A 72,089-nucleotide genomic window follows, 5' to 3' on the forward strand; every position below is an offset into this window, starting at 1 on the left:
AGATCTGTCTGCCGAGGTCCTGAAGCCTATGTGAAACTGGTGGGCATCCAGTGTCATTGTAGAGCAGCTTATGAAAACACATAGTTCGGTGCTGTCCAGTTAGGAAAATACAAACATATGTCCTTGGTAGATGATCTGCTGATGGGAATTATGCATGGTATGACTGTGTAGACAAAGCTCTCTGTCTGGATTATTTCAATGGTGCAATCCTTGTAGAATGGATTGGTGTTCAGTCACATGTCTCAGAATTTGAAAGATGTTATCTGACATAATTGTCACCAATAGTCACATTTATTTATTCAGTCTTGTTGGGATAATCCTGCTCACTTGACGTGCTGTCAGTAAATCCAGTCTTGTTTAGATAGATTCAACAAAGGTCATGGAGGCCATGTAGTGCAGTCTTCTCTGAGTCATTGTCATTGATCGTTACTTCCATATAAACTCATACTGCTGTTCACAAAGTACACATATCAGGAAAGTTCCCAGTGGATGCATTCTCAATCGGTAAGGTCATTTGGTCGTTATATTGCTGGTTTACAGTTGTTTACACACTGCTTGTCTTGTAGATGAGCAAAAATGTCAATTTGCCACTGATTGCAACAGGAAATCTTATGATAGTGTTGTGCAGATAGAAGGTGCCTCATTTAGTAGCTGGTGGTATAGTTATATTGCTGCTCATATAACAGTTGTTCACACATTGATTGTCTTGCAGATGGGCAAAAATGTCAATTTGCCATTGATTGCAACAGGAAATCTTATGATAGTGTTGTGCAGATAGAAGTTGCCTCATAAAGTAGCTGGTGGTATAGGTATATCGCTGCTTATATAATAGTTGTTCACACATTGATTGTCTCCCAGATGGGTGAAAATGTCAATTTGCCATTGATTGCAACAGGAATCTTATGATAGTTGTGCAGTAGAAGTTGCTTCATGTAGTAGCTGGTGGTATCACTTTGCACTGGGTATCAAGAGTCTGTTTGTATTTGTCGGGTGAATGTTCCTCTGGCAGGGTTGCGAGATCTTCTGCTAAGCTGGACAATGTTTTTAACAGGGATAAATAACCAAGTAATCAATACACAGTCATTGGGGAGGGATATACTCGGCAATAATAGTTTATCAGTGTACTGCAGTTGTTCCATACTGCAGTAATTAATTGTATGGCATCCACAGTTGTAAGTTACAGGACCTGCCCATCACTGATACATTGACAAGACACTCACCAGTGAAACAGTGACATAAAACAAGAATACTGAAATTTAAGCAATGGTTGTGATATAGTGTGATGTGGAAGTGTTTCCCTACTGCACAGAAAAATATGTGACAAAAATATAAAAATAAATAAATAAATGAAAGATGTCTTGCCATTGTCTTATGAATTGTTATCAAGCACGGCCCAATTTCAGCTCACGGTGCCGGAGCCATCCCTGAAGACTAGGAATCAGGTCTCAGGGTCCAGTTGGCTTTGAAGAGTGTGTCACCATTCAAGCAAGGAAGGGAATCATACTGCTTACCGGACATCCAGGAGGAAAAGACTAGGCAGTCCAACGATGACACTAAGATATGAAGCAATGATACTATGATCCACCATTTCGCTAAGGAAGTAGAAGTTTTTGAGGTCTTTTTGGCACGCAAGCTCTGAACCAACCCCTTTTTAGTGAATGATACCATATCAAAAGTAGTGGTGTCCAGTACAAGTACAAGGAATGCCATCACCTTACATATTGCCTGCAATACTTCAAATTCTTCTTCAGGGGACTTCATTGTTTCTTCTTGGTTGATCTTCTGTTGCTTGTTCTTTCTGCTATATGGAAATTAGTGGTAAAATGAGTCTATGCTAATGAGGTTTGATGCACATATTTAAACAACACAAGTAAACATCATGAAAGTCTTATGATACATGGAAGAAATGAAATGAAATCTTTACCATAGATAGACCAATGGTGTAATATTTATAGTTTTAAGTTTTGATACTTTCAATTTGTCTGCATTTGCATGGGTTTACTATTGCTTAGGGTATTGATATGCTGCTAAGGTCAGAGGGTTGAATTTTGGAGGTGTTCTCATGACACTTGCACGCAACTGTTGGATTTGTGGTGCTATCAATGATTACTGCAGCTGTGGTGATTGCATGAGACACACATCAGCCATTTGCAAATCATGAGCTAGCTGAAATGAGTCTGGGAAGTTTCCAAACACTGCATTGTATAATTATAGCACTGGCATCCTGGTCATGTCTGAACTAGTATTGTACAATATCTATCTAGTAAGGGAAATACATGTGCAAGTATTGCTACAATTACGACTAAAAATCAAAGAAAAATTTACTCTGTCTTTGAAAAATTATCTTTCCACTGTCTGTAGCAGTGATCATGAGGTGATGACACTTGACGTAATTACAGCTTTTGACAGTACTTCCAATATTACTGCCGACAAACAACCAAGCATTGCGGCATGAGCAAACAGGATGTTCGAGATCACATTTCCAGACAGCATTAAGACAATAATTCAAATAATTTACTCTCGGGATTCTCTGAATTTTTGTTAGTCCTTCTTCACTTGACTGGTTGTTTCTTCTTCCTGAAAAAGTTGAAATAAGTAGATGTTAAGAACTGCATCACAGTGAGTGATTATCAAAGTTGATATCAGTTAAATGAAATGATGGATGAGCAAATGAATTTCAATGAGAAGGTTTATTTTCTGAGAGCAAAGAAAGCATACATTTTGAGATAACAGAATTTTCATCATAATTCAACATGAGAAATATCATTGCAATGTGAACAATTGATTGTTGAAGTAAACCAAACGCGAATACAGACCAAATAAAGCATACAAATTTATTGTAGCATCGGCTATTAGATTGTTGAAGTAGACCAAAAAAATAAATAACATCAATTACATTTTTTTCTTGCAAAGATACAGTCCATCTTTACTGGTGTTCATATTTGGCTGGAACATCGGATCTCTTCTTCCATAATCTCTAAGACAAAAGTATACTTACTGGTGAGTTGGTGTTTTGCCATGAACAGGAATTAAATACTGCAGAAATCAATCAGGTCCCACATTTTATAAAAAAAAACGGAGTCAAGAAAGGAGCACAACAATTTAATTCAACCTCCCATAATAAAACATTCAGTAGTAATTCAATGTGTTCCATTGGTTTGGTCAAATCAACACCGAAGCCAAAGCGTTACCTGTTAAGAAATGGACTGGCGCATTTCCCACCAGAAACTGTGAGGCTTGGTAAATTTAACAGGAACTTTGATATGTCCAATTCATGCAAGAAAATTATTTTCCATCAAACAGATGGACATTCCAAATTTGGTAGGAAGGCCAAATTTTGTTGTGAGCGAACAAAGAATACAATATTAATCAAAACCATACTCCCCTAATAAATCACTTTCTCCTTCAGCACTGTTGAAGTCATCCTTTTCCGGCATTCATCTATGGCTTGGACATCGGATCTCTCTTTGGTAATCTGCAAAATAAAAAAACACTCAGTAATCTGTAGTATAGATTGCAATCAACTTAGTGACCTTGAAGAAAGGCTTGTCATTGGCAAGGTCCGTTTGATTATAGTCACAGCTCATTCAATCAAATGTGGCCACAAAAAATATGCAAATTACAATGTTATAATAATAAAGAAAAAAACAGTACTCTGTTGATAAATTACATTTTTTCTGGCAGTGATACAGTCTACCTTCATATTTGGCTGGGACATCCAAACTCTTCTTCCATAATCTGTAAGACAAAAGCATACTTACTGGTGAGTTGGTGTTTTGCTATGAACAGGAATTAAAACAATACTGCAGAAATCAATCAGGTCTCACATTTATAAAAAAACGGAGTCAAGAAAGGAGAACAACAATTTAATTCAACCTTCCCGCATAAACTTTCAGTAGTTATTCAATGTGTCCCATTGGTTTGGTCAAATCAACACCAAGGCCAAAGCGTTACCTGTTAAGAAATGGACTGGCTCATTTCTCACCAGAAACTGAAAGGCTTGGTAAATTTAACAGGAACTTTGATATGTCCAATTCATGCAAGAAAATTATTTTCCATCAAACTGGACATTCCAATTTGGTAGGAAGGCCAAATTTTGTTGTGAGCGAACAAAGAATACAATATTAATCAAAACCATACTCCCCTAATAAATCACATTCTCCTTCAGCACTGTTGAAGTCATCCTTTTCCGGCATTCATCTATGGCTTGGACATCGGATCTCTTCTTTGGTAATCTGCAAAATACACAAAATCTGAGCTGGTGAGCTACAGTTTCACATATTGTATGACAATTACCCTAAGAATAATTAAGAAAATAAGTCATTAGGCCTACAGTCATCATAAGTATCTGTTATATATTGAATGAATAAATTCAAACCACTGTGAATGACATCTTTGCAGATAATTATGCTAAATGTAACAGAATATCATCAGTGATGTTATTTGCCCCACAGCAGTGCGGGTAAGAAATGTAAATTTCTTATTAGACCCACAGCCATGCGAATAAGTAATGCAAATTTCTTAGTCACCCTGCAGCAGTGCAAATAAGAACTGTAAATTTCTTATTGGCTCTGCAGTGGTGCGAATAAGGACTGTAGATTTCATATTCACCCTGCAGCGGCTAATGAGTTCTGTACACAAAACAGCAAAGCCTACACTTGCAACAAACTAAACACAAACAACCACGACATGCACGATGAGTGGAGTTGCTTGCCCTTTACTGCATATAGCAATAAGCATGAGACGATACTTTTTTAAATTGATTCTGTTTTGACGATGCGAGAGGTGAGGCTCAGGCGATATGTAAATAATGGCATAGTGCGTATGCATGTAAGTGAATGGAGAAAAAAGGTGGAGATGGCTACTGAGGGAAGTGTATGAGAGAGAGAGAGAGAGAGAGAGAGAGAGAGAGAGAGAGCGGCCCGGAGGCAAGCCCCACACCGGAAGAAAAACGCGATAAGGAGGAGTAGGACCATTGGTACATCACAGCAACGCACTATACGCACCGCAGCGGAGCGAATAGCCACTTCCTAACTAAATTAATGGCAATATTTTTACTCGCGTTTAACTGAGACCACATCTACGAAAATCACCAACAATACCTACCTGAGCAGCATGGTTCGAAACTAGGGTCCTCCTTGGTTTGCAGCAATATGCGTTCAAAGGATATACCAGGTAACCTAAATCTCTTGATGAATTGGGATCCATGCTGACCATGTTTCACAGGAATGATTCGCCATTTTGAAATCAAGCGGGCTACTATAAAGTTGGCATCAGAATTGGATTGAGCCGGAATCAGGGAGAGTCGATCCGTCGAAACTGATTTCAATACATCCAAAAGTTACAAGCCATTTTCGGCAATATAGAGGCCCAAAGATCATTGACGTGTTCCTTATTGCCATGTCGCTTTCAAAAATGATGCGTCAACTCGGTATTTTACTCCACGTTATTATGCAACTTGATCAACAAGCTCAGTCTGTCACGGTTGTAATCATACATGCAAGCGCCCTCAACAGGTCCGCCGTAAGGCGCGCTGCCCATCACAGTGGACAAGAAAGCCCGTCGTGTGTGTTCTGTCCACAGGTGCTCCTTAGGTGGTTATTCTGCCAAATAGATTGATTTTCGGCTCGATCTATCGATCCCGTGGTCGATATGCCCGCCACTCTGCAACCTAAATACTAATTTAGGTTGCAGTGGCGGGCATATCGACCACGGGATCGATAGATCGAGCCAAAAATCAACCTGTTTAGCAGACTAACCAGCTAAGGAGCTATTTCCGCCGCTTGCCGCATTTTGCCCGCCACAGTTGAGCAAAGCGTAGGAAGTGGTAGAAATAACGTTAGAAAATAGACTAGTGTAGCCGAGGAGATACACGGACTGGCGTAGCTGTTTGTGTAATGTGAAATCATCAATTTTCATTACAGTTATTTAATACCATTTAAACGTATATCCTTTTTCATTTTAAATTGTTTAAGATCTGTTTGTAAAAAGTAGACTTTATAAACAATTTCTGCAGTATACAAGTTGACATTGGTCGTGAACCGCCGAAGTTAAATATTAATGCAGTTTACAATACAGAGACTCTAAACATCTTACTGATATCGTAACTTGTCAAACACACGTTTGTCTATGTAGGATGCGTGCTGAGCTATTTATCTTTTGTCAGACCGTAAGGGTGGACTAAAAGATCCGTCGCTATTAGTCGAGCCGCAAGGGGTACAGGAGGCCAATTTAGTGCCATGGCGACATTTGAATTCAATATAAATTATCCTATTAATCATACTTGCTGGCATTTTATTCGTTTCCGTCCTATTTGCCATGACAACCAGATCTGTTGTGGGTAGAATATGTTTGTGTTGTTCGTATTTTCTTTGTGTCATAGTGCTGGAGTCATGATTCGGCCTGTCTGATTTATTTATTTTCACAGTATCACTGTGGTTCCTGATGTAAAACATGATCCCTAAAATCACCTATTGATAAAAATGAGCCCTCCTTAACAACAAGTCTTCATAAAACTTACTATAGGCCTAATCTTGATTTTCTGCAATCCCCCATACGTAAAAACATATGAAGCTCTACAATTAGTTGCACCCAAACCTACTGAGAATAAAACAGTTGGCGAATTAACATGAATTCTTGTTGTGATATCAACGAATGAAAGAAAATCCTTATTTATACGAAAATAGTGGTACGAGAAGTCATATTCTGGACCATATGGTTTGTGATGTAGCCCGACGATTGCTTAGAATTTTATCTGTGAATTTAACTGTAACGACTGACAATGAACTGACCGCCAGTAATAACCTCCTGCAAGTGATGCATAGTGACACATTATTCCCCTTGTTAGACTTGGTTCAAGTCGGTGAATTTTTAAAAAATAAAATCATTTACAATAGTTTCTCTTGTGTCTCTCCTATTTCGTACAAAACCTATTCGGAATTTGGTAGCCCAGGCCAGGTTTTCCCAGCGATTGAATGCGTTACCCTTTGAGTCTGCGCAGTGTAGTGAGTTAGTTTCTGCCGGATTCGACCGCTCTTTGATTGTGGTTCTTGTTATTGTTGTTGTAGTGTTGAGCCTCATCTGGCAATGTAGACGGAAAGGTAAGGTGAGGCACAAGATTTTGGAGAGGAATATTTTGACTGTGCACTTTAACCCGTACGTCGACAGGGAATCCACCGTACTCAGTGAAGACGACGGATATAATCTCTCACTGCTGGACATTTCTGACCCTGGGAGCCACTACGGGGAGATGCGCGCTCAGAACACAGGGATATATTGAGGGACAATAAATACTAATATGATAAAAACTAAATAAGTTTTGTTGTCTACAAGATTTTTTTCTGTCTGCCTTTCTCTTACCTATACGCTCTGCTCGCTTGAGACATGACGGACTGCCCACTGTGTCAGATATGTGTAGTAAAATGCACCCTCTTTCTTGCTTCTGCACGTGACCTGAATCCTTTGTGGGATTATCAAGTCCCAGACTCGATAATCCACCACACTCGATTTTAAATTATCCGTGGCCATTCAAGTTCTCAAGAGTTCTGCTTGGGTCAGTGGTATGTATCGAGTAAATGGAACTCTGGTAATTATTGTATAGGATGAAGCAGAGTCGATACTGAGAGTTGCGCTAGCAGGTTCCCTTCCCACAATAGCTGGTGTCACAGACAAGGAGAAAAACAGACTATAGAAACGGGTATTGTTGAGGTATGAGCGGTTGTGTTATTCTCTCAATGTACGCCTCGCCAGAGGTAGCCCTTGACTCTGCTTTCCGAATATTTCCGAACAGGCACGCACCCTTCGGCAATTTCCGGATTTTTGCTTTATGGCAGCATACGGAATTTTGAAGTCAAGCCAGAAATCCTGTATGAATAGTTCACCACGAAAGGGCGCACTACATACTGCATGCATTATATATGCTAACACTGAACCGCCGGATCTCAATGCACAAAGCGAGGAAAACTTAGGGGAAGAAAGAAGAGAAGAGGGAAAAAATACATGTACACGCAACAAGGTTTAATAGCTATATTCTTTATTCTTTCTCATACTTTAATGGGCATTCACGTGCCCCTGTGTTTATACGTGGATTCACAAACTATTCCATTGATTTCCAAGTAAACGGAAGACCCATCTCATCATCACTGATAGTCCTTCGATGTTCTGCGGGACTTCTCAAACATCCTGAACGCGCCCTGCACCAATCACTCAATCATTGTTTTCATAACATCAGGTCATAGGCCCATAGAGAAAAAGTGTTACTGAGACTTTAACTAACGGAGAGAGTCCACTCTTCTTTTCATTGCAAAGTAAATGAATGAGGCTAAGTTGTTTAAGTAAGTCACATTACTTGTGCTCATCAGTGAGATAAAACCCATCGAATAAAGGATTGATACAAAACCAGTTTGGCAACAATTCATTGCCTAGGTCTGTATAGAGTGGACAGACAGAGACAAAATGGAAAATTATCCTCTATACAATAATAGCTATTTTTCATAATTACAAAACCTTTTTAGCTGGTACATTTTCGTGTCGCCCATTCTCAACTTCCAAGACATGTCACGTGACGAACAACGGAATCTTGATAATGCAGTTCTAAATTTTAAAATGTGTACACTACTAAACTATTTCTCTGGGTCAAGCATTGATTTGGAGGTACAATAAGAACATAACATGGGACATGATTCTATACCCTCATGCCAACTCTGTCGAGCACAATCCTTTAATCTCTGAGAAAATTGAAATAAAACCCAAACAGCCCAGTAGAACCTACACTCTGATTTATCCAGACATGGCCAAATCCAAAACGACAATACTTCAATTCGTTATACAACAGTCTATATAGTAATTTGATAGTTACAACTTCAAAGCGACTTCGAAAATAGGACGTTGCACAACATGTTCAAATATAGGAAATTAGAGTGAGTTTAGATAGAATAATTCGTAACTTCTTTCAATACACTGTGATTTCTGCGAGGATAAACATGTTGTTGTGTCATTTCGTTTGTCTTGCCCGACTGCAGTGATTTGTGTGAACGGTTGAAATCATAGTAACATAAATGCTCGGTCGGCCTATAGTCATCAGATATCGCTCTTGTAACTCCTTGTAGACCCCTGGTTCAATCCTGATGACTAGAGTAACTGTCTGTTTTAATATTATAAATATTGTCATATCTTTATGATTCGGTCCGTTTTATAGGAATCGTTTTTCTTCAAATACTTCAATGTTTGTTGTTGCCGAAATTGCGGCCTGCGTATACGTATATTGTACTGCTGTGCCGCATTGATAAATCGTGGAATATATCAACTCGTTCAGAGTTTTGAAAAGGTGATTTACTCGTCATTTATACTACATCCCTTTTAGAAGGCATCGTTTAACAGCTCGTCCACTTTAAAGGCCATTTCGAAATTGACTGATTTTTTTCTGTGTCCAAAATGCTCCGGTGTTTAAAGTGTCATCGTTCGTAACCGACACTGCATTACAGCAGACCTGTCAATGGTGTTTTTGAAATAGAAGCTTCCCGTCTCATATTTACAACCTGGGAATTGAATATTGCTGAGTGGTATTATTGATCATAGACAAAAGTTTTGATAGCGCCCTCAATCATACAATTAATTCCTTGCAATAATAGACCTGATGTTGCCCGTAAAATATGGCAACATTAGCGACGATTTTCCAAAACTGTGGTTATCGGAGAAACCAATGACACAAACGTACATCTCTTAAGTCATAGATGCCTTCAAAGCTGACTTCGATCAATGTATACCGCTTTGTTTTAAAATTTGATGTATGCGGATAAATTGTGTGTCCATTTCTTTCCCACAGGCACAACACGACAAATTCATAGCTATGGTAGCCTTGGTCAACTTGGCATTTCAAAACCACTGACGACGCTTCTATGACTATTGTATTTTGCGGTACTCTCTCAAACTTTCGATACTTGGCGCACCCGACATCGCAAAGAAGTGCCATCACTAGAAAAGACTCGAACACTGACATGATACCAAAGAGTGCAAATTTTGTATCACAAGAGACAAGTTTACCGCTCGATGTTATACCAATCAGTCCAAAACCAATAAAAGTAATCTCCCTAACACGGCATGTGTCAGTCCAAATATAGACATACAAAACTTATTGCTGCTAACAGCCGCGTATTGCGAATTTTAAGATTTACTGATTTACTGATTTCCCCTTGAGGAAATATCGAAAATATGGCCGTATGGAGATAAAAAACACAACAGCTGTGAGTCAGTAATGTGATGGGGAACTAGTAATCGTGCTGACTCCGGTCGGCATAATGTTTTCGAAACATCAAATGAGTACATATGCTGCACTCATTTGAACATTTTTATTTTGCGTCATAAAAGCATTCTTGAGAACATCATAGCCAGTTCCTTGATCACATGCATATGAAGTCAGTTTTGATAATGCAGCCAAGAAATGTTTTTACCTTATTTCATATACCTGCGGTTGCTAATAACACAGGTTGGTATATTAACATCAAAGTTCTCTGTAGCCCCATCAAGATAGAATTAGTCTGCTTCCCTACCGGTCACTGAACGTAGTATGTGACTCTGCTTTGCGGCGTTGCCATCATATGGTAAAGTTAAAGTAAGGTTAGCCATTATTTCTAGACTTGATTCGGTAGTTTACTATACGGTACTTCAATATGCCAACTGGCTCTTTATACTGATGAAATTGAACAGTGTTTCAGCAAATTGTCAGGAGAATTGTCCTGAGTCTTTGAGCTTACCGCGTCGATACATGTCCATTGCGTTTCACGTAAGAGGGATCGCGAAACCGCCGATGTCCGCTTACGCCTGGGCAAAACGGGTACTTCCATGTACAAAAGCAAAGTAACTCAAGCAATCCATATAAAGGAAAGGTTTGGACAACTATTTCCAATTTCCTAATTGAATCTTTCAAAAAGAAAAGCTAATAGTGGACTGGTTAACCAATGGGTCTGACAGGCGTTCAAGTATTCCTATTTTTGCGCACACACACACATTAGACACAAAAATCGATTGAATTAACGTTTATAAATCATTTTGGACAGAATTTAAGGTTCTGCGACAAGTATCGCACCATTAGAATCACTAAATTCCCTGCAACAACTAAGCTCATAAACCAACAACATTTCTTAAAGCATAAACATTAGGAAATGCTGTGTGATATGAATTTTGCAACCATTAAACCATTGTTTAAAGAAGGGTTTTGATAGAGTAGTTTAAATAACCACTTAAAAATCAGTTTTTGCCTTTCCTTGTACAAAGTCTGTGGCGTTTCCGTTTGAAATTCGGGTGATCAAAATATCTTGTGCCAAATTTACAAAACGTGTCAGCGATTTTCGTTTGAGACTCCATGACAACTTTTTCCCATACAAATTTCTGCGAGAGCTTTTGCCAGCTTAATGAGTTGGTGGGTGTGTGTGTCAATATGTACGCACTGATAACAACGAATTTTAAATTTGACGCCAAAATAAGCATGGCCAGTGATTGGACAGAAACGCCGTTCCACTTATCACGGACACCCCTACCAAGTGTAACATTTGTCTAAACGCAACTAAATGCAACGTCAGAAGTGAGCTGAGCAAAATCACCTAAGTTTTCCAGACAAAGCATAAAGAAAATTTTCACTGTCGCTTGTCGCATGACTATGCTTTCTCAGAGAAGCAGGTCATTAGTCAAGATTTCAAAACTTCAGTACTTGATGCTGACCAAATATGACTAGAAAGTCTATTCATCTGTGCAGTCGTAGCTCTCGTTTTCCCGGACGAATATGGATTGCAACGGGAAAAACCCATGAAGGCGCGGACATAGGTTTTTTCTTTATTATCGGATAATATCGTCTAAAATGTCTAAGTTAGAGAGTTCCAGGAACATGAGACCAAAGTGATCTAATAGGGATAATATTATCGACATTATCCGATAAAACAGTGTTTTTAGAATTTTCCACCCATCTGCTTCTAATATTAGACTCTAACTTAGATTTTAGACGATATTATCGATTTTATCGGATATTATCCGATAAAACGGAAAGTCGGGCATCTGCCTCTTCTTAACTCGTCTAATATTAGACTCTAACTTAGATTTTAGACAATATTATCGATTTTATCGGATATTATCCGATAAAACAGCATGTCGGGCATCTGCCTCTTCTCCACTCGTCTAATATTAGACTCTAACTTAGATGTTTGCGTCTAATATTAGACGAGTGAGGTATGGCTGATGCCCGACTTTCTGTTTTATCGGATATTATCGGATAAAATCGATAATATCGTCTAAAATATAAGTTAGAGTCTAACATTAGACGAGTGGGGAAGAGACAGATGCCTGGCATGCTGTTTTATCGGATAATATCCGATAAAATCGATAATATCGTCTAAAATCTAAGTTAGAGTCTAATATTAGAGGGGTTGGGAAGTGGCCAATGCCCGACATGCTGTTTGTGGATTAAAACAGCATGTCTACCATCGACCAATTTTCACTCTAATATTAGACTCTAACTTGGATTTTAGACGATATTATCGATTTTATCGGATAATATCCGATAAAACAGAAAGTCGGGCATCTGCCTTTTCCCTACTCCTCTAATATTAGACTCTAACTTAGATTTTAGACGATATTATCGATTTTATCGGATAATATCCGATAAAACAGAAAGTCGGGTATCTACCTTTTCCCTACTCCTCTAATATTAGACTCTAACTTAGCATCTGCCTTTCCCCTACTCCTCTAATATTAGACTGTAACTTAGATTTTAGACTATTTTATCGGATATTATCCAATAAAACAGAAAGTCGGGCATCTGCCTTTCCCCACTCGTCTAATATTAGACTCTAAGTTAGATTTTAGACGATATTATCGATTTTATCGGATATTATCCGATAAAACAGAAAGTCGGGCATCTGCATTTTCCCTACTCCTCTAATATTAGACTCTAACTTAGATTTTAGATGATTTTATCGATTTTATCGGATATTATCCGATAAAACAGAAAGTCGGGCATCTGGATTTTCCCAACTCCTCTAATATTAGATTCTAACTTAGATAACTTAGATAATATTATCCGATAATGCCTATAGTGCCAATGTCGCGGTATCCTCGGAAAACCCCAAGTCATGCAATTGAAAAAGAGTTATTCCGTCGCAACGTACGAGAGCTATGGCTGCTTGCTACAGCGACATACGAGAAAGAACGATCATCGTAATTGATTCTTGTTGGTTGAGTTGTAAGAGAAACCGTCTTCGTCTCTTGAACGGAGAGATCTGAATTCTGGTTTATGAAATCGAAAACTTTAGTGTATACACAGTCCATCATAACAGACTAGTTTGTGACAGTGTAATACTGTCAGTAAAATTGTCTCGGGTTTATTGGAAGAGAATTGAGAAAATTGAGACATGATTCTTGAAGTTGACCGGCAATGTTAGCAGTGAGTTGAGTTTTCTGTTTGTCTGTGATTTGATATAGTAAATAAGTCAGCATATCAAAATTAGACTACAACATATCGAAATTGGACCATATATATATCTCACATGGCTACACTAGGCTTACATTAGATAAAAGATAAAAACAGTTAACTCCCGGCTAAGTACAAAGCTGGGATCGAGGTACGGGCCCCGGTACGGGCGGAACGAATCATTAGAGAGGTTAAGATTTCACCCGTAGCGAGAACGTAACGTAGAGTAGCTTCGCGTTCCGTACGCGTAACGTTCTGCACATAATTCGGATTAAGACTTGACCGGCCCCGTCTCTTTGCTTTCCAAGTAACTGGCTAGCCGAGCAAGGTTCACATGTCTGTGTTCACCTAACGATCTACGTAACAGCTTATCACTAATGCTACAGTCTATGAAGTTTATACATTCAATTCGCTCTGTTTTGCTTTTTATATGCCCATAGAAGCAAGTCTAGATCACGGTCCCCTGGAGGGACTGTATCTAGATTAAGACGTGTGCGTGCCGACTCACACAGTCGCATCGTCGTAAGGATATTGCTCTGATATCAGGTTAATAGAACACAGAGGAAAAAAATTGAAAATACTGAAATTTTACTTTGTTTTAGAAAAACCGTGTCAAAGTCACGGAAGTAAAACAAAGGACAATGTTAATTTTAGTCTAGACTGAATGTTATCGGCAGTGCAGTGTATGCGACGTCTACCGCCGGGCGTGTGCCGTCGTCTGCGAGTGCACTGCAGGAGGTACTTTTTCCTTTTTGTTACCTAAAATATCTCAAAATCAGACGGCGATTGATAAAACCAAGAGCAACAATACAAAACCAAAGGAATGTTAGTTTTGATTATCAAGTCTATGACGAAGCGAGCGTGAAAATCGCTCTCGGGAAAGGTGTACGAGGAAAGTGGCAGTTTCACGTAGAAAACGACTGCCAAACGACAAGAGAACGTGTGACATCATCAGAAACACGTGAGAGCGCGCAGAAAAGTGATGACGTATCCGTTCCCGTTCCGTTCCCGTATGAAATCTTAACCTCTCTACTGTCCCGGAACGCTAGCGCTTACAAAAGGCGAAGTTGGTCAGTTTTGTTTTAGTGTTATGTCCCTTGGCCGAAATGTTCTGCACCTGTGAATGCCAGACCCTTGTCCATAACAGAGCAGAAAACATCAAAACAGTTTTAGTCATTCAAGTCACTTGAACTGGACCATTGATTCATGTCATACCGTCGTACCGATCGACACGATCGCAAGCGCAGCACTCGTCGCTGACGTGTAATGCATACCATTCAATGTCAGCTTAGAGCGTACGGACATACGCGAGCGCGTTCATGTATGGCCGTGGTTTGAGGGACTGTGAAATTATCGTGTGTCGCAACGCATTTCTTTTCATTTTCGACCAAACATGGTGACTTTGGTATTTTCCAACAGAACATGCACTTTTTGCTAGTATCCGTTTCAACTAAATGGACAATGGACTCATCGTTTGGTGTCGCCGTTCTCAACTATCGAAAAATCCAATCCTTGTGGACTGACCAGGTGGGAGTGCAGAGAAATACTTAGAAGAGCCAAGTGTAGAATTTGGGACTTAGAGGATATAATTTGTTTGCGTTCCTGCAAGCCTTATCCACCGTCCCTCCGACGGTGCCTTATCCGAAGCATTCTTTGTAGTTTTATCGCCCTCGTTCACGCTGAATATTCATAGACGTGGCACTATCCGGTTCTCGGGGCCTGAACCGGATAGCGCCCACGTCAAAATTTGTATGGCCAAAAGTTGGAATGTCTAGATCGTTTTATGTGATACGACAATTTTCCGGCTGGCGATTGATACTTAAAACACCTCTAAGAGTCTTTAAAAAAACAATGAACTGGGACAGATGAAAGAAATCCGAAGTACACATCTCGAACTCGTTATGTAAATTATTGATGGGGTATTAGTCTGTTTTTCTTTCCAAATATCATCACTAAACATTCGACACGGGCTATTAAGTAACGCACTATACACACTAATAAATTCAACATCATTCGTGAACTGAACAAAAAAAGTTTATTTTAGTTTTAATTTGCTAACTTAACGAAAAACTGGACAAGGTATAAAATATGACAAACGTAAGTTTACTAATGGTTCTACTCCGGAATAAAAAGGACGCGCTGCGTTCTACACACTCAGTACGCCCAAATAATCACGTGATGCCGGTACAAACAAACCCACATGTGTACGAACGCGTATGGAAATACACGTACGACTATGCGCGTTTGCGCACATTGCTTTGTTTGTACCGTGGTCGATTCGAATTCCGGGTTTGGCCTATTTGAACACTAGAAAGTCTTTCCCTCTAAATGTCACCAAAGACCACTAATCCGCTACAGGGGAAGCATACAACCGGAGTAAAATAAACTTACGTGATGAAGCTGTAATACATTAGAAAATGAATTTGACAAACATTCAATCTTTTTTGTGTGCCGTTGTTTGTGTCGATAGTTCATGATTTCATTCTCTAACCTAAAGTGTATCGAAGGCAAATTTTTTTCTCATAATTGTACAGGAGTTTAATTCAAGTTTCGTCACTCAATTATGTAAAAATACAAACACTTAACCTGTAGTTCAACAAACCATACATGCATATATCCTAATCATTATAACGTTTTCGCACACCAGTGTATCATAGCAGGAATGCACGTATTGCATTTTTGTATGTGTTCGCTCTCTCAACACCAACATTGCAAGTACAGTTTCGTTTTCTTTCAACACGATTTGTCGACCTGTTCTACATGGAATCTCCTAGGCACGGTCCGACAGTGATTACTTCTTCACCAGTGGGTGTCGGTTGTCTATCCTCGAACAGACTGCTGTATACTGCCGGCGGATTTTCTCTGGTTAGCTGGGTGTAGTGACTCTCAGGACTGGTTAAATCGCCAGGAGGCATGTCTGGTGTTTCTCAAAGCCCTTCCGAGTAGGTGGGTTAGAAGATTTCCTAAAGGTATCTTCATATCCTTGCGTCTCCACAACAAGTTATGATGAAGACGGCACATGACGCCAATTAAAGTAATATGATGAGAAGCAGAACCACCACCACTGTAACTAATGTTGACAGCACGACAGGTCATATGCATGTTTTGTGAGAAATTCTTTTCACTGGTTTGGTTATCTGCAGCGGAAGAGGAGTTCATCTCAATTATTCGGATCAAGGTCGAAGCGCTGCTTGATTTGACTGCATTTCTGGCGATGCATTCAACTTTGACGCCGTCATCTGTCATGTTCGTGTCGTGAATGGTCAATTGTCGGCCATCCTTCTCAACTTGATATCGGCTTTCTGCGTCCCGAACGACTTTGTCATCAATCAACCAATGTAATCGATAACTTCTGGACTTGCATTGGCCGAGCATAAAAGTGAAAGATTTCTTCCCGCGAAACCTATCGATAGAATCTCTACTTTCGGTGCAAAGTGGACTCTGATCGGGTCGATTCAACAGATCACCTGGTTACGTAGATTTGAATATTTTATTTGACACACATACGACTGTTTGTCATCGGCAGCCGTCAAAGACCATGATATTGTGCTATCTCAGAGTTCTGTCTGAATTCCCTTGAACCAGGAAATTCATTTCCATTTCTAATCTATGTGACAGAAACCAAATCTTTTATGGCGGCTTGATATTCACCTAATCCCGCGATGCAGACTGTTGTGATGTTATCATCTTCTTGGTGTAGCTTGGTATAATTCTGTACACCGCCAGGATAACACTCGTGATAAGCGACGGAGAGTATGGCTTGATGTGATTCTAAAATTCGATCTCCATTCTTTACCGTCGCCAAACAGCTGTATTTACCAGAGTCACTTCTAGACACATTGGTTATTTTTTAGGGTAAAATCACCATTTCCCCTTTTGGGGATGGAATATCTCGAACTTTTCATATTTAGAGAGAGTGAGCCATTAGTGAAATTCACTGACAGAGTCTCGGCGTAATCTTTGAACTAGAATACGTTCAAATGTTCCTTGGTGAAGTTTCTGATACGACAACTTAGAGTCCCAGTTTTCCTCTCAGCAACCAGCGTGTTCTCCGGTTCTTGCAAAAAGCTGGGAATGGGTATTCTGATAACGTTTAGCCTACCAGGTAAAGATATTCCATCACTGTAGGGATCAGGGAAATCAATGACACAAACGTACGTGCCTTCATCATCTTCGGTAACAGGTCTTATTTCCAAGTCATAGATGCCTTCAACCCTGTCTTCTATCGATGTATACCGCTCTGTCTTTGATGTACGCGGATAAATTATGCTTCCATTTATTTCCCAGTACACGGTAAATTGCAATGTACGGTACTCTTTGAGAACTTGGCACCTCAAAACCACTGACGACCCTTCTATAACCGTTGTATCTTCAGGTACTCTCTCAAACTCCCGATAACTGGCGCACGCCACACAGCAGAGAAGTGCTAACACAAGAAAAGAATCAAATACTGACATGATAATAAAATGTGCAAATGTCAAGTATCAAAAGTTTCCAACACGCTTTCCAGTGTTTTCAATACTGCACCTGGCCTAACCACAAATAAGTAAAAGGAACGGGACATGTTTGTATTGTTGACAGCTTTATAAATAAATGCGAATTTTCAGTTTTTGAGGACTTCACAGAAACTGATTTTCCTTTTAGGTAATATCACAAATACGGGTTTATGGAGATAAGAAACCAATAACTGCAGTTGGCCAGTAATTATGGAACCCGTTATCACTCGTACGCATTGCCGGCAAAGATCATATTTCTAAACATGAAGCGAGTGTTCTGCACACACTGCTTATTTTTATAATATGCGTCATGAAACATGCAAGAGAATGTAATTATAGGGCTGGTCAATTCCTCGATCATAATCAGTCATATTTGTGCCCCAGTCATGTTTACATATGTTATGTTTACGTACTTATGAATATACTTGCGATAGCCAATAACTCAGACGTATGCAATAAATAATGTCAAATTCTCTGTAACAAACAAAATTTAATACTTGTCTTCTTGACTGCCGGTCATGATTCGACAGCGTCGGCACAAATTGAAGAAATACATGTCAGGAAATACTCTGTAGCAATCCTCTATATTGTCAACAGACAGTCCCTAGTACTCAACGCTGTATTGATCATGATGATAAAATTTATCTATTATCATAACTGTGCTCTGTGGTGTTACCCTCGTTTTGTGAAGTAATGAATGTATTGCAATATTTAGAAATACAAGCAAGAGAACTTCATTATTTGTAGCGTTAAATCAGGTAAATTATGGAAATTCATTTACTCATACTATTCGTCATGACGTCGACATTGAATGACCATTCGGCATAGACCGGAGAGCTTAGAAAATAAACATGCTCATACAAAGAAGAGCTTTGTAAAATGAAAGTGTTTCATTTCCTGATCTCCGTCGGAACCTAGACAAACGCCACTGTGACAGGAATAGTTCAGTTGTCTGACCGATTGGTCTAAAATGTTATATTACTGTAGAAAAGATAATGCAGTGAAGAGCGCTGATTAGAAAGTATCTGCATACATTACATTCGATCGCATTAATGCATATGATTTAATCTTGCCGAATAAAAGACCGGCTAATGTGACATTAATCTTTCCCATGGATGTTGAGAATTACGGCACTTTTAAAAAAAAATAACTCTATTAGATCTGCACTGGATGCCGCAGTTCAGCATAGACTGTGGAATGCTCATTTTCTTTCGGCGACATTCTGTTTGAATATGTCGGTGTTACAAGGTCTAGCTCAGCATACACTAAACTGTCTGTACCGTGTGATCGTGGGTCGTCAACAGATTTGGCTTCATCACGAGCATCGACAGATTCCATTCCTGTGTGGTATTGGGAGGAGGATGTAGTCATAGCTGAACCTGTTTCATCACTACCGTCAGCGGCGCTGTTCCCTGATTTTCTCTCTTTGTTCACCCGGGCGTAAATTATATCGACTTTCTGTTCTCCGCTTGGAGAAGCAATATCCAGGTCAGCCCTCTCCTCTGACTGGTGTATCACAAAGGTTGAGAAGGTCACAGGGTGACTTCTAAAGTTCATCTCAACGTTGTAACACCCACGACCGGAAAAGTCTGCGAATGCGAAATCCTGTCCTCTGTTACTTTCACTCTGTAAAATGAATCTCGTGCCATCACTCAGTTGTTCTGAAAAACGCGGATTCCCATATTCGACCTTCCTGTCGTGGCGTCTCCATCGCCCCCTACAGTGACGGCGACGGCGGGCCTTGACACTAATCAAAACAAAAACGATAATCGCGAGTATTGCAATTAACGAACATCCCACGATTAGAAATGTAGAGGAAGTGACACTTTCCTCACTCACCGAATTAGACTCCGTGCTGAAAATTATGGGACTTTCGCTGGACGGCTTTGTAGCCGACACGACCCGGGATACTTACAGAGCGCGAATCGCCGTTCTCGCTAAAAGAATTGTAATATGTTCTCAGCGCTCTTTTCGAGTCAGTTGTTGGATTGAGTGTTGATGAAGAGGGCTTGAGTCCGTCTATCATAATTCTAATTAATGCAAACCCAGAATTAGCAATGTTCGTTGCTTTGCATGCTATGTTGGCTCCGTCGTCAGCCTTTTCAACCCGCTGAATGGTTAAATTTCGGCCATCCTCCGAAACGACGTATCGCGTGTCTCCATCTCGAACCACTGCGTTATTGACTAACCATTTGTACGTCTGAACTTCTGGGTTTGCCCTCGATGAGCACGTAAGTGGTAAACTTCTTCCCAGTATTGCTATCGGGTCTGGCGGGTGGATGGTCACCTTAGGCGCAAAGTGCACCCTTATGGGGCCGATTACGCATGGCATTAACTCACTGTCAGTGGGTAAGTCGGAAAATTGAGTTATACACAGCACAGAATTGTCATCATCGTTTGCGGTTAGAGTCCAAGTGTCTCGTATATCGGGACTGTCTACGTGTGCTTGGGTGCCAGGAAACGCTACTCCCCCTCTCAACCATGACAGAGAGAGTGAGAAATCGTCGGCGGCATCGATTCCCCGTACAGTGCACACAGTCGTGATGTTATCACCTTCTTCGTAAAACTGCTGTTCAGTCCCTTCTATACCACACGTTGAAGTTGCTTTGATAACAGAGAGAGATGCCAACTGCGACTGTAAAATATGTTTGTTCCCGTTCACAACCGATACCAAACATCGGTAATCTCCTGCATCGCTCGAAGACACGTCACTGATTTGCAAGTTAAACACTCCGCTCTCGACTATAGGGATAGAATATCGCAAACTATCCATTTTGCCTGGCCATTTATCAAAAATGAAATTATTCCTCGACATATTCCCAATCCATCCTTCACCCATACAACGTGCAGTTTGCCGTCGCTAAAGTTGCCAACGTGGCAGCTAAGAGTTACATTTCCTCCTTCGAAGACTGTTTTACTCTCTGGTTGTCGAACAAAGGTAGGAATTGGTATTTGGATCACGGTCAACATACCGGGTGTAGACTTTCCAAAACATTGTTTTTAAAGTCCACAACACACCTGTACCCGCCTTCATCGCCTTCCATAGTTTGCATTATCTTCAGGTAATGAGTACGGTGAGAGCTGTAATCATGTAATATTAATCGATTGTCTGTTGTGTTTGGATAAATCGCGCGTCCGTCGATCTCCCAGTATACAGGATAACTCTTGTAACCTTCGGTAACTTTACAGTGCAATTCAGCCGTCGTGCCTTCTATGACAGTGATGTTCGGTGGGACTCTCTCAAACTCCCGGTACACGGCAATTACCGCCCCAAAGAGGGTTACCAACATAAACCAAACCATGCAAAGTCTTGGTGACATGACGACTGAACGGCTATAAGCATCAAACAATGAGACTACCGTAACAGTGAATTCATATGAATACATCTGCAGCATGGAGGAAAGAAAACCACATCATTCAAACACACATTCCCGGACTCTGACAACAGGGTAATAAATGTCAGTCTTTGATTGCATGAAAACGGAACGTAAGGATACTTTCAAATGCTAGGGTTTCAAATGACAAATTCCAAAGTGGATAGCGGAACTGAGATTACGAAGACTGTGTCAAACCAGGAAATCCCTATCATTTATTTTGGTATTTCTCGCCTCGCAAGTGAAAGACTCGAATTTCTTGCGCAAACTTCCCTCAATTGAACTTTTAACCAGTCTCTTACCAAATCAAAAATAAAAATCAGGGGTCACCGAGCAAAGTTTGGTACTAGATTAACAACTTACCTTGTAACATTCACTGATATTTTGAATTCAAAATGTCCGCCATTCTTGTGTTAACCCTATGGGGAAAATCAACATTTCGATTTTCGAAAAAACGAATTTTTCCATTGAAAACGTGCCCCCACCGTAGTCAACGTAGATCATAAAAGAATTGTTAGCATTTAAACAGTCCAAATATCTGTCCCCAAGGCGTATTCAAGCTGCACGCAATTTCTGATTCATTCCATTCAATTTCCATATAATTTCGCAGCAACGATGGGTAAGAAATATTTCCCCACCGCAACTACCTGAATCACTTTGAAAAATTCCACAGTGATCAGTTTCAATACAGCCACTGCGACCATCCTTATTTTAAAACGCGAGGTATTCACTCGGCCTGTGATATTTTAACAGTTGCTGACACAAAACCAACGAATCAAGGTCATTTACCCCTGGTCATTTATGCACCTGACACCACATTCTTAAACGAAGCCCTTCTTACCTGCCCAGTACGACAGAGACGAGCAGGGCGAGATGACCCGCGTGCGCGCAGCCAACATTACTATAATCTTATCTCTAACCCCAAGCCCTATTGGTTGATAGGATATGCATGGGTAGTATATGTCGAGGGCAACCGCCAATAACTCAGCCAACCGCTGTCGTTGTCTCACAGAGTCGCTGTAATATTTTCACATAGAATGTTTGTGACCGCGCTTTAAAAACTTTTATTTATTTCAGTAATATGGAAGCGAAGTAAAACTGAGAGGACAAAATATCTCCTCATTGCAAGTCATCAAGTCTCATCATCCGTCAAATTAAAGAACGCCGAGCAGATGGTTTCCAAACGTGAATTATCCAAAGTTAGTAAGATTTATCTCACATTTTTATGATGTGTGTGTAAAACTCATTTGTCTACATTTGGCCGAGCGGTTTTGTCTGTGGCCTCTGCGCTAGGTGATTGGGTGCCGAGCGGTTTTGTCTGTGGCCTCTGCGCTAGGTGATTGGGTGCCGTGCGTTGTGGGTTCGAGCCCGATTGACTAAACGTATTGGTACATTTGAACGGACCAATAATTGCGATGTTTTCGTTAAGAACTGTTTAATCCATTTCCATGTCCTAGTAGAATTTATACGATTTTTTTAATACTTGAAAGTCGATTTATGTTAATAACTTTCGGGACTTGGAAAGACCTACAGGGCTACAAGATATTTTTATTTTCTAAGCGTTGCTAAATTGCAAATCTTATATTTAGTTGCGTTTTAACAGTAGCAAGACATTATTATCGAAAAACGACAGATTTTTTTTCGAATATTCTTTTGTATAAAAGTCTTTGTTCTTCAATTCGAATTGATAAAACACGTGATATCAGTGCTTTGAATACCAATATTGTCCTTGATCTTTTTGTGAATAGAACGGGGCGTACAAAATTATTTTATTCGAATTGTCAAAGCGGGATAAGTAATATTACTAGGGCCAATTTCTCTTCACAAGATGAGTGTGAATAGCCGTTTCTAAATAAATTCTGAAATGGTTTCAGAAAATGTAATATTATATTTTTTGTTCTAAAAGTAAACACTCAAAGCAACTGACTTCTTTATTAGTTTATTATTTGTGTATTTAAAACAGGACTTCACTTACATGTCTTTGTAAGTATCGTGTGAATTTACTATATGCGACTACAAGCATTATGCGAATTATATCATGATAAGCTATGATATTCATCAATATTACATACAATCAGCAAACGTTAACATACAAGCATCAGGCTGGCCTACATAACTACGACAGCCATTAAAATATATTCTCGGGGTCTTTTTCACTAGTGCGAGTTCTCCATCGTAATGCTGTTGAATCTAAATAAGCGTAAAGCGATTGCGTCACTCCATTGCCACCTGAAAAGTAGTGAGCACTTCTACTCCTCTGGCCGGGTAGTGCATTGTCAGTAAATTCAACTGACCTGTACGGAAAATGTGAGAAAATTTCATTGTTTTGTGCTTGTGTCATGACGTGAAGGAAAGAAGCTGGAATTGACGACGAGTGCTGATGTATAACTGGAACTTATTTATTGAATACGGAATCATGACTAGGCCTCTCGGCCCAGCCGCTGATACATGAGTCTGTCTGAGTACCAGTTTCTATTTTCGGTCCAAGTTCTAATTTCGGTCAAAGTTCTAGTTTCTGAGTGGATGTCCTGTTTCGGTCACTCCACAAGAGAGTGACCGTGGTTATATCGGTCCTTCTTATTCTCTGAGTTAGTGTGTCCATTTATACAGTATCTTGGCTATGTCGGATGCCGACGCCATAAAGAATATAATAAGACAATACTTTGATTTACCGACATTAGAAAAGATTACAAAAGTACAAATGATCACTTGCCCGTGCGTGGCTTGCTACAATTCTTTTGTTTCAAACCCACGCCATGAATAAATTAAAATGATAACAACGGCTCAATATTACGATTGGTTGAAACACAATAGAACATGGGGGTAGTACGCAGAATACCTCCATGAGAAAAATACCAATTTCGAAATAGAAAATGACCTCATTTTCGAAATAATAATACGTCCGTTAATTCCCTCTGAGTTGAGAATATGACAAAGTACATTTCTTTAAAAGAAAGTCTGAAACACGTGTGATTTATAATCATAAAATGCATGATCGCTATTAACCTTAAAAATAATCCTCTTTTGCGGGTAATAATTGGGCTCGTTGGCTTCGAAGAATAATAGTAAAGAGCGTGTAGGCATTCGGATGGCGGACTTTGGGTGTCTTTTTGTGACCATCTCTTGGTTTGCCGTCAGCATTATAATAAATAAAGCCTGTTCGTAAATCTTACTAGCAAGAAAAACACGCTGGCTTAGCGTAAAACGGAAATAGAGACCAAGCATGGTATTCCAAAAATCTTTGCAAAAAATGGCTTTCAAATAGATCCTCATTCGTAGGGAAATGTGTGATTTAAAGTGTATGGAATGATGGTTTTTTGGACTGAAAACTGTTAAAGTTTTGAGAGAAGCAAAAAATGAACGTTTTCAGATTCGGGCATTCAGCGAAAGTAAAACAATTGAATTTCATACAAAGGGAAACTTGCATAACTAAAGGCACGAGTTGACAATGAGAGGCAACGAAAAAAAATACACAACGGTAACTAAAAAATTAAAGAAAAAATATGCAGTACAACATGATGTAGATAAAATTCCTATTGCGATATCATACTGAATCGTGAAACAGAAATTTGCTTCTGAGGGTGTGACATCAGGCAGTATGATGGAGCCGGCCGTTACCCCGCACACTACGAGATCTCACACAATAAAATCTCAGCAAATGTTAATGTCACTCAACAGCTGATAAAATAATTAAGAAAAGTCACAGTTATAACAAATGCAAGTAAAAATGTTTCTGTAAAGTACGATCTGTAAAAAAAAACAGTAAAGTAAAATGTTTTTGTATTTTTTTGTTCGTTCATTTCGAGTCCTTGTTTCTTTAGTCGGTTATTTTATTCTCATGGTTATTTGTTCTTAGCGCACAAAGAAAATGTCTTTACGTTTTTGTCCGTAAGGTAATCTTTTACTTCTTTGGATAGCTTGAGTTCAGTTTCTTTTTCTGGCGCTTGTATAGTTCGTTTCAATTGGTCGTTGTTCTGTCAAAACTGTTGGTTTGTAGAGTTACCGAGTTGGTTAATTTCCTTTCAGTAATTCTATTCAGCGATCTCGTCGTTTGAAATTTTCTCACAGTGATTGCATACAAAGGCAGGTCACACGTGTTCAGACTTTCTTTTAAAAAATGTACTTTGTCGTACTCTCAACTCAGAGGGAACGGACGTATTATTTTAAAAATGAGGTCATTTTCTATTTCAAAATTGGCCCATGTCATAAGCTTCCAAATTGGCGCACAGAATAGTAATATTTCACGCTCACAATACATTAGCGTTCTTGGACGTTTCTTTTGTTTGGACTCTGACAATGCTGGCGCCACCAAAATACCAGCACAGTATCGGCAACATGATCTCGCTCTTTTACACATTTAAAACAATTACCCAGTAACTTATTTTTCTCATGGAGGTATTCTGCGCACTATCCCCATGTTCTATTTTGTTTCAACAATCGTAATATCGATCCGTTGTTATCATTTTAATTTATTCATGGCTTGGGTTTGAAACAAAAGAATTGTAGCAAGCCACGCACGGGCAAGTGATAATTTCAACTTTTGTAACATTTTCTGTCGGTAAATCAAAGTACTGTCTTATTATATTCTTTATGGCGTCGGCATCCGACATAGCCAAGATACTGTATAAATGGACACACTAACTCGGAGACTAACAAGGAAGGACCGATAACCACGGTCACTCTCTTGTGGAGTGACCGAGACAGGACATTCACTCAGAAACTAGAACTTTGACCGAAACTAGGAACTGGGACTCAGACAGACTCATGTATCAGCGGCTGGGCCGAGAGGCCTAGTCATGGTTCCGTATTCAATAAATAAGTTCCAGTTATACATCAACACTCGCCGTCAGTTCCAGCTTCTTTCCCTTAACGTTATGATACTTGTGTACTCACGCTGCTGTCTATGAGTGTGATTATAATGAAAATAACCGTATTTTTAATATTTGGGAATCCTTTATCTAAAATGAGATTTATTGACTCCTTTCCGAGAAAAGAGACATGAACTATTAAAAAAACTATTAATGATATACATGGGGAATTCAAACGAGGAATTGCTACAATTATTAACATCATAATTTTCTTCACTGGGTTGATAAGTTGAAACTTTAAGGTAAATCACATGATCTGTTTATAGCTTTCTCGATTATGAACGGATTATGCTGCAAAGTTGCTGATGTGTGTTACTACAACCTCACGTTACAAATGCTGATGTATTGAACAAAGGAGGGCGCAAATATCCTGTCACGCAGACGACACTGAAAACGAGGTTTTCCTGTTGCCATAGCATTAAGTTGAGAGTGGCAATTTACATTTCAACATTCGTTTCTCCACGACAGGTATCTGAATTTTTTTTTTCATTAAAGCTCTATAGGCTGTATCCTTTGGCTATATTTTCAGAACTTTTGTTTTTGTGGTTTCCCTAAACTTTCTGCATCGAATCCCTAAACTGTAATTTAATGCCAAGTATTTAGCATATCAACACAACCTATATATGAGTATGATCTACATTGTCATTGTTGAAAATGGTATTCAAGACCCGACTAGAATTCATTTGTAAACAATAAACAATGATCACTACACATATACAGGCTGTGTTGACAAAAATAATATACTCGAAATTTCAGCACGACAAACTGATTGAGGTAAGATACGGTCGTTGATATACAGAAGCAGAATACTGAAAAACTTGCCACAAGTTACAGCTTATTTCCCTTCAAGGAAACCGGTTTCCATCGCAAGGAAACTACTTTAAATAACTGCACTGAGTGTGGCAGGATACAGATATAAAACACCGCGGAATGCGGTAACTTTATATCAAAATGAGGAGTAAAATGAGCACGTACATCTGATCTGAAATAGTTTCACATTCCCTATACACAACATTTATCACATACAAGCTAAGCTTACTCGAGTGAGGGCGCCCTTGTAGGCCCTGCGATACTCTTCTCAGTTTCAAATTCAATCCTTGCAATTGCACTTCTCGGAAAAGTGGCAAGGTGCATCATTGCATTTATTGAGTTGAATGTCTCCTGCACATTATTTTTTACTCTACAAAACAAGTGTTGTTTCTCATTCTTCTCCATAAAGGATGATGGTAAAATATAACTTGTCAACTTCGCCGACACATCACAGCGTGCAGTGTTGTTGTTAACGATTTTATTTCTACTCGGGACTAAAATCCATTTGTCAACAATAAAGATGATTATTACACACCTACAGGGGGCTTTACGAGTTGAACACTCCGCATTGACAATAAATTTTACTAGATATATAATCGCCAGAAAATAAGTCAAATTTTACGATAATCATTTGTACGGTTTTGGATATAGTATGGTAAAAGAGATATGACAGGCTTGGTATTAATCATCATGTCAGTACAGAATACTTATTTATAATGCTTTCACATATATTTTATGAAAGTCATAATAGCAATACCTGATGTTTTAAGTTTACCTTTTTGCCTCACTGGATTACTCTGGCAGATACATTCTTATGAAGAAAATTTTTGTGATTTCTGCTCACATGAATTTTGTAAACGAGCTAGGAAAATGATTTTGAATCTCATGCAAACCATTAAATTCTAAAAAAAGGGGGAAGTCAGACCGAAAGTGTTTTAGGGAAATATAGAGCCGCACTGTAGCTTAGGGTATACATGTAAGTTACTGTACTCTGTTTTCGCTACCCTGCATCAAAGTTTGTGAATTTAAATGTTAACTTTATCATTGATATGCAATTCAAAACACACCGTTGAGGGCTCCTGTGGCATAACAATTGTCCTCTGATTTTGAAATGCATAGAATGAGTGGTAAGCTGCAGGTATCCATAAGGCCATCCGTGACGTGTAATCATCACTCGCACAGTCGTTTAAAAGGGCAAATTATTTCCGTCATCACAGCACAGACAGTATACAAGAGACTCTCTACTGTCTGTGACAGTTTACATGTACGAAATACAACAAGTGTGGGTTGTACCTAATCTGTTAGTGTAGTGCCGTTGTCGTCGGCGGCCTTTCTGTCTGACTTTTTCTGCTTGTTTACCCTCGCATAGATAACTTAATCTCTTCTTCGTCTTGGCATGGATTGGCGAATTCCTTGCAGGGCGCCCCTCTTCCTTGTCTTCGAAGAAGGTCGAGAAGTCCATAGATGCATTCTGAGCGCGCATCTCCTCGTAATGACTCCCAGGGTCAGAAATGTCGACGAGCGAGAGACATATCCGTCGTCGTCACTGAGTACGGTGGATTCCCTGTCGACATACGGGTTAAAGTGCACAGTCCAAATATTCCTCTCCAAATTCTTGTGCCTCGCCCTCCCTCTTTGTCTGCACTGCCAGATGAGGCCCAACGCTGCGGCAACAATTACAAGAACCACAATCAAGGAGCATCCTACGATAAGAAGGTTGAGGGCGCTTTATTTGTAATTTTAAATTGCCCGTGCCCATTCAAGTTCTCCAGACTTCCACTCGCATCAGTGACATGTATCTAGTTAGGGACTGGACACAAATTACAGGGGGGGGGGCGGTGTTTTTTGGGGGTGGGTCGCCATTTTTCGCGCAAGCATTTTTGAAGGGTCATAAAATTTTGTGTATGCCTATGGGGGAGGGTCACCTTTTTTATGCATCAAAGCTGAAATTGCATGTGCACGTATTGAAGAATATGGAATACTGAAAAAATGAAAAAATACCTCCTGGCACTTTCATTTTCTGCCATTTCCATTTTCGGCGCGCCCTTCGGGCGCAATTTTAAGGGTATAATAAACAATGTATTGATGATCCAAGCAGCCACATTGATTAAAGTTGTCATGATTTCTACTTATCCAACTCCTCTATTGTGCATAACTGTCCCCTATAATGACTCTTTCAATAACAATTTGGGAAATCACTTATTTGATATCATTCTCCCATTGGCAATACATTAGGTATAGGTTGGTGTAAAATGTTCATGTCGTCGTATGTACATTTTTTATTTTTTGAGGACATTGACAGAATACAAACTATTCAGAACTGTGCAAAATGTCATCAATAACAACTGGAAGCTTCAGGTCGAACAACTTTTGAATAACAATTTAGGATCAGATAACCTATGAGTTATTTGTAGTGTCCTCATAGCCTACAATGTATAGTGAATCAACATTTCGATGAAATTCCAAAATCAAATTTTTGCACAACCATGGACTTGAAACCACTCTAGTCTAATCATTAACATTAATACTAATAATTAGGTGTACATAAATGCACAGATTTCTTAGTTTTGTATTGGAAAAAAATATTCATAGTTTTGTCATAGACTGCTATGCATAGTGAATCGACATTTCAGTGAAATTCCAAAATCAAATTTCTTGCACAACCATGGACTTGAAACCACTCTGGTCTAATCATGAACATTAATACTAATAATTAGGTGTACATAAATGCACAGATTTACTTAGTTTTGTATTGGAAAAAAATATTCATAGTTTTATCATAGACTGTTAGCATAGTGAATCGACATTTCAGTGAAATTCCAAAATCAAACTTCTTGCACAACCATGGACTTGAAACCACTCTGGTCTAATCATTAACATTAATACTAATAATTAGGTGTACATAAATGCACAGATTTACTTAGTTTTGTATTGGAAAAAAAATATTCATAGTTTTGTCATAGACTGCTATGCATAGTGAATCGACATTTCAGTGAAATTCCAAAATCAAACTTCTTGCACAACCATGGACTTGAAACCACTCTGGTCTAATCATTAACATTAATACTAGTAATTAGGTGTACATAAATGCACAGATTTACTTAGTTTTGTATTGGAAAAAAAATATTCATAGTTTTGTGATAGACTGCTATGCATAGTGAATCGACATTTCAGTGAAATTCCAAAATCAAATTTCTTGCACAACCATGGACTTGAAACCACTCTGGTCTAATCATTAACATTAATACTAATAATTAGGTGTACATAAATGCACAGATTTACTTAGTTTTGTATTGGGAAAAAAATATTCATAGTTTTTGTCATAGCTGCTATGCATAGTGAATCGACATTTCAGTGAAATTCCAAAATCAAATTTCTTGCACAACCATGGACTTGAAACCACTCTGGTCTAATCATGAACATTAATACTAATAATTAGGTGTACATAAATGCACAGATTTACTTAGTTTTGTATTGGAAAAAAATATTCATAGTTTTGTCATAGACTGCTATGCATAGTGAATCGACATTTCAGTGAAATTCCAAAATCAAATTTCTTGCACAACCATGGACTTGAAACCACTCTAGTCTAATCATGAACATTAATACTAATAATTAAGTGTACATAAATGCACAGATTTACTTAGTTTTGTATTGGAAAAAAATATTCATAGTTTGTCATAAGTACTATGCATGCCTAGTGAATCGACATTTCAGTGAAATTCCAAAATCAAATTTATTGCACAACCATGGACTTGAAACCACTCTGGTCTAATCATGAACATTAATACTAATAATTAGGTGTACATAAATGCACAGATTTACTTAGTTTTGTATTGGAAAAAAAATATTCATAGTTTTGTCATAGACTGCCATGCATAGTGAATCGACATTTCAGTGAAATTCCAAAATCAAATTTCTTGCAAACCATCCTCACACCATAGACTTGAAACCACTCTCGTCTATCATGAACATTAATACTAATAATTAGGTGTACATAAATGCACAGATTTACTTAGTTTTGATTGGAAAAAAAATATTCATAGTTTTGTCATAAAGTACTATGCATGCCTAGTGAATCGACATTTCAGTGAAATTCCAAAATCAAATTTCTTGCAAAACCATGGACTTGAAACCACTCTGGTCTAATCATGAACATTAATACTAATAATTAGGTGTACATAAATGCACAGATTTACTTAGTTTTGTATTGGAAAAAAAAAATATTCATAGTTTTGTCATAGACTGCTATGCATAGTGAATCGACATTTCAGTGAAATTCCAAAATCAAATTTCTTGCACAACCATGGACTTGAAACCACTCTGGTCTAATCATGAACATTAATACTAATAATTAGGTGTACATAAATGCACAGATTTACTTAGTTTTGTATTGGAAAAAAAATATTCATAGTTTTGTCATAAACTGCTATGCATAGTGAATCGACATTTCAGTTAAATTCCAAAATCAAATTTCTTGCACAACCATGGACTTGAAACCACTCTAGTCTAATCATGAACATTAATACTAATAATTAGGTGTACATAAATGCACAGATTTACTTAGTTTTGTATTGGAAAAAAATATTCATAGTTTTGTCATAGACGTGCTATGCATGCCGTAGTGAATCGACATTTCAGTGAAATTCCAAAATCAAATTTATTGCACAACCATGGACTTGAAACCACTCTGGTCTAATCATTAACATTAATACTAATAATTAGGTGTACATAAATGCACAGATTTACTTAGTTTTGTATTGGAAAAAAAATATTCATAGTTTTGTCATAGACTGCTATGCATAGTGAATCGACATTTCAGTGAAATTCCAAAATCAAATTTCTTGCACAACCATGGACTTGAAACCACTCTGGTCTAATCATGAACATTAATACCAATAATCGAGTGTACATAAATCAGACAGATTTAGCCAGTTTTGTATTTTAAAAAATTATTCTTACTTTTGTCATAGACTACAATGTATGATGGATAAACTTTTATGCGAAATTCCAAAAAACAAAGAAGTTCTTGTACACAGATGCACGTGTTACCACCCTCTTCTAATCAAGTACAATTATGTCAATTATTCAGGGTCCATATATGCAGAAAAAGTGCATATTATTAATTGTGAAAGAATTTTTTTACAGTTTTGTCATAGACTCCCATGTATAGTGAATCAACATTATCGATGAAATCTAAAAATTACATTGTTTGTACACGCATGCACTTTTTACCTGCCACTTCAAGCAAAGTACATTTACATGAATTATCACACACATATGATTTGAAATTTTTTGGACAAAGCGTTATATCAGCCACATTTTGCCTTCCTTTTGGGAGGGGGATTTCAAAAGTATAGCAAGTCAGAAGGGGGGTCTTGAACACATTGCGGGTTTGTTGGGGGGTATTGAGTAACAGGGGAGGGTCATTTATTTTCATGCACGGATAAGGGGGAGGGTCACTAATTTTTGTGCATGAACTTTTGAAGGGTCACTATTTTTGACGCAGCGGTGTTTCGAAAAACACCGGCCCACCCCCCCCCCCCTGTAATTTGTGTCCAGTCCCTTAATGAAACTCTAGTTACTATTGTATAGGATGTAGCAGCGTTGATATGAAAGTGTCGCTAGCGGGCTCCCTTTCCTCAACAACCGGTGTGAGGTGTTCAAAATCACCCATGCGAAATGCAATCGATACATAGCTTGATTTTTCGCTATTTTTAGCCTTACATCCAATCTCAGCACCGTTATCAGACCCTCTAACATCGCGAATTGTCATCACTTGCCCATTCTCCTCCACGTAATACCTAGTGTCTCTGACAGGTTTGTTATTCCGGCCACTTGGTAGTCGGTATTAACGTCTGGGTTTGCGCGAGCCAAACATGTGAATGTGATGTCTCCTCCCCGTGTAGCTATATTGGCACCGACTGACGAATGCTGACTTTTGGCGTGAAGTGTACGCGTATCGGACCTATAGTGCAAAGTGTGCCACGGCTTGAGTTTGAAAGTCGCATACTGCATGACACAGTCGTGTTGTCGTCGTCGGCTATCAAGGACCACGTGTCTCGTACATCGGGGCTCTGGTCGTGAACTCTTGTACCGGAAAATTCAGACCCACGTCTTGACCACGACAACGAGACTAACTTTATCGGATCATGGGCGTCTTCATACACCCTAGCAGAGCAGACAGTCGTAATGTTGTCACCTTCTTGGTAGCTTTGGTCGTTTTTTCGCGCGTTTCTCTACGTTTCTCTACTTCTTTCTGTTGTAAGGGCTTGAAGAGACATCTCGACAACTATAGTCACAGAAAACAAGCTACCGAAAATTGTGTTAAATGGCGGACTTGGCCACAGTGAAGGGAGAGTGCCTTGTCCAAGGAAGCCAGTGTCAAACACAGAATGAATGAATTCGCTGCCATACAAGTTAGCCAGGATGTTGATTCAAGCTCTACTGTACTTTATTTTTATGACAATTGTGTGATAACACTGAGAATTGCTACCTGAATAGTAGTGAGTACGTACGGTATTATAGATCATTAGATCATAGACACCTTGGGGTTATGTATAGATGTAGGTAGATGACTACTCTTTAGAAATGCAATGTCAGCAACTTCAATTGCCTTGCATGTAAAATGTGAGAAAATGGTCATGTTATGTGATTGTCTACTTACAGAGAATGCGATCACACTGTTACGTATAATTGTGATTATGTGAAAGATAACCGAACATGTATTTCAAATATTTGAGAATCATTTTAAATGCGACTTTTGAGTTTCCACGAAAAGAGAATGAACTGTTTATAAAACAAGTATTTATCATCTTGGCATACATGAAGAGTTGAAACCAGGAACTGATACAATTATGAACATCGTAATTTTCTCCATTGAATGGATATGTTAACAGATAATTCTCATGATCAGTTTTAAGCTCATACGATAATGGATCAATTAGTATGCTATACATTTCCTTAATAATTGTGTTACTCCAACCTTTGAGTCACGTTACTAATTCTGGTGTATTTAACAAAGGAGCGAGAGAATACAAATTTTCTATATTTCGAAATTTTTAATTTTAAATCCAATGTATCCTATCTTATGTAGTGTACATTTTTTGTACAAACATCGATCTAGATTAATCAAACTGAACCTACTTTTTACGGGCAACGTATAGTTCAAGTTTATTTACATTTGATTTATCTTTTGATTCTGAACTTTTACCATAACATGTACAGTGAATCTAAAATATACTTCATAAAACTCAGGCGTAAATCATCTTATCAGGTGAAATTCACTTTAATATTCCAGAAATAAATGCGTTTTAAAACTGTCAGTACAAATTCAAATAGCGATTGCGTCAAGATATATCTACTCACTGAATATGGTTTAAATTTTATATCGTATACTAATATATTTCTGATTTATTTTATTCCGATATTACAGTAACGTTACACTTACTTAGTGTAGTTTAGAGTCGGTCAACTTTGAGTAATGATAATGAAGTGAGACAACGTAGAAATGTCGAATATTCAACCGAAACAAGGTTCCGTTTAAAATCGAACTTTGAAAATCATCTTACTGGTATCACATCTTCTGACTTTTTGTGGGTTTCCTAGCAGCTTATTACGGAAATGCGCTTGCATATAACATAGCTACACTCTATTTCAATTCTAATGTTAAAGTCGTAGTCAAACAAATAATGTCATAATACAGTAATTATCTTTTTCATTATAGACGCCATCATTCACGTGCTCACAGAGTTCAGACTTAGAGAAATCCATTAGGTCTTGATACCATATTCCAAGACTTTCTTTCATAAAATTTGTATTGATAGTGACAAGTTCAACTATTTGATCAACCCAGTCTCCAGCAGAAAGACTCGTCACTCTAAACAATATGCTACTCCTATAGGTGTCGTATACAAAAGTTTAAGAGTATTTTATCTCTTTACAATTATCAAAGATAGCTTTCCTGTTCATACATATAGTATGTGCGTGATTTTATATCCATTTAATGTTTCTTTATGACATTTAAGAGTCCAATTTTAATGTGCACTTGTAAAATTGTGTAAACTTTCAATTGTAAGAGTTCAACCTGACATTGTCTGTACTTGTATGGTGAATCTGGTTCCAAAGTTCGATGTATTAAGAACAATGAATAAATGAGTATTTCACCTAAAGATTATATGTGAATCGAGAGTGATACCCATGCATGATTCAGTGGAAAAAATCAACGTGCAAAATTTTCTTCTTGAATTCAATGTGAAATGAATGTCCAGAATCTCTTGTCGTATCAATTTTTAAAATTCGGCAATTTTGGTTGGTTGGTTTAAACCAACCAAAACCAACCAACCAAAATTGGGCAATCAGAACGTTGGCGAGCTCTGAATGTCGTATTCATGACAAACGTTTGAACTGACAGTTGATGTTAGATTAATAGCCCTTTGTCACCGCACTGTACATGGGTGTCATTGACAGCACGGATCGCTACCTTGTTTTTTCTAGTCAGTATCGACTTGTTCGTAAACGGCCTCTTCTTCACTGCGAGTAGGTGCAGTGGCTACATGTTCCGTACAGCAGGCCTGTGACTTATCGTCCGTGAGGCTGAAGTACGTGGGTGCACCTTCTATGTTCAACTTTGCATAATGATCCACTGCGGACTCATCCCGTCCCCTGTCGATATCACTGTGTATCGAGACTGCGAATGTTTCCGAAAAGTAACTTTTGCGTCTTGACGTCTGCCCTGCCTCTGCCTCTGCCAAGAGTAGTAGGTAGCGCGAATTAAAATTATGATGATGATGAACAGAACATCACCACAGACCAGGCTACAGTTGCTAATGTTGAGTTTGTAGTGCATAAATCACACGTGGTTCTATGCGGCGGATTATGTTGTACTTCTAGCGATTTGTCGATTTACTTGCAGTGGAAGTGTGTGTTGTAACAGTCGTCAATGAGGGTCTTTGCAGGTTTATGATTCGAATTGTAACTGAAGCTGTATTTGATTTCACAGTATTGGAGGCAAGGCAAGTGACAGACACATCGTTTTCCTTCAATTATGTATGGTCAACAGGCGACCACCATTCTTAACAACGTGTCGATCGTCATTGCTTTCCAATAGGTCTGTTGTTTACAAACCACTTGTACTGAAAAATATCAGGGATTTGCACGGACTGCGCACGACAGCGTTATATCTGCTTCCCAGGTAATTGACGGGGATGACGGGAGAATGCTAGCCATGGGTGAAAACTGGACATTTATGTGTGCTTTGGTCCTAGGAAACGCCACTCCCGCTCTGGTCACCGTAGGCGCAAAAAGTACCTTTATTGGACCGATTACGCATGGCATTAGCCCGCTGTCAGCTGGTAAGTCGGAATATTGAGTTATACACAGCACAGGCTTGTCGTCATCGTTTGCGGTTAAAGTCCAGGTATCTCGTATATCGGGACTGTCTATGTGTACTTGGGTGCCAGGAAACGCTAATCCGCCTCTCACCATGACAGGGAGAGTGAGAAATCGCCGGCGGCATCGATTCCCGTACAGTGCATACAGTTGTGATGTTATCACCTTCTTCGTAAAACTGCTGTTCAGCCCCTTCTATACCACACGTTGAAGTTGCTTTGACAACAGAGAACGTTGCCAACTGCGACCGTAAAATATGTGTGTTTCCGTTCAAAACCGAAACCAAACATCTGTAATCTCCAGCATCGCGCGAAGACACGTCACGGATTTGCAAATTAAACATTCCGCTCTCCACTTTTACGATAGAATATCGCAAAATGTCCATTTTGCCCGGCAATATATCAAAAATGAAATTATTCCTCGACAATATTCCCAATCCATCCTTCACCCACATGACGTATAGTTGACCGTCGCTGAAGTTGCCAACGTGGCAGTTGAGAGTTACAGTTCCTCCTTCGAAGACTGTTTGACTCTCTGGTTGTCGAACAAAGTAGGAATTGGTATTTGGATCACGGTCAACATACCGGGTGTAGACTTTCCGTACATTTTTCCTCCGAAGTCCACAACACACCTGTACCCGCCTTCATCGACTTCCTTGGTTTGCATTATCTTCAGGTAACGAGTAAGGTGAGATTGTCATCATGTACTATGAATCGTTTGTCTGTTGTGTTTGGATAAATCGCGCGTCCGTCGATTTCCCAGTATACAGGATAACTCTGGTAACCTTCGCTAACTTTACAGTCCAATTCTGCCATCGTGCCTTCTATGACAGTAATGTTTGGTGGCACTCTCTCAAACCCCCGGTACCCGGCAATTACCGCCCCGAACAGGTTACCAACATAAACCAAACCGTGTGAAGTCTTGGTGACATGACGACTGAACGGCTATAAGCATCAAACAATGAGACTACCGTAACAGTGAATTCATATGAATACATCTGCAGCATGGAGCAAAGAAAACCCCATCGTTCAAACACACACATTCCCGGACTCTGACAACAGGGTAACAAATGTCAGTCTTTGATTGCATAAAAACGGAACGTAAGGATACTTTCAAATGCTAGGGTTTCAATTGACGAATAAAGTGGATAGCGGAAATGAGATTATGAAGACTGTGTCAAACCAGGAAATCCTTATCATTAATTTAGATATTTCGCGCCTCGCAAGTGAAATACTCGAACTTTTGCTCAAACTTTCCTCAGTTGAACTTTTAAGCAGTCTCTTAACAAATCAAAAATAAAAGTCAGGGGTCACCTTGCAAAGTTTGGTACTAGAGAAACAACTTACCTAACATACTATTACTGTTATTCTAAATTGAAAATGGCCGCCATCTCTGTGTTAGCCCTATGGGGAAAAATTAAATTTTCGATTTTCGAAAAACGAAAATGTTCTCACTCAAAAAGACCTGACATCACATTCTTAAACAATGTCCAATATGACAGAGATCATTTTTTTATTTCAGCGAAATAAAATTAAAAATACAAAAGATCACGTCATCCCAAGTCATCAAGTCTCCATCGGTCAATTTAAAGAACGCCGAGCAGATAGTTTCTAACGTAAGATTTATCTCACATTTTTACAATATGTCTGTAAAACTCATTTCTTTACATTTCGCTAAATGTGTTGTTACATTTGAATAGACCGATGATTATGATGATTTCCTCAAGAAGTGTTTCATCTAGTTTTCCATGTCATATTAAAATTTTTACGAATTTTTCTAATATTTCAATGTCAATTTATATTAATAACTTTCAGCGTTTGGAAAAAACAACTTTCCAAAGCTCCAACAGATTGATTTTCAAATCTTATATTTAATTGTGTGTAACAGTAGGAATACATTATTATCGAATAATAACGACAGACTTTTTTCGAATGTCCTTTTATATAAAAGTCTTTCTTGTTCAATTCGAATTGATAAAATACGTACTTCTCAACTTCTCATCGCTTTGAATACCGATATTGTCCTTGATCTTTTTGTAAATAGAACAAGGTTTACAAAATTATTTTATTCGAATTGTCAAAGTGGAATAAGTGATATTACTAAGGCCAACTTCTCTTCACAAGATGAGTGTGAATAGCTGTTTCTAATTAAATTCTGAAATGGTATACAGAAATGTAATAGTACATTTTTTTTCTAAAAGTAATCACTCAAAGAAACTTACTTCCTTATTGGTTTATTATTTGTGTATTTAAAATAAAACTTCACTTACATGTCTTCGTGAGTATCATGTGAATTTACTATATGCCATACTTAACACGACTACAAGTACAATGTGAAATATTTCATTATAAGCTATGATCATATTCATAATTTGATATACATACAATCAACAACGTTAACACATAAACATCAGGCTGGCCTACATAACTACGAAAACCATCAAAATATATTCTCGGGGTCCTTTTCACTAGTGCGAGTTCTCCATCATAACGCTGTTAAATCTAAATAAGCGTAATGCGATTGCGTCACTCCATTGTCATCTGAAAAGTAATGAGCTCTACTACCCCTCTGGGTATTGCATTGTCAGTAAATTCAACTGACCTGCACGTAAAATGTGAGACAATGTCATTGTTTTGTGATTGTGTACCTACATAGAACGCAATCTCATTGCTGTCTATGAGGGTGATTATACTGAAAATAACCGTATTTTAATATTTGAGAATCCTTGATCAGAAATTAGATTTATTTATTCCTTTCCGAGAAAAGAGACATGAACTGTTTAGAAAAGAATAATAAATTGTCTTAGTATAAATGGAGAGGTGAAACGAGAAATTGGTACAATTATGAACATCATAATTTTCTTCACTGGATTGATAAGTTGAAACTTTAGGACAATTCGCACGATTAGTTTAAAGCTTTCACCACCATGTTTGTCCAAATCCATTGTTTTCTATGGTAAGTTGGACCTGTACACAGGGAACTGGGGGTGAAAGGGTTAAAGCTTTGTAGATTATTAGCAATTTGTGCGCTATAAATTTGCTGATGTGTGTTATACAACCTCTGACTCACGTTACCTATTCTGATGTATTTAACAAAGAAGGAGGGTGCAAATATTCTGTTATGCAAACGACACTGAAAGCGAGGTTTTCCTGATGCCATAGCATTAAGCTAAGAGTAGTAATTTACATTTCAACATTTGTTTCTCCACGACAGGTATCTTGAAAATGTTTTCTTTTAAGCACTTCAAGGAAACTGGTTTCCATCGCAGGAAACTACTTTAGATAACTGCCCTGAGTGTGGCAGGATACAGATATAAAACACCGCGGAATGCGGTAATTTTATATCAAACTGAGGAGTACAATGAGCACGTACATCTGATCTGAAATATTTTCCCGTTCCCTAATTCACAACATTTATTATACACAAGCTACGCTTCGTACGTTCATGTCCGGACTGAGGATTACTCGAGTGAGGGCGCCCTTGTAGGCCTTGCGACACTCTTCTCAGTTTCAAATTCAATCCCTGCAATTGCATTTCTCTGAAAAGTGGCAAGGCGTATACGGCGTATCATTGCATTTATTAAGTTCAATGTCTCCTGCACATTATTTAAGAGGGAGAGTAACCATGCATTTTTGATAGTGACATCATTTTTTTGCTCTACCAAACAAGTGTCGTTTTTCATTCTTCTCATAGAGTATGATGTTCAAATATAACGTTTCAACTTCGCCGAGACATCACAATGTGCAGTGTTGTTGTAGACGATTTCTAATCCGGACGACAAATCCAGTTGTCAACAATAACAATGATTATTACACACCCACAGGCGGGTTTTACGAGTTGAACACTCGGCATCACAAGAAATTGTATTTTTCAAAAATTAAAATCGCCAGAAAAGAAATCATTGAGATAATCATTTGTACGGTTATGGATACAGTAATGCGAAAAGAGATGTGACCGGGTTTGGTATTAATCATCATGTCAGTAAATAGAATTTTCGCTCATTTCCGTTGGTCAAAAACTACCTACCTACTTGCGCACATGCAACTGGGCACAGGGAAACTCGTCTTCTATGTATAATTTATGTATATGACATCGTGAAAAACAAACGCCAGTTACTCAACGTGAATATGTAATAAAAACATGCAATCAAAGGATATATCTCTCTTTTAACATTCGCTAGTCATCAAGACACGTATAAAACACTTATTTATAATGGTTTCACATAATTATTCAGTATATTTTGCTTTCGTATATTTTATGAAAATCATTATAGCAATGTACCTGATATTTTAAGTTTACTTTTTCACCTGACTGGATTACTCTGGCAGAAAAATTCTTATGAAGGAAATTGTGGTAATTTCTGCTTACATGTATTTTGTAAACGAGCTGGGAAAGTATTTTTGAATTTCATGCAAAACATTAAATTTTAAAAAAGGGGAAGTCAGAGCGATAGTGTTTTAGGGGAATTTAGAACCGTACTGTAGCTTAGGGTATAAATGTAAGTTACTTTACTCTGTTTTCGCTACCCTGCATCAAAGTTTGTGAATCTATACAGTATATGCTGACTTTATCATTGATCTGCAATGCGACACATACCGTTGAGGGCTCCTATGGCATAACAATTGTCCTGTGATGTCGAATGCACAGTAGAGCAAGTGGTAAGAGGCTCTCTACTGTCTGTCACAGTTTACATATACAAAGTACGACTAGGTTTTCACCCTAATCTGTTAGTGTAGTGCCGTTGTCATCGACGGCCTTTCTGTCTGACTTTTTCTGCTTGTTTACCCTCGCATAGATAACTTCAATCTCTACTTCGTCTTGACACGGAGTGGATAATTCCTTTGCAGGGCGCCCCTCTGCCTTGTCCTCGAGGAAGGTCGAGAAATCCATCGATGAATTCTGAGCGCGCATCTCCACGTAGTGGCTCCCAGGGTCAGAAATGTCGACCAGTGAGAGACCATATCCGTCGTCGTCACTGGGTACGGTGGATTCCCTGTCGACATACGGGTTAAAGTGCACAGTCAAAATATTCCTCTCCAAATTTGTGTGCCTCGCCCTCCCTCTTTGTCTACGCTGCCAGATGAGACCCAACGCTGCGGCAACAATTACAAGAACCACAATCAAGGAGCATCCCACAATAAGAAAGGTTGAGGGCGCTTTATTTGTTATTTTAAATTGTCCGTTCCCATTCATGTTCTCCAGACTTCCACTGGCATCAGTGGACACGTATCCAGTTAATGAAACTCTAGTTACCATTGTATAGGATGGAGCAGCGTCGATACTCATAGTAGCGGACTCTCTTCCATCAATGGCCGGGGTGGTATTTTCAAAATCACGCACACGAATTGCAATTGACACATAGCTTGATTTTTCGCTATTTTGCGCCTTACATCCAATCTCGGCACCGTTATCGGACCCTCTAACATCGCGAATTGTCATTACTTGCCCATTCTCCTCCACGTAATACCGAGTGTCCCTGACAAGTATGTTATTCACCAGCCACCTGTAGTCGGTAACGTCTGGGTTTGCGCGAGCCAAACATGTCAAAGTGATGTCTCCTCCCAGGGTAGCTATTGGTACCGACTGACGAATGCTGACTATTGGCGCGAAGTTCACGCGTATCGGACCTATTGTACAAATTGTGATACGGCTTGAGTTTGAAAGTTGCATACTGCAGGACACAGACGTGTTGTCGTCGTCGGCTGTCAAGGACCACGTGTCTCGTACATCGGGGCTCTGGTCGTGTACTCTTGTACCGGAAAATTCCGACCCACTTCTTGACCACGACAACGAGACTAAGTTTATCGGGTCATGGGCGTCTTCGTACACCCTAGCAGAGCAGACAGTCGTAATGTTGTCACCTTCTTGGTAGCTTTGGTCGTTTTTCGCGCGTTTCTCTACGTAGCATTCAGAATGGACGACAGAGACCGTCGCTGGATGTGATCTTAAAATGTAATCTCCATTCACAACCGCTACAAAGCAGATGAAACTCCCACTGTCTTCGCGAGATATTTCAGTTATTTTCAAATTAAATTCGCCACTTCCATCCCCGATTATGGAATACCGCTGACCGTTCTTGCCACCCGCCCAATCATCGTCTATAGAACGATTCCTCGACAGAAATCTTCGTTGAGTTCCATCCTTTTCCCAAAACACGCTAAGGGACTGGTCAGTTTCTTCGGCCTGGGGGGGGGGGGGGGCGGTGGATTATTTTTTGCCGACGTCAAAAAGTGGCTGACCCCCCTATCCAAATTTTGAAAACAGGGTGACCCCCCTATTCCAAATTTCGAAAACAAGGTGACCCCCCCGGCGCGCGACATAGGTAAAGCAAAAGGTGGACAAAAAATTATATATATATATATATATATATATATATATATATATATATATATATATTATATATATATATATATATATATATATTATATTTTACATTTTACATATATTTATATTTTAAATAGTCATTCTATGTTTTAATGAAATTGTTGACATGTCAGTTGTAAGATAGGAATTTCAAAGTGTCAATCTAAAAGTTTAAATACAGTACATTTTGAATGAGCTTTATTTTGAATGAGCTTTGAATGTATTTCACACTTTCTATGCTTAACCAGATGTCCTGAACTGTTGTACAGAAATGGATGTCAATCATTAATATCAAAGAGGAAAAAGCAGTGAATCAAAAACTTTGATGGGTGTTAAAGGCTTGTCAACCATCCAATTAAATCTCCTAAGGAGCCATAGAGAGCTTTTTTAGCCAAATCTGATGTGTACAGTGTCTGAGAGGACCTTTTCTTGTAACATTGAAACCATAAAAGCACAGCTAATAATGACAAAAACTGCCTTTTTAACTGTTATTTTGTTCATGAAAAAGCATCTTTCTACAGAAAACCTGTGAAACAAAGGAAAATAATTGCATCAATGAGAAGGAAAGATATCTTGTCATTTTTCTATCTCTAAAATAAGTCACTGTATCAAATATATATTGTGAAATATTTGTGCATGTTGCTTTCTCATACTGAATTCTCATAGAGAGAACAGAAAAGTATCAGGAATTTGTCATCCTTTTCATATGAAATGCAGATTTCATAATGGTACACTTTCACTTAGCAAACATCAAGATATCTCTGATTTATTAAAGTATGGCGCCCGAAGGGCGCGCCGAAAAATATGAAACATCCTGATATCTCTGATATATATGCCTTGTATATTAAAGTCATGCACCTGAACGGCATGCTGAAAAATGTCTGTGATATATTAAAGTAATGAGCTTGAAGAGCACGCTGTAAATATTGACATACAGATATCTCTGATATATGTATGCTTGATATGTTAAAGTTGGGTGTGCTGAAAAATATGACTGATTATTAAAGTTACGCGCCCGAAGGGCGCGCCGAAAAATACAACTGAATGATGAATTTTGTGGCTGACACTAGCATTTTAGGCAATGATGAGCCTGTGTCAAAATTCAAAAAACACACTGACCCCCCCTATTGGGCCATTTCAAAAACAAGGTGACCCCCCATCACCAAAGTCAAAAACAGGGTGACCCCCCCATGAATCCACCGGCCCCCCAGGCTGAAGAAACTGACCAGTCCCTCAGCTTTCCTTCAGTGAAATTCCCAATGTGACATTTTAAAATTGCAGTTCCCCCTGCAAGGACAGTGTCATCTTCTGGTTCTTGCTCGAATCCGGGGATGGGTATTTGGATTACATGCAGTCTACCAGGTGTTGACCTCCCCATGAAGTCAACCTTGTCATTTGAAAAATGAATCAAGCAAACATAATTGCCTGCATCGTTTTCAGTCAAGTTCTTGATCTCCAAGTCGTGAGTGCCGAGGCTTCGGTCACCTAACCATGTATATCTCCCATTCTTACTTGCACGTGGATACACTACGTTGCCATTGATTTCCCAGTAGACGGGGTACTCATAGTAGCCCTGTTTAACTTTACAGTTCAGCACCACTGACAGTCCTTCGATAACCGTCTTGTTCTGCGGAACCGTCTCAAACTCCCTAAACACGCCCTGCACCGCACCACAGAGGACTGCCAACGTGTACGCAGTCCAGAACACGGACAGTATTGACCACATGGCGCCCAAAAATAATATCTGAACTCGACGCGTGTAAGAGTTAGCTCGCGTGCTCGAGGTTTGATTAGAAAAACGATACCACATCGATAACATTATAAGTTAAGCGAAATACACACCTAAGAATAACTACGATACGAAAACAGTTTACCAATGCAATTGTTTGATTATAGGGACTTCAAGGGAAGACTTTCCATCATAGGAAATAACAATACGGGCATGACAGGGTAAAGATAAGGAATACCGCGTGGAATGAGTAATTCTATATCCTACCAAGTACGTCCACACTTTCACAGAGACAAAATGGCATATCTGTCTTGATATTTTTTTTTCTCTTCACTTTTGAAGTGATGTATACTGTATGTGCTCACTGAACACATGCTTGATCATCGGCTGTTAGTACTCGACACGCCTTCCGCTTTTGGAGCTAACAAATTTGAACACCTTTACGACACGTTCAGAAACGATACCCTATTTTATGTAACATACATGTAATAAGTAAAAATGTACATTTCTTCCTGTTATAAGGGCTTGAAGAGACATCTCGACAACTATAGTCACAGAAAATAAGCTACAGAAAATTGTGTTAAATTGCGGACTTGACCACAGTAAAGAGACAGTTCCTTGTCCAAGGAAGCAAGTGTCAAACACAAGAATGAATCAATTCGCTGCCATACAAGTTAGTCAGAATGTTGATTCAAGCTCTACTGTACTTTATTTTTATACAAACTGTGTGATAACACTGAGAATTGCTACCTGAATAGCAGTGAGTACGTACGGTATTAAGGTAGAGGAAGGTAGATGATTACTCTTTAGAAGTGCAATGTCAGCAACTTCAATTGCCTTGCATGTAAAATGTAAGAAAATGGCCCTGTCGTGTGATTGTCTACTTACAAAGAATGCGATCACACTATTACCTATAATTGTGATTGTGTGAAAGATAACCGAACATGTATTTCAAATATTTGGGAATCATTTTTAAATGCGACTTTTGAGTTTCCACCGAAAAGAGAATGAACTGTTTAGAAAACAAGTCTTAATCATCTTGGCATACATGAAGAGTTGAAACCAGGAACTGATACAATTATGAACATCGTAATTTTCTCCATTGAATGGATATGTTAACAGATAATTCACATGATCAGTTTTAAGCTCCATCGATAATGGATAACTAGTATGCTATACATTAATAATTGTGTTACTCCAATCTTTGAGTCACGTTACTAATTCTGGTGTATTTAACAAAGGAGCGAGAGAATACAAATTTTCTATATTTCGAAATTTTTAATTTTAAATCCAATGTATCCTATCTTATGTAGTGTACATTTTTTGTACAAACATCGATCTAGATTAATCAAACTGAACCTACTTTTTACGGGCAACGTATAGTTCAAGTTTATTTACATTTGATTTATCTTTTGATTCTGAACTTTTACCATAACATGTACAGTGAATCTAAAAAATACTGTAAAATTCAGGCGTAAATCATCTTATAAGGTGAAATTCACTTTAGTATTCCAGAAATAAATGCGTTTTAAAACTGTCAGTACAAATTTAAATAGTATCAAGATATATCTACTCACTGAATATGGTTTAAATTTTATATCGTATACTAATATATTTCTGATTTATTTTATTCCGATATTACAGTAACGTTACACTTACTTAGTGTAGTTTAGAGTCGGTCAACTTTGAGTAATGATAATGAAGTGAGACAACGTAGAAATGTCGAATATTCAACCGAAACAATGTTCCGTTAAAAAACGAACTTTGAAAATCATCTTACTGGTCTCACATCTTCTGACTTTTTGTGGGTTTCCTAGCAGCTTACAACGGAAATGCGCTTGTATAGCTTCACTCTATTTCAATTCTAATGTTAAAGTCGTAGTAACACAAATAATGTCATAATACAGTGATTATGTTTTTCATTATATACGCCATCATTCACGTGCTCACAGAGTTCAGACTTAGAGAAATCCATTAGGTCTTGATACCTTATTCCAAGACTTTCTTTCATAAAATTTGTATCGATAGTGACAAGTTGAACTACTTGATCTCCCGCAGAGAGACTCGTCACTCTAAACAATATGCTACTCCTATAGGTGTCGTATACAAAAGTTATCTTATATCTTTACAATTATCAAAGATAGCTTTCCTGTTCATACATATAGTATGTGCGTGATTTTATATCCTTTTAATGTTTCTTTATGACTTTTAAGAGTCCAATTTTCATGTGCACTTGTAAAATTGTGTAAACTTTCAATTGTAAGAATTCAACCTGACAGGGTCTGTACTTGTATGGCGAATCTGGTTGCAAAAGTTCGATATATTAAGTAAAATGAATAAATGAGTATTTCACCTAAAGATTATATGTGAATCGAGAGTGATACCCATGCATGATTCGATGGAAAAAATCAACGTGCAAAATTTTCTATTGAATTCAATGTGAAATGAATGTTCAGAATCTCTTGTCATATCAATTTTAAAAATTTTCGGCAATTTTGGACAGTTGGTTGGTTTTGGTTGGTTTAAACCAACCAAAATTGGGCAATCAGAACGTTGGCGAGCTCTGAATGTCGTATTCATGACAAACGTTTGAACTGACAGTTGATGTTAGATTAATAGCCCTTTGTCACCGCACTGTACATGGGTGTCATTGACAGCACGGATCGCTACCTTGTTTTTTCTAGTCAGTATCGACTTGTTCGTAAACGGCCTCTTCTTCACTGCGAGTAGGTGCAGTGGCTACATGTTCCGTACAGCAGGCCTGTGACTTATCGTCCGTGAGGCTGAAGTACGTGGGTGCACCTTCTATGTTCAACTTTGCATAATGATCCACTGCGGACTCATCCCGTCCCCTATCGATATCAATGCGTATCGAGGACTGCGAATGTTTCCGGAAAGTAAGTTTTTCGTCTTGACGTCTGCCCTGCGTGTGCCTCTGCCAAGAGTAGTAGGTAGCGCGAATTAAAATTATGATGATGATGAACAGAACGATCACCACAGACCAGGCTACAGTTACTAATGTTGAGTTTGTAGTGCATAAATCACACGTGGTTCCATACGGCGGACTCTGTTGTACTTCTAGCGATTTGTCCGATTTACTTGCCGTGGAAGTGTGTGTTGTAACAGTCGTCAATGAGGGTCTTTGCAGGTTTATGATTCGAATTGTAACTGAAGCTGTATTTGATTTCACAGTATTGGAGGCAAGGCAAGTGACAGATACATCGTTTTCCTTCAATTCATGTATGGTCAACAGGCGACCAGCATTCTTAACAACGTGTCGATCGTCGCTGCTTGCAATAGGTCCGTTGTTTACAAACCACTTGTACTGAAAAATATCAGGGATTGCGCGAGCAGCGCACGACAGCGTTATATCTGCTTCCCGGGTAGCTGTCGGGGATGACGGGGGATTGCTCACTGTGGGTGAAAACTGAACATATATGTGTGCTTGAGTCCAAGAAAACGCTACTCTCCCTCTCGAACATAACAGGGTGAGCGAGAAATCGTCGGCGGCATCGATTCCACGTGCAGCGCATGAAGCTGTGATGTTTTCACCTTCTTCGAAAAACTTCTGTTCAGTCCCTTCTACCGTGCACGTTGATTTTACTTTGACTACCGAGAGAGTTGCCGACTGCGACTGTAAAATATATGTGTTCCCGTTCACAACCGATACCAAACATCGGTAATTTCCAGCATCGTTCGAAGACACGTCACTGATATGCAAATTAAACACGCCGCTGTCGACTACACGGATAGAATATCGCAAACTATCCATTTTGCCTGGCCATTTATCAAAAATGAAATTATTCTTCGACAATATTCCCAATCCACCCTTCACCCACATGACGTATAGTTGACCGTCGCTAAAGTTGCCAACGTGGCAGGTGAGAGTTACAGTTCCTCCTTCGAAGACTGTTTTACTCTCTGGTTGTCGAACAAAGTTAGGAATTGGTATTTGGATCACGGTCAACATACCGGGTGTAGACCTTCCGTACACATTGTGTTCATAGTTCAAAACACATACGTATCCGCCGTTGTCGCCTTCCTTAGCTTGCATTATCTTCAGGTAATAAGTACGGTGATATCTGTCACTATGTAATATGAATCGTTGATCTGTAGTGTTTGGATAAATCGCTCGTCCGTCGATCTCCCAGTATACAGGATAACTCTGGTACCCTTCGAAAACTTTGCAATGCAATTCGGCCGTCATGCCTTCTATGACAGTAACGTTATGTGGGACTCTCTCAAACTCCCGGTACGCGGCAATTACCGCCCCGCAGAGAATTACTAAGATAAAACAAATCACTCGAAGTCTTGGTGGCATGACGACTGAACGGCTAAGCATCAGACCAATGAGACACGTCATGTACAGCTTTGACAACAGTGAATTCACATGAATACACTGCAGCTTGGAGCTAAGAAAAAACAATCCTTCAAACACATATTCCCGGGCTCTGACAAGAGAGTGACAAGTATCAGTCTTTATTGCATGAAAAACAGCACGTAAAAAGATACTTACAAATACTAGGGTTTCAAGGAAACGGATTCCCACAGTGGATAGCGGAAATGAGATTTTGAAGACCGTGTCAAACAAGGAACTCTTTTTCATCGATTAAGGTTGTTTGTACCTCGCAAGTGAAAAACTTAAACCTTTGCTCAAACTTTCCTCAACGAAACTTTCAACCATTCTCTTACCAAATCAAGAATACAATGCAAGGCTGAAATGCAAAATTTGGAACTAAAGATTACCTAGCAGACCAGAAAAGAATTGTAATCATAGAGAGTCCGCAATGTCTATCTTATCACAGAAGCTAAACTCGGCTGCCAGCTGTACAATGTCCATCATACGCACTGTAAAGTTAAGTGTTAAAGGATAGAACACCGATTAAACGCCTTTTTGTAACACTTTTTGAACGCGTCTAGACGTTCAGAAATTTAACACTACGTGTTCAACCAACGTTCAATTTTGAACACACGTGTGCAGATTTTGAACGCAACGTGTTCATCAGATATTATATTGAACACCATGGTGTTCCATATCTGAACACACGTTGCACATGAAATGTGTTCAAAAATTGAACGCATTTACGCGTTCAAAGGGCTGTAACACTTTTTGAACGCATGGACGCCGTTCAACGATAAGTGTGTTAAAGGCTAGAACACATGATGCGCGCTTGTTGAACACCTTTAATTTTGGGCGTTCAGGGGGTGTTCAAGCCTTGGAATAACATTACAGACCACTGATATTCAATAAAATTATTTTATTCTAAAAATACACAAAGCATTTCTAGAGTAAAATACAATTACTGTAAAATTACTGTAAAAGTTTGTCAGAGGAAAATACCAACGGTGTTAACACCCTCCTATCAAAAACATAAGCATTAAAAATCACCATAAAAAATGTAGATCGTTTTAAAAAATATGAACAAAGTAATGACATAACAGGTTTTTCTTAAATATTGGGGATTACGTTTTAAGGTTCATACTTGTTTAAAATGTACAAAAACTCAACTGAAAAAGCTCAAAATTTAGCTTACTTACTGTGTTGAAAACACGTGTATGTATGGAATGCATACTTCATTGTTGTAAGATGGTTTCTTAAAGACATTTCCTCTTGTATAGACAATTGTAAATTTTGAAGAAAAAGAAAGTTAGTCAAGGCTTCTCTAGTGCACATGATACATAGTTGTCCACATTAAAGTAAACACAACATGTAAAGTTGTCAAAGTGTCACAGTAAGGCACAACATGCAGAAAGTGGGGAAAGTTGGTCCCTGTTAGGGTAAAACCTATTTCCTTGTCCAACAAAGTCCTTCATGAACAAAAAGCTTTGTTTGTTTGTTTGTTTGTTTGTTTGTTTGTATTGTTTATTGTAAATAAACAATGACATAAATCGGTGACATTTCAAAAATCTACTTCTCAGAAATTAAAAACATATTCGTTAAGACCTTTCAGATTCTGGTGTACCTTGCTATTAATTTTTTATACAAATGTGTTTACCTATAGTGATAAAAATCACCCTTAAAATAAAAAAATGTAGATTGCATCATAATGTGAATATATCACATTCTGGTAATCCCTCATATCTTAAAATGTCTTAAATGTCTTTAATGAATATCTTAAATGTCTTAAAAATACAAAGTTTCAAATTTCTGCATAATTTGAACAATCTGAAAAAGGCTATCAGTAGAGATCTATGTCCTAAATATAAAGCTGTTCAATTAGCAGTTTTGAAAAAGATTTTTAAAGAACTTTTGACCAAAAATGACGAAAATTGCCATGAAATATAAAAAATTGAATATTTCATCACAACTAGCACAAATTTGACTAGGGTCATTCTTAGGGACATGTTTACCAAATATTGAAGACGTCAGTAAAAGAGAAGAAGATTTTTGCCAAAAATAGCAAATTAGCCTCAAAAATACAAATTCGCATAGTTCATCATAATTTGAACATATGTGATTAGGGTAATCCCTGGGGACCTGTAATCCAAATATTAAAGGATTTGTACATGCTATTTTAAAGAAAAACCTTGGGATGTACAAATTTGAGGACAATGCTACACATCCACCTATTTAGCTGACGGCAAAGCTAAAAACCAGTTGCTAAGAACAAGAGACGTGTTAAGGTACAATACAAAATTCTCTAAGGTTTGGTAGCATGCTATGATCAACTAAATTTTATAAGGGTATAAGCTTCCAAAGACGTGAAGTCTCCTTTATCAGATGCAAGGGGGAATGAAAAATTGAAGCAGAAAGTGACAGAAAATTCAGAGTGAAAATTTCAGAAAATTCAGTAATTAAGAGTGGACATTTTTACTCTGAATTTTCCGTCGCTTTCAGCTTTAATTTTCATTCCACCCTTGTATCTGATAAAGGAGACTACACGTCTGTGAAAGCTTATTCTCCGGCAACATGTAGTTGATCATAGCATGCTACCAAAGCTTAGATTAATTCAGAAAAAAAATACAGAAACTTATCAAAATTCAGTTACTGACCCTTTGAAGTTTAAATCTACATTAGAGATGAACTGAGGTTCTCAAGCTTGTTTCCAGACAGCTACCTGTACACTCATCTTCTTCATTATCTGTACCACGTGCACCAGCTTCTGTAACAACTCTTGGATTTTCAGTTAAATCCAACTTTTACATCCTGAAAATGATGAAACAATAGGTAATATGGCGAGATGAGACTTTAACTGAATGACAAGGGGCTGATTAGGTTATGGAAAGGGGAGACTTTCATATACAGTGCCTCTTTTCAATACTGTTACAAAATATTGGTTTCTTCTTGTCATCAATTGATGAAAATAAAAAGCCAAACTCTCATATGCTGAAACAATACATTGTATACTCTACGATGTTTAACTGATTTTTACATGCGATTGTCTCTACTAAAAGACATCAGCTGTGATTACGCTGCGGTACTATGCAAGGCGTATCGATCGCGCTCAGGTCAAGGGTTATCGCTTAAGTTGGTGTTACGATGACCCTTGACCCGAGTGAGATCGATCGATAGGCCATGGCCAAAGTACCTCGCGTATCACAGATTGTTGTTGGTATACCAGCCACTGAAAAAAGGTTTCTTCACGTAGTTAAGCTATTTCAAAGTACAATACGATTAATTTCGAAGGATATTAATACAGATGCTTCAAATCTAATACCTTTTACTATTTTGGAGAGAAAACTTACCCTTTCTGGTCATGTTTCCGCACGATCACGACTTCAGGGTGCGCTTACAAGAAAAATGTCGCAACTTCCGTTTTGATGCATCATGGGATAGGAAAAGCACCAAACTTGAACACCAAGTGTTTAGAAATAGAACGCCTCTTGCACGCCGATGTTAAAATTAAAACGTTCATGGTAGTTTTCTGATTTTATTTTCAAATTTTCAAAATTTCAACACGTAATAAACGTGTAAAATTATTTTGTATACTTTCTTTTTTTGAAAAAACATGCTCTCAGCAATTGTAGACCGGAATATTTTTCACTTAGTGGGAAATTCGTCACACCAAAATCCGTGTACATTTGCCGGACAGCGAGGCAGTAGTAAATTGAATATAGCCATTGTAAAGTAAAAAACACAAAAGACTGTTAATTGTTTCACAGTATTGTAAAATTTCTGTGATGCTGAGTTTTGAACACTTTGAGGAGATGGTTGTTAACACATAGTGTTCAGGTTTAGAACATCATTGTTAATAATATGAACAGTAGTGTTAACAATATGAACACTAGCCGTTCAAATTTGAACACCGACACGTACATTTTGAACGCGTAAAGACGCGTCTAGCGTCCGCTATTTTTACAGTGTGAGGAGCAATTTTTTTCGAATCTTGGGAAAAACTGTTGATAGACATTATACAAGAGATTGTTTGCAATGTTACATTTGGAGTTTTGCATGGTTTACACATGTTTCTCGTGTTATTTCTCAAGATATCCATAATACCCGAGAGAGTTTTTCATTTTTAGTTCATTCCTCCAATGAACATGGCGAAAAAAATTAGTCCCAGCGTGTAAAGCATTTGTTACTCGCGCCAGAGATTACACAGAATCCAAACCATTTGGAAAATTTCTTTATCCTAAATATTTACTGACATGGTATAGGAATATTTTTCCATTGCAACTACTTGTGTCACTTTGAGAAATTCCACAGTGTTCAGTTTTAATGCAGCCACAAAGACCATACATTATTTCAAAAACGTGGTATTTACTCCGGTTTTATTGTAACAGTTGCTGATCCAACGCCAATGAATCTAAGTCATTCAGCCACGGTCATTTATGCATCTGACACCAACTTCTTGCACAAGCTCTTGCTGACAGTGTAGTCCTTTTTATAGCTGCTCTATACGACAGAGACGAGCGATATGCGAGATGACGAATTCGAATAGCCAGCATTGCTATAATCCTGGTCTCTAACCCTTACCCCGATTGGTTGGCAGGATGTGCACGGGTGCTATATGTCCAGAGCATCCGCACCCCGATAACTCTGCCAACCTGTAAATTTTACACATAGAATGTTGGTGACCTCGCAATGAAGTTTTTTTTTATTTAAGGTAAAATGGCAGCGAAGTAAAACTAAGAATACAAAATATCATCTCATCACAACCATTAAGTCTCATCGGTCAATTTAATGCCGAGCAGATGGTTTCCAACGTGAATTAACATTAGCAAAATTTATCTTACATTTTTTGATATGTCTGTAAAAACTTACATTTCACTAAATGTGTTATTACATTTGAACATGGACCAATGATTGCGATGATTTCCTTAAGAAGTCTTACATCCTTTTCCCATGTCTTCGTGAAATTTGTACGAATGTTTTTAATACTTCAAAGTCGATTTATATTGATAACTCTTGGGCTTTTGAAAAAAAAACAACTTCCAGGGCTCCAAGAGATTTTCTAAGTGTTGCTGAATCGCAAATCTTATATTTAGTTGTGTTTAACATTAGCAAGACATTATTATCGAATAACGACATTTTTTTTTCGAATGTTCTTTCATATAAAAGTCTCTGTTTTCAATTCAAAATGATAAAATACGTGCTTCTCATCGCTTTGAATACCGATATTGTCATTGATTTTTTTGTGAATAGAACGGGGCGAACAAAATTATTTTCTTCGAATTGTCAAAGCGGGATAAGTAATATTACTAGGGCCAATTTCTCTTCACAAGATGAGTGTGAATAGCCGTTTCTAAATAAATTCTGAAATGGTTTCAGAAAATGTAATATTATATTTTTTGTTCTAAAAGTAAACACTCAAAGCAACTGACTTCTTTATTAGTTTATTATTTGTGTATTTAAAACAGGACTTCACTTACATGTCTTGTACTATTGTGAATTTACTATATACCACACTTAACACGACTACCAGTATAATGTGAAATATTTCATGATAAACTATCATATTCACAATTTCAAATACATAAGTCACAACGTTAACATACAAACATCAGGCTGGCCTACATAACTACGACAGCCATTAAAATATATTCTCGGGGTCTTTTTCACTAGTGCGAGTTCTCCATCGTAATGCTGTTGAATCTAAATAAGCGTAAAGCGATTGCGTCACTCCATTGCCACCTGAAAAGTAGTGAGCACTTCTACTCCTCTGGCCGGGTAGTGCATTGTCAGTAAATTCAACTGACCTGTACGGAAAATGTGAGAAAATTTCATTGTTTTGTGCTTGTGTACTCACACTGTTGTCTATGAGTGTGATTATAATGAAAATAACCGTATTTTTAATATTTGGGAATCCTTTATCTAAAATGAGATTTATTGACTCCTTTCCGAGAAAAGAGACATGAACTATTAAAAAAACTATTAATTATCATGATATACATGGAGAGTTCAAACGAGAAATTGGTACAATAATGAACATCATAATATTCTTCACTGGATTAATAAGTGAAACTTTAGGACAATTCGCACGATTAGTTTAAAGCTTTGTAGATTATGAACAATGAGAGCGCTGTAAATTTGCTGATGTGTGTTATACAACCTCGACTCACGTTACTAATTCTGATGTATTTAACAAAGGAGGAGGGCGCAAATATCCTGTCACGCAGACGACGCTGAAAACGAGGTTTTCCTGTTGCCATAGCATTAAGCTGAGAGTGGCAATTTACATTCGTTTCTCCACGACAGGTATCTTGAAAAAAATTTTCGTTGAAGCTCCATAAGCTGTATCTTTTGACTGCATTGAATCCCTAAACTGTAATTTAATGCCAAGTATTTAGCATATCAACACAACCTATATATGAGTATGATCTACATTGTCATTGTTGAAAATGGTATTCAAGACCCGACTAGAATGCATTTGTAAACGATAAACATGATCACTACACATATACAGGCTGTGTTGACAAAAATAATATACTCGAAATTTCAGCACGACAAACTGATTGAGGTAAGATACGGTCGTTGATATACAGAAGCAGAATACTGAAAAACTTGCCACAAGTTACAGCTTATTTCCCTTCAAGGAAACCAGTTTCCATAGCAGGAATCTACTTTAGATAACTGCCCTGAGTGTGGCAGGATACAGATATAAAACACCGCGGAATGCGGTAACTTTATATCAAACCATAGACCCTTTCTCGGGGCTCTATGATCAAACAGAGGAGTACAATGAGCACGTACATCTGATCTGAAATAGTTTTCCATTCCCTAACCATAACATTTACCACATACAAGCTAAGCTTACTCGAGTGAGGCGCCCTTGTAGGCTCTGCGACACTCTTCTCAGTTTCAAATTGAATGCAATGGCACTTCTCGGAAAAGTGGCAAGGTGCATCATTGCATTTATTGAGTTGAATGTCTCCTGCACATTATTTTTTACTCTACAAAACAAGTGTTGTTTCTCATTCTTCTCCATAAAGGATGATGGTAAAATATAACTTGTCAACTTCGCCGACACATCACAGCGTGCAGTGTTGTTGTTAACGATTTTATTTCTACTCGGGACTAAAATCCATTTGTCAACAATAAAGATGATTATTACACACCTACAGGGGGCTTTACGAGTTGAACACTCGGCATTGACAATAAAATGTATTTTACAAAATATAATCGCCAGAAAATAAGTCAAATTTTACGATAATCATTTGTACGGTTTTGGATATAGTAATGGTAAAAGAGATATGACAGGCTTGGTATTAATCATCATGTCAGTATAGAATACTTATTTATAATGCTTTCACATATTTAACGTATATTTTATGAAAGTCATTATAGCAATACCTGATATTTTAAGTTTACCTTTTTACCTGACTGGATTACTCTGGCAGAAAAATTCTTATGAAGCAAATTGTGGTAATTTCTGCTACATGTATTTTGTAAACGAGCTAGGAAAATAATTTGAATCTCATGCAAACCATTAAATTCTTAAAAAGGGGAAGTCAGAGCGAAAGTGTTTTAGGGAAATTTGGAACCGCACTGTAGCTTAGGGTATAAATGTAAGTTACTTTACTCTGTTTTCGCTACCCTGCATCAAAGTTTGTGAATCTATACAGTACATGCTGACTTTTATCATCGGATCTACAATGCGACACACACCGTTGAGGGCTCCTATAGCATAACAATTGTCCTGTGATTTCGAATGCACAGTAGAGTAAGTGGCAAGATGCAGTTCGGCATTCATAAAGCCATCCGTGACGTGTAATCATCACTCGCACCGTCGTTAAAAGAACAAATTATTTCCGTCATCACAGCACAGACAGACAGTATACAAGAGACTCTCTACTGTCTTTGACAGTATGTACGAAGTACAACTGAGCGTTCGCCCTAATCCGTCAGTGTAGTGCCGTTGTCGTCGGCGGCCTTTCTCTCTGACATTTTCTGCTTGTTTACCCTCGCATAGATAACCTCAATCTCTACTTCGTCTTGGCATGGATTGGCGAATTCCTTTGCAGGGCGCCCCTCTTCCTTGTCTTCGAAGAAGGTCGAGAAATCCATCGATGAATTCTGAGCGCGCATCTCCACGTAGTGGCTCCCAGGGTCAGAAATGTCGACAAGTGAGAGACCATATCCGTCGTCGTCACTGGGTACGGTGGATTCCCTGTCGACATAAGGGTTAAAGTGCACAGTCCAAATATTCCTCTCCAAATTCTTGTGCCTCGCCCTCCCTCTTTGTCTACACTGCCAGATGAGGCCCAACGCTGCGGCAACAATTACAAGAACCACAATCAAGGAGCATCCTACGATAAGAAAGGTTGAGGGCGCTTTATTTTTAATTTTAAATTGTCCGTGCCCATTCGAGTTCTCCAGACTTCCACTGGCATCAGTGGACATTTCTCCAGTTAATGAATCTCTATTTAATATTGTATAGAATGTAGAAGCGTCGATACTGAAAGTGTCGCTAGCGGGCTCCCTTTCCTCAATAACCGGTGTGAGGTGTTCAAAATCACGCACACGAATTGCAATCGATACATAGCTTGATTTTTTGCTATTTTGCGCCTTACATCCAATCTCGGCACCGTTATCAGACCCTCTAACATCGCGAATTGTCATTACTTGCCCATTCTCCTCCACGTTATACCGAGTGTCCCTGACAAGTTTGTTATTCACCAGCCACTTGTAGTCGGTAACGTCTGGGTTTGCGCGAGCCAAACATGTCAAAGTGATGTCTCCTCCCAGGGTAGCTATTGGCACCGACTGACGAATGCTGATTTTCGGCGCAAAATGTACGCGTATCGGACCTATCGTGCAAATTGTGTCAGGGCTTGAGTTTGAAAGTTGCATACTGCATGACACAGACGTGTTGTCGTCGTCGGCTGTCAAGGACCATGTGTCTCGTACATCGGGGCTCTGGTCGTGTGCTCTTGTACCAGAATATTCAGACCCACCTTTTAACCAAGACAACGAGACTAATTTTATCGGGTCAAGGGCGTCTTCGAACACCCTAGCAGAGCAGACAGTCGTAATGTTGTCACCTTCTTGGTAGCTTTGGTCGTACGCGTTCTCCATTCGTTTTTCTATGTTGCATGAGGAATGGACAACGGAGACTGTCGCTGGATGTGATTTTAAAATGTAATCTCCATTCACTACCGCTACAAGACAGTGGAAGATCCCACTCTCGGATTGTTAATGCATGGGCATAGGCTTACATACATGTAAAATCAGTTTGAACATACTTTTTAATCAGACCTGGTCAGAAAATTGTGAAAATTGCCAAAAATATGTTTCGCATTTGATTAAGTTGAAATTTACCATAATATATTACCTAAGTCAGGTCACGTGACCATAATCTGTTATTTTCCCGCCAAAATTGTATATTGCAAATAACTGAATATTCCAACCGCTAAACATCAAATATTAAAATATTATGACAAATAAATGTAAAATGGGATGGGAACTTGTTTTAGAACTAGTGGCAGATGCAAAATTATTGAATTTTGAATAACATTTCTTCACAAAAAACAACAAATACATATTTTTGACGTTTTACTGAATATTTTGAATATCAGAAAGAAGTATAGATAGAGTTTCATGAGTGCCATGTATTTTTGAAAGAATATGATAGATGTTGCTTCCAAAAGTGCAAAGAAAATGAAGAAAATTAAACGGCTTACGGTTGGAATATTAAATTAATAAAGACGTAAATTTTGGCGGGAAAATATCAGATTTGGTCACGTGACTCAACTCGTCAAGATTAAGGCAGACATTTTTTTTAAAGAATTTAATAATTCCAATAATTAGGCCAAATATCAATCAAATCTGGTGGTTTTTAAAGATAATGATCATTTTCTCACTTTTGGGATTGATGGTACAAACACCCATGCATTAACTTACTTGAGACTGTCTTCGCGAGACATTTCAGTTATTTTCAAATTAAATTCGCCAGTTCCGTCCCCGGTAATGGAATACCGCTGACCGTTCGTGTCACTCGCCCAATCACCGTCTATAGAACGATCCCTCGACAGAAATCTTTGTTGGGTCCCATCCTTTACCCAAAACACGCTCAACTTTCCTTCAGTGAAGTTTCCAATGTGACATTGTAGAATTGTAGTTCCCCCCAAAAGGACAACTGCATTTGCTGGTTCTTGCTCGAATCTGGGGATGGGTATTTGGATTACTTTCAGTCTTCCAGGCGTTGACCTTGCTGTGATGTCTTCAGAGAAATCTATCAGGCAAACATAATCGCCTTCGTCGTCTTCAGTCACACGACTGATTTTAAAGTTGTGGTTCCCGAGGCTTTGATCACCCATCCATGTAATTCGCGTATCCTTACTGGTGGCGGGATGCAGAATATTTCCATGTTTGGTTTCCCAGTAAACGGGATAGTTTCGATAGCCTTGTAAAATTTGACATGTCAGCACCACCGGCGACCCTTCGATAACAGTCATGTTTCGAGGTACCGTCTCAAATTCTCGATACACACCCTGCACTGCACCGCCGAAGAGTAGCGAGGCAGACCAGAAGACGAAAAATATCATGATTGACCACATAGCATCAGAAATGAAGATCTTGAAAAAGGGACCGGCGTGCACCTCTGTAAAATCGTGTCGCGTGCTCGAAGTTTTGTCGGAAAAATAATCCACATCAATAGCATTGTGAGCGTATACACCTAAGAATAACTAAGATACGAAAACAGTTCACCAATGCAATTGTTTGATTATGGGGACTTCAAGGAAAGACTTTCCATCATAGGAAATAACAATTCGGGCATGACAGGGTAAAGATAAGGAATACTGCGTGGAATGAGTAATTCTATATCCTACCAAGTACGTCCACACTTTCACAGAGACAAAATGGCATCTGTTGATAATTTTTCCTCTTCACTTTTTAAGAGATGTTTACTGTATATACTCACCGATGACACATGCCTGACCATCAACCGTTAGTACTCGACACGCCTTCCGCTTTCGGATCTGACAAAACTGAACACCTTTACGACGCGTTCGGAAACGATGCCCTATTTTTATGTAACATAATAACTGAGAAATGTATTTCTTGTCTGGTGTAAGGACTGATAGAGATATCTCGACAACTATAGTCACAGAAAACAAGCTACCGAAAATTGTGTTTAATGGCAGACTTGACCACAGTGTGGGGACAGTGCCTTGTCCAAGGAAGCAAGTGTCAAATACAAGAATGAATGAATTCGCTGCCTTACAAGCTATAGTCAAAATGTTGATTAAAGCGCCACTGTACCTTCCTATTATGCCAAATGTGTGGTACTGAAGAATACTGGGTCCATGCCAAGTTTTAGTACAATTCAACACTATCTTAGGGGCGTATTTGTGTTTATTCATCATAGAGGGCACCTTAGATGATCACTGATTATCACCACAAGGAAGATAGGCCGGGCAAGGTTTTCTTCAGGTGTGCCGTTGATACAATAATTCTTGTCACGTGATTAGTGTTCACAGGGATCGCGTACCACTGCAATGGCAAGTAACTGGAAACCCCAAATGTTCTAATTTGCTGACATGGCTCTCATTTTGCAGAGCGTACGATTCTTATAGCCGTGTTACCCTTTCAAATCAAGTTACGGCTAGTTTATCGACAACTCAGACAACAGCAGCGTTCATTTTCATTTTAACATGAAGTAGTATACAAGACATAGGCTCAGCTGCTTTGTTATCTCGTCGTTGCAAAGGTCAGTTTGATCTTTTAGTCTTCAATTAAGGGAATTACTATCAACTTAAATATGCTTCTGTCCTCTAAATGATAGAAAACTCCAAGTACCCGGTGTGCATCGTACTTAAATAGGCTACATACTGAGTTGTTGATGTGCTGACCTAGTTAAAGCGTTATTGAATTCAACAGAGTTCAAAGCAGGGCAAATTATCAGCAAAACCAGTTTAATATATTTCCACAGCGATTGATGGCCATACTTTGTAAAACCTTACGGGCTATCCTACCATATCCTCGACACTCACATTCATTAGCATTGACACTTTGAAAGAACCGTGTACCATGGCTTTGTATCATTCATCACTCGGGCTGTATGTTTTGTATTTATTATAGCAATATTTGCATTGTCAGATAAACCATTATTTCTTTAAGTACTTATAGGGCAAATATTGCTTTTGAAATATGACTTTCGTTTCCACGTTAGATTAGGCGCGGTTGAGATAGATAGCGACACTGGATACCCATGAAGTTGCTGTGAAAATGACGATGACAAATTTAACAATACCGTGCTACTGACCAACAGTGCCGGGCAGTTGACAATGTGACAATAAAAATCGTTTAATATATCTTTTCCACGATAGAGCCCATTATCCTGAGACCAGGAAGAAATGGATCGTATTTTTCGTGAAACTCTCATTTTTTTTCATTTTTCCATTGTCGATAGATAATATGTTTATTTGAAATCGTAGCTGGGTGTATTGCATCGAATTCTTATCGCCCTCTTGTTGTCAGTTTGTAACATGACATTTTATATCCGTTTTCGAAAGAGTAATTTTGATAATACGCAGATTATTTCCCGGTATATTATTAGCTAAATAATATCTATTTTAATTGTAAGGCTGAAAATAAGCGCATCTTTTTGTGTCGAAGTGATTTTCCAATGTATTGTACACATTTGTTTTAATTGTTTGCGTCTGGCTACTCTGAAAAGAATCGCTCGATGGGTTGTATTGTTCTGTATTGGATGACACCTGAGAAAAACTTTGGTCAGGTTTGATTTTACTGGGCTGGAGTTCTGATTGCGGATCAGTCACGGTTTAAACAGTTGTAGCGGAGATCTAACACTTCTACTGTCTCTGCTTGCAGCCTTGGTTTGTGTTGCTCCCTTTAAGTTCTCCTCTTTCGTGTTACATTACACCACGCATGCGGAGAGCTGGCATGAAAATTATCGACCAAGCGATGCCCAAAACTAAAATACAAAGATACACTACATGCCAGTGCAGATTGCGTGCTCGCATTTGTAACAGATATAGTAAATATAGCAATTTATTGAGTAGATTGTATACCACGTGATTTCTATGTATACCACGTGATTTCTATATGGACAAAAAGTTGTTCTTGTGTCAGTTAGTTGTGTCTTGCAAGACTGCGGCGATTTGTGTGAGCGGTTGGACTAACATACATGCTCGGTCTATATAGTCATATATACTTCATCAGATATCGCCCTTGTAACTCCCGGTAGACCCTTTGTTCAATCTCGGTGACTAAAGTAACTGTCTGTGCTACTGGAAATATTGTCATATTGTCATGCTTCGGTCCTTTTTATAGGAATCGTTAACGTCTTTTCTTCAAACTTCAAATACATTCAATGTTTGTTTTTGCCGAAATTGCGGTGTGCGTATACCCATATTGTACTGCTGTGCCGCACTGATAAATCGTGGAATAATTCAACTAGGTCAGAGTTTTGAAAAAAAAAAGATTTACGTGCGCATTTATATTCTATCCTTTTTAGGAGGAATCACTGAATAACTCGTCCGCTCTAAAGTCCATTTCCAAACCCATTGAAATTCTTTTGTCTCCAAAATGCAACGGTATTTCAGGTGCGTTTTAACTGCATGGCATTGTATTACAGCAGAACTGTCAATATGTTCTCTGTTTTGATTGGAAGCTTTGCGTCTCATCTTTACAACCTGGGAATTGAATATTGCTAAGTTGTATTATTGATCATAGGGAAAAGTTTTGATAGCGCGCTCAATCATACAATTTATTCCTTGCAATAATAGAGCTTATGTTACCCTTAAAATATGGCACTAGTCTTCATTACCTCGGGCGTCAGAGACGGTCAGTGACATTTGCTGCCGATAATCATCCGTGACAATGACGGTGACATCGATCTACAACGAGAGAGTCAACCCTGTCGAATAAGAGCCAAATGAGTAAGAAGCATGTAGGGGATCACCTCTGTGCGTCGGTCATGTTCACTGTGAAGGAGGGTTAAAACTGATGCTCGTTTTTTTCTTGTATTTAATTCCAGCAAGCCGAGAAACCATTGTTCTCAAATCAATTTGGTCGCTTGCCCCGCGCAAAAACCAAACATTGCAAATCTTAACCAAACATTGCAAATCTTAACATACAGGTGTACAATCAATTCAGGTGAGAGCCCGCTACGGTCGTCATCGACAATGCTTACGATAATGTGAGTCCCGTTTTCGACGTCAACACATCTGAAATAAGTCGACTCAAATTATCCGTATGTTTCCTTTGTGCATTGCCATAACGTTTACCATACCAATACAAGAGCCTTGTCCTAGTGGATATAAATGCTTCATACTTTGGAGTTTTGCGTCATAAATACATTCCTATTGTGTTCTCGACACCTACAATTTATCATAAATGCATTGGCTTATTTACGATTATTGTGCCATATTGTGGAAATAAATTACGGCGGCGCTTTTGACGGCTTTACTACGATCATAAATGTGTTTTTTAAGCCGTCGACAATATAAAATTTTAATTATTTTTCCTATGGTGTAACCCTTGGATTTTTGAACTATGACTCGAACTACCCTTACACCAGTCACATAGTAGTATTCACCCATTTGTAAAATCTCGTGTGACTTCAAGGGAAGCAGTTGCCGTGATAACATGACGTCAAGTTTGCTTCATAAGTCGTGATGATAAGGGTGCAATAACCCCCGCTGCAGGCGGGTATACACGAGATTCGATGAAACGCGAATTCGCGGCATGTAGCACTCGCCTATCGACTCGTGCTATACTGAGCGAATTGTACCGAAATCGAGTGTATAACCAACTGCAGCGGGGGTTATTGCTATTGTGCATCAACTTGTATGTCTCTTTCGTCTTATTTGGGTGTGTTAGTCACTCAAAGTTACAAATGCAGAAAACGTACGGACATCTGAGAGATCAAACGTCGGAAATTCAGCGCCGGCTGAGCCCGAGCATTTTTTAAGTTGGCAGACGACAAAAACGCCAAATGCCAAAAGTACGTTGAGGCATTTCTAAAACGAGGATGAAACAGTTTACACCTGTTTTTGAAAATACTAATTATTTAATAAATCATTCATTTACTATGTTTATTAATAATTCCCCCCTCCCCCATTCTTTCTTGCTTTCCACATTAACCCTCTCTGCTGGTTTAGGAGCCCGTTTAGCACTACTAAAACAGTATTTTGGCATCCGATGACTTGACACCTTCGAACGAATGTTGACGATTGTAGCAGGCTACAAGCAAAGTGCGCCTGCTCGTTACGTATTATTGACATATCCGCTGATGTTAATAATTCATGGTGGTGGTTTGATTTTTACATAACTTTTCGTCTGTCATGGTAATTTTATTATCCCTATGGTTACGTCATTTGATTGGTTGTGACGTCATGTTTTGAGTTTGAAGCCCATTCAATTGCTGTTCGGTGCATATTGTTAGATTGTTATTACTGCGACCTTCACCTAGCCGTTTGTTTGATATCGATCATGCGCACTACCTCCTTTCGCAGCGTTCTGAATTTACGTGACCAACAAAGCGCACAATTTCATATGTTTTGAAAACACGACACCGAGATAAACCACGTGACTCGGAGAGAAACAGTCACTGTAACATTGCGAGCACGATAATAATAATAATAACAAGGCAGTATTGCTGAAGGCAATGAGTACTTGGGCCGAGATAGAGTAATTTTGAGGACAATATATACTACTATTCAAATATGGTCTTGAATTTCCTCCTGTCAATTAGGCATTTGATTAACTGGTTATTAAACGAAGCAATGGCATGACACTCCCGATCGAAGCTTTCGAAATGCATATATCTAGTTTAAAAGAAAGTTTCGGATCGTTGACAGCAGAGATGAACTGGGAGATGAACTTCAGTTCGTTGAAACTCGACACGCCTAATAATTTGTTACTTTTTCATAGAATGCCATGCCCTTCTCACACTTCAGATTAGTTCAACCGCCGATAAAAGCACAATTTTCAGAATCGTTTTCAATGCCGTTTAAAATTATTTTATTGTGGTGAACACGATAATAGTCCTAGGAAACTTTTCATAGTCACGCTGGATCAAATGCATATGGAGCGACTATCATACTGCAGGTGCAAGTCATAGAATACGTTCATGATATTAGGAGATACACAATTATTGAGAGCCGCAGAACACAAACCCCGGGGGGGAACTCCATGGCTAATAGTACGGGGGGGCTCCGCACGAACATGGAAACCCAAACTGTTGTGATACCAGTTTTGAGCAAAAAAAACTACCCTTTCTGATACCTAGTTGTGGAAACGCAGCTATCTCTTGGCGGGGTAGCGTGAGTTGCTATGTGAGTGGCGGGGTTGACCTTTGACCCGCATAGCAACTCACGCTACCCCGCCAACAGATAGCTGCGTTTCCACAGCTAGGCCGTGTAAATAAAATTCTTTGTTTGCCGTCCTTAGATTTTTGGAAAACCTACCAGCCAGCCAGCAAAAAAAACAAACACAGAAAAAAAACACAACACAGATCAATCGCATAAACTCTAACTTTCCCATCGGTTTATGGGTCACAAGTATGAAAAAATCATCTGTTACATTTACAACTGTGTTTCTTATGCTCTTCATTAGCACGCTGAAAACAATGCGTGGAAACAAAGGTTATACTTGTGTAAATACAACAAGCATACTTAGAGTTAGGTGACTCTGAGTCTGAACAAAAATTCCATAATAAACAATGGCAATAAACACTATACCAGTACATAATGTACAACATGTACAGTGTGATAGTAATCAACTGGTTGTGTTACGAAGATCTACAGATTGTCTCTGACGGAGATTTATGCACTGGGTGGTCATAGGTGCCAGTAAAACTATTAATTAAAATAACAAGATCTCAAATATGAATAAAAAACATATTTGCGACAAATGCAACTTACGTATACGAGGATGTTTACAAAGTTTTGAAGAAAATAAAATATATTTGAATTAACACCTAATGAAGGAACCTAAGAATTTCACGTAATGGGTTCAATTTTGCAACGTGTCTAAGTGACATTTGTATATTAATTATAACACGTAAATTTAAGATTGAGACCTGTATTGATGTTTACGATTGGACGTATATTTTTATCTTTAATTTATATCTATCATGATCAAAACCAAGCTTTAAACTTAGTTTAAAATCCCATTCTAAAATAATACGGGAAAGGACAAGAGAGAAAAACACAACAGACAGGGCAGGAGGACACAACGACCAAAGAGTAGTCCAGGGCATTTAGACAATTGGAGAAGCGTAGCTTGGACGGCACCTGTCAAGCTTGTCTACCGAGAAGTAAAGTCTATATAGTACCAACGAAACACTATTTCGAAATGTTGGGGTAAGCTTACAACAAAAGGTGTTCTTGCAAAACCTGAACATTCCACATATTAAACTGCAAAAGTTACTGAGTATAACAAAGTATAGATGTCACTCAGAAAACAAATGCTAACATCTTGGTAAAAGGTGAAACTACTGTCTCTTCCATACAACACATTCCCTCTATCCATAGTGGATAGAGGGACTGTGCATACAATTAGAATTTTTGCAGTAAGAAGAGTGGGTAGCTGAGCAAATCATAACAGCCTCGAGTACAAATCCTCCTTTTTAAGTGTCAAATAAATACAAGTCTGAGCACTGTTTCTGTTGAGTTAAATGCTCCATTAGCTGTAACTTTAAAGGCTATTTATTCTGAATTTTGTGTATCAACTAGTCTTTTACCCGAATTCTAATAGCGCTGATCTCGGTGTCAGGTTTGTTACTATATATAGCTGCGCGCGCGACTTCGAACACCGCTGCCTGAAAATCGGACAAATTGTGTTACTGCATGCGCGGTCGTTGTTGCAACTTGTAGTCTGAGCCATAAATTCATATGAATTAGTGTGATTTTCTGTATGCATTATGACGCTAGCAGGTTTTGATTTCATCGTTCTTGCCGAAAATGCGGACAAATTTTTGCACATTAATGAAGAAAAATGACGTTAAGTGATCAGCGCTATTGCATACTAAAATCCTGAATATTCTGTTTGTCAAGACAGCAATGCCGAATGGCCATTGCTATTTTGAAAACTGAATTCTAATCCGGACTTATAAAATGACCACATCGTTTTTAGCACAAAAACAGTGTTCAAAGTGAAAGCAACTTATACTGCGTACGAACTATTTGGAGCATTCAACAACGAACATTTCACCGGGCGGTAACTGCTTACCCCACCACCGGGCTGCTTGCCCCCTCGTGATCAATCGCGGATCGCGCAGAAGCTGATGGAAATTCAGTTCCATTCCTTATTCGAAGCTAAACCAGTCAAGAATTGTTTTCGACCCGTCTTGTATGGAGACCAAGCCAATACAGCGCACTTCCGCCGATTTGGAAACTTTGAGGGAGAAATAAACTTGTGAAACGGTCGATCGATCTTCACTTACGGTATACTGCAGTCCACTACAACAGGAGGTGCACATGTACACTTTACGTACAGCGGTTGATGTAACCCTTTACGATATATAGGTAATCTGATTTGTATCGAAACGATCGTACGACATTTGCATTTTTGAGACATTTGAGTAAGTTGCTGCGTCATTGCCAACAAAGGAAGGACACAACGCGTCGTATTTTCGAGCATACGATCTGTGTTTGTTTTTCATATTTCGTCCAAAAACATACCCGCACGCGGACGGCAAACAAAGAATTTATTTTACGGCGCCCTATCTGACACCATACAATACCATACGTATACAGATACGACTCACTCGCCTTGCGTACCAGGGGTACCAACAGTCAAACCGACAGATCGGAAATATTGATGGTAGATCTGGGATGTAGATACATGGGTTTCCAGTGTTGACAGCATGATTTTTTAACAAATGTCAGTTTGTGTTTAAAACCGGACCCTTTCTCATACCAACACCTCGTGAAAAGTATACCCTTTCTGATACCAAACAGCGCAAAAAAACGACCCCTTTCCGCGCGGACCCTCCCCGTATAGCCATCTATGGGATTACTCCCCCACCCCCCCCCCCGGACACAAACTCATCCAAGAATATTCCTATTAGATCGATTCCTGAAAATAAGTCAACGCACCGGCGTGTTTTTTCCGCTCAAATTCTCGCGTAAATGTTAGCGGAATGTCGTTCTCTGCGGTCGCGACCTCGGTTGAACCGAAACGGCAAAGTAAGCTAAGTCCATTGTCGTACGATCTTTTTCTTTTTAAAGATTTCTTGAAAAACACTTCTACGCTTTTTTTTTTGAAGTCAAATCTTTCCTTACACATTGCATTTAAGTAGGCATTGTTTAATTTTCTGTATGACACTGTTGCCCTAGAACCGAATTGTAAATAGATGCATTACAAAGAATTTACTTCCTATGGCCTGATACTAGAAATGTAACAATTTTCATTCCGCGATAAAAAAAAGTGGCGACATTTCCGAGGCGCGAATTTTTTTTGTCATTCTGGTATTATTTCTCACTCACATCCATGGCAAGAAAGAAAAGTGATTTCAGATCCCAAATTATTTGTAATGGCCAGGCAGCTCGAAATAAATAAATTGGTCCTCGGAATCGCCGCTGTTAGTTTAGCAGATTTTGATTTTTTTCAGAAACATGACGTATTTTCACCCACTTGGTGGTCTGTCATAGCATCTTTAGTCCAAAAAATCAAGTTTACAGTATATATGTTTTCAACAGCCTTCAAATGTACAGTATTATGTTAAAATACACCATATAGTTGTGTTTCATCAATTTTAACCATCTTGACCTGATGTTGAAATATGGACTTGGCAGGAAAAGGGATACTGTACGATAGACCTGATCATGATTATTGATAATAGACACCTCCTAAAGGTTTTATTTCTTATATAAAATGCCATATTACATATATTAGAAATCTAGCCATTTTTCTAAAAACCCGCAGCCCGCAGCCCGCAACCCGCAGCCCGCACTTTAGCAGATACCGTTGACCCCTAGCCCTGCGTACGATGCTATGTGCTACAGCTAACACACAGCATCGTACGCAGGGCTAGCGAGAGAGTTGCCGACATCGACGGTTATTTACGAGAAGTGAATAAAAGACTGTCATTTTTGGAAGCGATCGAGTAGCTGAGGTAGGCTGGGATACGACTTGGGCCCAAGAACGCTGAATTTCGGCAGTAATTTGGCTTTTTACGTCAAGTCCCAAAATGGATTTGAAGTCACCGACTGTAGCTGTAGCGGAACACACAGCATCGTACGCAGAGCTAGTTGACCCCAAGTGAAAATGTGTTCGCGATCAAATCTTCCTATATTTTTCTCAGAATTTTCGACAAAATCATTGCTTCTTACATCTTTTGTAAAATATAAAATATTAATATAAAAATGCGATGTGCCATGTCTCCAGATTTCTAAATATCGTTCGTTGACCGTTCGACGGAATACTCATTTCGCAAACTTGTGACGCAGTTGAAATTCAATACTGACCGCCAAATAATCTTACAGCGCTTGTCTTTTTAGTGTGGAGTTTCAGGGTTTGGCACACACGGGTTTCTTGACTGTAACGTACAAGTTGTTGTACTCCGACACATAACATCAAAGGATGCGTCGATTGCCGCACGTTCTCTTATCATGCAGAATGTTACGGAGCTATAACACTGTAGCAGAACTTTTACCTAAGAGAGACAGTAATCTTTCCCGACACAGGCGTATGATTGGTTCAAACCTTCGCAGTCTCGGTCAAACACACCGGAAGACTATTCCATTTAACATCAAGGGATGTGATTTGCACTAAAGGGCGTGATTTTTACCGGGAATATTAAAATAAATGCAAAAATTGAAGCTATTTGTTATGAAATTTACTAAACATTTATTTGTATTGTACCCTGAAGGGTAACAAACACTCACTCAGTGTAGCCAGGTTTGACTTCCATAACGGAAACCACCTGTGTATTCAGTGTTCATCAAAACTTGCACATGAAAACTTGTATCCGCCAACTTTGCTCTCTGAGAGCAGCGGTGCAGATAGGCAGGCACAGATTGAACTCATTGCAATACAGGGGAAAACGCAGACAATTTTACACAACCCTTTTGGACTCGTACCACGAGTCCTAATCAATAGACGTTTGCATGGATGTGGCTAAGAAGTTTGTGCACTGGCATCTCTGCTACACGAATAAAGTGCGCGGCGTACCGGAGTTCAAATCCAAACCGTGCGGGTAAATTTGACATATGTGTTTTGGTTATTTTTCATCGGGGGGGGGGGGGGGGGTCATCAAATTTTTTCGTCTGACAAAGGGGGGGTCATCTTTTTTCACGAAAAATGCAGGGGGTCTATATTTTTTTGAACACCGGCGACAAGATTTTGCCGGCCCCCAAGGCCGTAAAAACTGAACGGTCCGGGCGGAGGGCTTCTCAGATTTGATGGCTTCTATGAACTCAACTTCAACATCCAGTAACACTCTTTGTCGACCACGGCGATAGTTTCTTGGGGGATTTACTGAACCGGTCTTGCAAAAATGTACCCAAATCTTCTTTAAATACGGTCGTTGCTGCCAATCGCAATTTCTTCGCTGTTTGTACATATGATCCACGAGGTACAAAACCAGTCGCCTGATCACCACCTATCTCCTCTATTTCGTGAACTACTTATTGCCGGAGATCACTGCTGGTTGCCTTTCCACGGGTGTAGGTTCTTCCCCGTGTATTTTGCATTATTTCGATAGATTACTCCAAGGCGATAGCTATACGAAGATACGACGATCAAACGTGGGTCCTTTTCTGTTCAGACCGACAGTTGTGACCGTTAAAACAACTTGCTTAAATTTGCATGCAACAACAGTGCACTGTGCGGCATTCTCAGACGAAGACAGAAATGAAAACGTGTCGTCTGTCTTGGATAAAATGTTGCATTTCCGTCTGGTATTTCTTTGTGTCGAACTGTAAACCTTGGCTGTGCCAAACAAAAAATCCGTGAGTGCCAACCCTGAAACTCCAAACTGAAAAGACAAGCGCTGTAATGAGACGAGATCATTCTAGACATCCTCCAAATTATCCAACCATTCGCGTTAGAGTTCAGCTCGCTTAGAGGATCATAACATTCTTCGGCCTTCGTTTAGATCGACCCTAATCTCTCCCATTTAGGAAATAAATACACATCAAGCTACCTTGACAAAACTTCGTGCACCATGCAGGACCAAACACACTACAAATCTGTCTTGACGTCATCATCTCCTTACATGGTAATCGGCATACCGTATTTTTTAGCAAAGGAGACACAGAATACGTCGGAGTATTCAGTTTCAAAACGTATTACATTGTGTGATGTTGTCAAAAAAAGGTAATGTTACTGCAGTGGTATAAATTACAAAACACAAAAGTTCAAATCAGTTTATTTTGGACTGGCTTACCCAACATTTCATATTGTTTCTTATGCCAGATTTGACCACGTGCTTACTGGCGACCCCTTTACATGCAAATTTTGTGTCAAATGGTGTGTTCTCCTGGAAAAAAAACGTACGATTTCTATATGAAGGAGGCGAAATTTGCCCTCAAAACTCGAAAGCACCCCTTTATGGGGTGTACCTAGCTATTTTGAACGAGCTTCTCGAATCTGCAGCTCTATTTCGAAATGATGGTCTGGTTTTCTCAGCTCAAGGATAAGTGTTCTCCATCGCTGTGGACATTACTATTCTCAACTGGGGGTACAGTTTCCAGTCGTAATGTTTTTCATTGTGTCCGGATATAAAACCTTTCCTTTTCACAATTTTACTTCGGTTAACACTAGTCCACATCTTGTCAGCTATTAAACATGTTTCAAGTTTAAATGTTAAATTCTGGTCTCGAGCCCTCTTGTTCGACCAAACTGAAATTACCCCTCCCACTTTGGCTCGTCCAGGGGTGTAGCAAGGGTCGTGCCATCGCCTAGGAAACGGAGGGTGCATTAATTGTTGCATTTCGATGCACATTTTGATTATATTCAGAAGATTTTGTGGCAAAAACTCAGATAGAGAAGCATTAATATTCACATCTCACTTATTTAAGACTGGCTGAGAGCAGCACTTCCATTCAGTTAACATCATTACGCCATTTATTATGCAAGAAAGATGAAGCCAAGACATTTTGCCCTCCCTGGTCTCAGCCAGGAATGGTTATACCTTACAGAGTTTTTTCCCACGGAATGAAAACAAATGTACTTGGGCTGAGGCCCAAGTACAATAATAATGCACGATAGTAAATGACGTAATACCTCATTGTGAACATGTC

The sequence above is a fragment of the Ptychodera flava genome, chromosome 10, assembly GCF_041260155.1.
Source record: "Ptychodera flava strain L36383 chromosome 10, AS_Pfla_20210202, whole genome shotgun sequence".
In the NCBI taxonomy this organism is placed as follows: Eukaryota; Metazoa; Hemichordata; class Enteropneusta; family Ptychoderidae; genus Ptychodera; species Ptychodera flava.